Here is a 72,089-nt window from a genome sequence, read left to right as displayed (position 1 = left end):
AAATATTTGAGCACTCGATGTGCAATTTGTGATATGTTATAATATTTGAGCACTTGATGAGCCATTTGTGATATGTGAGCACTTGATATGCAGTTGTTGAAATTATATTTACTTTGGGACTACGGAACTGTATTCCGGGAGATCCTCCTGCCCTGCATATTTACTTTGGGACTACGAAACGGTATTCCGGGAGATCCCCCTGTCTTGCATATTTACTTTTGGGACTACGAGCCGGTATCTCGGGAGATTCTCCTGTCTTGCATATTTACTTTTGGGACTAAGAGGTGGTACCTCGGGAGATTCCCCCCTCCCCCCTGTCTTGCATATTTACTTTTGGGACTACGAGACGGTACTTCGGGAGTGCCCTTTTATTGATATTTGTTTATGGATGCACTTGCCTTTGGTTATTTTATTTTTCGTGATATGTAAATTCTTGTGTTCTTCCGTGATGTATTATTTGATTTTATCATATGTTTTGTATTCCTTATTGTATTGTGTTATCTTTGGCTCTTTGTACAAGACTCTGCAGTTTTATGTTTATGGTTTTTACTGGCTTTCGAGAATTGAGTTGTTTCGAATAAAAGAAATTGCTATTATATTTTTATTTAATAAATTTTACATCCAAATTAGTAGTCATCGGATGCTTCATTTTAATTGAAATATCGTTTTCTCCGCCCAAATAATTTCTAAAATAATTTTATTCTTTTGTTGATTTCCTATTTGATTTAAAAAATTTTAAACTTATCTTATTGGGAATAAATTGATCATGTGGATCTTATATATATTGATATTATTGGCACGTGAGTAGTCCGTGCAGTTGTGATAGAAATGTGGGCATGAGGTGTCGTGAAAATATAAAGGTGGGTTGAGACCCGTATTTGATGATTATGAAATGAGATGTCACAGGGTGACTTTTAAATTGAAGAATTATATTTTTAAAGATATTTATTTGAAAGAGTTTTATATTCGAAGGATACTTAAATATATATTTGGAGGGTATTTTATTTGAAGGGTTCTTATGTGAAAGACTTATTTAATTGGTTGTACTTGTGTTCTTTCTTATTTGCCGGAGCAATAATTGTGGTGTTCTTACTGCCTTACTATTTATATCACTGCTATTTGTTCTCGATTATTTTAGTATGACACATGTTATTTGACTAGTGAGTGTCTTGACTGTACCTCGTCACTACTCCACTGAGGTTAGTCTTGATACTTACTGGGCACCGCTGTGGTGTGCTCATTCTACACTTCTGCACATTTTTGTGCAGATCCAAGTATTGTTCGTTAGTAGCTGTGCGAGTCATTGCTGTGGAGAATCAAGGTAAACCTGCTGCTACGTTCGCATGCTTCGGAGTCACCTTCAAGTTTTTATTTTGCACTGTTTATTCTTATTTCTGGACAGTTGTATTTAGAAGCTTTCTAGCAAACACGCTGTAGAGCTTATGACTTGTACTATCGGATTTTTGGGAATTGTAAAGTTTTAAGATATTTCTATTTCAAATTGTTAGATGTTATTTAAATAATGTTGTTTCAATTAATGTTAGGCTTACCTAGTCCCTAAGACTAGGTGCCATCACGACGCCTGTGGAGAGATTTTGGGTCGTGACATGAACCCTCAAAAAATTTCAGGTTCTTAGTTTGAACTCATTGTATTTTGAAAGTTATGAGTTCATACTTATATTCCATATATTAGTAAATTTTTACACATAAAATTATGCTTTGCATCAAAAATATTGGGTTACACATAAAATACATTGCATCGCCTCTGCAATGTACCCACAACTTATCCTTCTTTTTGCACAAGTTCCATAACAATTTACATATAGCGGCCTTGTTCAATATGTGAAGTAACGCATGCATATTTTGATATATACAGTCAATCCTCTCTATAATAACCTCGTTTGTTCTGATATTTTTTGGCTTTTATAGTGAATGACTATTATACACCTATAACAACATTTGACGTTTAAATATTTTTTGGCTGCTATAGATAAAAATTATCCAAAAATTAATTATTTTTCCCTTTTAATTAAAAAAATTATTCAAATTTAAAATCTTAAAAGATATGCATATTTCACTGGTTAAATATTGAAAAAGGCTAATACACTATTAATAAATAACTAAACGTATAAAGATTTATATTTTAACACAAACATTTTAAAGCTACCTAGCAAGAAAAATAAATTCTTTCAAGATTGATGGAAGAACTTTGTAATTGTAATTTGTTTCGTAAATTTCATTTTTTTAATAGCGATATAGAGAGGTCTGACTGTATTGACATTTAGCTGATTAAGAATCCGATCCACTTCACCTGTTATTGTTCAATTTGTTTGTTGTGTGCCTCAGTAGATATAAATTGTTTGCTGCAAAGTCAAGATTCTTGCTTATATGTATGCTTTGTTTTGTTTATTAGGTTTGTCATTTGGAGCAGCTTCAGCAATAGCTTTCAAAACCATTGGTGCTCTATTTCCTAGACGAACTACTGAACAAAAACCTGCTCAAAATGAGAGAGATAAAACAGAAAAAGTTACTCAAGTTATTATACCTGCTATTAATATTAATATTCCTCCCAATTTAAGTGATCAAGTGAAACCCCAACACAATGCGTCTGCAAATTCTGTTTCACATGCTGTTATTATTCTGTATTGCTATAATAAACAATTAAACTTTCTGAAAAAATAAAACAGAAAGTTAATAATACTTGTTTAACGAAATAGATTCTGGAAAATAAAAAACAGTATAGGAATAAATCGAGCCCACTGAATACACAGTGTGTCCTTAAGGAAATTATTCCCCTCAAGTACCCGAAGTGCTGGAATATATCCTCTCAGGATAGAACGATTTAACTCACCAGTGTATTGGTACCAAAAACTCTGATGAACTGCGAACCACTCAATGGTCGTAAAACACACTGGAAAATATTGTGCAGAAGAAGAAGAAGAAGAAGCTCAGAAAATTTCGTAAGGAAAGATTCTCGGATTCAAACTCTATTTATAGAGTTGCTGGCATAGTTTCTGAAAAAGTTTGCAACCTTTCAGAAATAGCCATGGCTGTTGGAAAAGGGGTGTTTGAAATATTGCGGGAAAAATATATTTAAAATAATCCGAAAAAGAAAACGGACCTGACCGAACCGGGTCGCGGGTCATGGATTATTCCGGATTGAATTTTTTATTAATTATTTATTTAATTAATTAATTAATTAATTGAAAGGAATTTTGTCCAAAAAGATTAATCAATCAATCGTTGACCGAAGCCGAAACCGAGCGAGCGACGACGGCGCGAGGCTTGCCTTTTTCTTAACTCTTTAAGAGTTAGAAGAAGAGCAATTATATATATACTCATCAAAAGCCTTTTCTTTCTCCGATATGGGACAATGTCCCTTTCCCAAGGAAAACTCAAATATTTCATTTTTCCTCCATTTCTCATTCACCCTCTTTAAGTTACACAAGCTTAAAATTGTTGCGAGCAAAGTTGATAATACTTCAAGAAATTCTCAAACTACTTGTGCAACCACTCCTAGGAAGGCCCAAAATCATATTGTGCCATGTGATGAATTGATAGACTTATGGAATGATGTACGTATATCAATTTATTTTTCTTTTCTGGGAATTACTATAATGTAGATTACTAGTATTGCTTTCTCTCGTCTATTTTTCTAGTTCTTAGATTGCTGATATTATCTTTCTGGTCTTTGTTGTTGTTATTACTTGTTTCTATTGTTCTCTTATCTTCCTAAGTCGAGAGTCTATCGAAAACAACATGTCTATCTCCTAGAGGTAGGAGTAAGGTCTCCTACGGGTAGGGGTAAGGTCTGCGTATACACTATATATCCTCTTCAGACCCTACTGGAATTATTGTTGGGAATTACAATAATAATCCTAAGAATATGGATAAGGTCTACGTATACACTATCCTCTATCCTCTGGACCCCACTGGAACTCTAGTAGATTTTTTGTTGTTTGTTGTTGTTGTTGGGTATTGCTACAATAAAGTGCTTTAGTAAATTCTTGGTATTAGAATATTCATGCAATTGCTCCTTTTACAATATTTCTCATGAATTCACTCTATTCTCCTTACAAATCCATGCAGTGCAAAGAATCTATTAGTACGGGAAAATGTGACTCCTATTCCAAGGTTTTGAAGAAATTTTGCGTCGGCCAATCAAGTACGTATAAATCTCATCAAATTCATAAGACACTTCGAATTTTTTTTTTATTTTAACCTATATGAACTTTTGGTTCCTTTAACTGCAGCTGCTGACCCTTCCCCAGCCGATATTGGCTCAAGTGTTCTACTTGAATCCGCCTATGGAGTAAGTTTTTCTTCTTTTTGATGCGACTTTAATGTTATAATGGATAAAATTCACTATTACATAAAATAATAATGATACAGTCATACCCTTATGTAACAACATCGCTATATATCATTCATTCACTATAAAAGCCAAGTTTTTATGAAATCAATTTTCATGCTATATATGTTATAATATATATTTTTTATAACAACATTTCGCTATAACAACTAAAAATTCGGAATAAATAAGAGTGTTATAGAGAGGTTTGACAGTATATTCTCTGTTAACTTTGACTTGGATTTTGTATAAATAGGGTATTTGGACACAATTACTTCAACGAAGAAGTAGAGATGATGCTAATTCAATAATGGCTACTAGTATATAATAAAGTTATGTAGTTATTTTATATATTTTGTTTGCTTATTACGTATTAATGTCCCCATCTGAACTTTGCACGTGTCTAATGATACAGTTCAAGGTGGTACTATTTCAAGAAACATGTCAAAGATATCTTTTAGAGGAGTCAAGCTAAGGACCATCAAACATTATGAATAAACATAGAACCTTTAGAAGGCGCCAAGATAAAAGACAGAGATATATAATGTCTTAAAACTTTGTCATTTGGAATTTCAATTAAAGAAATAGGAGAAATATTAGGAATTTCATTAGGTTTGTCACTTGGAGTAGCTTCTGCTATAGCTTTCAAGACCATATTGGTGTTCTTTTTCCTCAAAAAATCAACGAATACCTAATACAATATTTGGCTGGGGTATTAAATATTACTCGTATTAAGTTATGTGAGAACCTATATATTTTTCATGTGAGATGAAAGATGAAAAAAGAATACATTGATTAGCAATGTGGATATTAAACTAATTAAAGACAAAAGTGTCCCGATTCGCGTACGTCACAATCCAAAATCCCACCACAGGCGTCGTGATGGTACCTAATCTCTAAGACTAGGTAAGCCAATTTTAATTACCTTTTGGAGCTATTTTTTTTTTGAATCTAACAGCGAAAATAATTACAATATACAACCTCCCAAGACTGGTAGTGCTGAGTCACGAACTCTAACTGGATACATGGAATGATCACGAGGACCGAATATACAATACTGTTTGATTACAAATTAACAGTACAATGAAATGAAAAGACTCCAAGGGACTGCGACGACCAAGCAGCCCTACCTTGAATCCTTACGATCCCTCTTTAACTCTGCTCAAGTCTGATATCTCCAATACCTGGCTCTACACAAAAATGTGCAGAAGCGTAGTATGAGTACACCACGGTCGGTACCCAGTAAATATCAAAACTAACCTCAATGGAGTAGAAATGAGGTACAGTCAAGACACTCACTAGTCTAATAACCTGTACAATATAATATACAAAATAATAGGAAACAAATAATAATAATAAGGACAGGATAAAATAATCAGTTATATGCACAACAGACAACAAGTACCATTAATATCACTCAACAATTAATAAACACAATTACACCCAATTAAATCAAGTCCTTCAAATAAATGTCTTTCACATATAATTCTTCTAGGTAACTCTCTTTTAAATATAATTTTTCTCAAATAATTATTTTTCAAATATAATTCTTTCAATAAATTTTTTCAAATATAATTTCCTTAAATAAATATTTTGAATATAATTCTTTCAATTAAAAAGTCACCATGTGACACCTCATTTTATAATCGTAAAAATACGGGTCTCGTTCTATTTTTATATTTTTCGTAAACACGTGTCTCAGCCCATTTTCACATTTTCACGGCACCTCGTGCCCATAATTAAATCATCATACTTCCCCGGCACCTCGTGCCCTCATTTCATCTCACAACTGCACGGACAATTCACGTGCCAAATATCATTACCATTTCAGCACAGCACCTCGTGCCCACATTTCATATCACAACTGCACGGATAATTAACGTGCCAAATATCATCATTATTTACTCACGTCATCTCGTGCCCACATTTTAATTTATAATCCGCCTGGCAATAGCCACAAGTTCTCAATTTCAACATAAAACAGATCGTTATCAATGTACTATCAACAAGATCAATTGCACAAGACATAAAAATAAACACAAGAAAAATCACAACATCACATAAAAATCATCAACACCACAACCCCACATCATCACATATCGTCCCTGACAATAGTCACTCTTATCGCTCCTATTGCCATCTTTATCACTCCTATAGCCACCCTTATCGCTCCGCCCAGACAATATCAATAGCCACCCTTATCGCTCCTATTGTCACCCTTATCGCTCCTATAGCCATCCTTATCGCTCCGCCCAGACAATATTCCAACACACACAACAACAGTGAAATGCCACTCTTATAACCACATAATATCAACGGTGAAATGCCGCCCTTATCTCCCCAAAATAACAACTAACATAACACAACAATTTACACGAAAAATTATCACAGCAACATAACAAAAATCAATTCATATCACAATTTGTCCAATGGCCACAACCAAATTTCAAAGCTACAACCAAGTCAATTAATTTCACAACAAATAGCCAAAAGCTCCACACAATGTGTACAACACCCAAAAATAATAAATAGAGATAGAAATTACTCAACATAAAGGAAAGCCTTCATAAAAATTAAATTTTTAATAATTATATAAACACCTCTTCTTAAGCTCATTTAATTAATTATCTACAGAGGGAAACATCCAAAATGAAATTAAATTCCAATAATTATCGAACCAGTAAATTCACGAAATTTCATAAATAATCGAATAACAATCACATCATATTGTCATATAACAACAGAGTCAACAACAAAGATTTAGACACGACAAGTAGATAATTAAATATATGCCAACAATTATCCAATTTACTACACAATATGCTCAAGACTTTAACTCAATAAAATTTGAACATATAAACCAAGTACGTACTCGTCACCTCGTGTACATGATTTTCAATTACACAAATTGCACATAAGACTCAATGCCTAAGGAAAAATTCCCCCACTCGAGGTTAAGCAAGACACTTACTTTTTTGAAGTTAGGCCGATATTCCAAAATAGCCTTCTTGCTTGAATTGATCTCCGGACAGCTCACATCTATCCAAATTAATTGTATAACTCCATTAAAATTCGTCAAAAATAATTCCGGATAATAATACGTCGGCTTAAAAATTTATTCCAAAAAGTCAACAAAAGTCAACGCGGGACCCGCCTCTCGGAACCCGATATAATTTTTATGAAATCCGAATACCCATTCCGATAGGAGTTCAACTATAATAATTTTATCGAATTCCAATAACAACTCGACTTCCAAATCTTAAATTTTTATTTTTGGAAGATTTTACAAAAATCTTGATTTTTCCTCCATTATATCCGAATTAAATGATGGATTCAAAGACATAATCATGAAAATTAATCAAAATTTGGATAAGAATCACTTACCCCAAACACCCACGCAAGAATCTCTCCAAAAATCGCCTTCTACCGAGCTCCAAATTTGATTTTGAGTTATGAACTCAAACTCTCGCTTTTGGGACTTTTAATTCTGCCCAGATAGGCCTTCTTCGCGTTCGCGACTATAGCTTCGCATTCGCGAAGCACAAAAATGTACTGCCCAGATTCCTTCTTCGCGTTCGCGATATCCTTATCGCGTTCGCGATGCCTTTCGATCTTTGTCCTTCGCGTTCGCGAGACACGAGTCGCGTTCGCATAGGCTTTCCTCATCTCCCTCTTCATGTTCGCGGCTTCTTCATCGCGTTCGCGATGGGCAAATCCCAGCCGTCCAAAATCCTTCTTCGCGAACGCGTGAGACCCTTTGCGTTCGCGAAGAACAATACCAGATATCAGTTCCACCAGTTGTAAAACAAGGAGAAATGATCCGAAACCATCCCGGAACTCACCCGAACCCCCCGGGACCTCAACCAAACATACCATCAAGTCCCAAAACATCAAACGAACTTAGTCGAACCTTCAAATCACCTCAAACAACTCGAAAATCAAGAGTCAAACCCCAATTCAAAATTTATGAACTTTGAACTTTCAAATTCTATAACTTGTGCCGAAACACATCAAATCAATCCGGAATGACTTCAAATTTTGCACACAAGTCATAATTGACATTATGGACCTACTCCAACTTCTGGAATCGGGTTCCGACCCCGATATTAAAAAGTCCACTTCCGGTCCAATTCTCCAAAAATTCGACCTTCGCCATTTCAAGCACAAATTGGCTACAAACCTCAAATTCACAGTCCAGATACGCTCCTAAGTCCAAAATCACCCAACGGAACTAACAAAACCGACGGAACTCCATTCCGGAGTCGTCTTCCCACAGTTCCGACTACGGTCAAAATCCTAAGACTTAAGCTTCCGTCTTAGGGACAAAGTGTCCCAAATCACTCTGAATCATCGTAAAATCAAGCTCGACCACACATGCGGGTCATAATACATATTGCAAGGCTGCTCGAGACCTTAAGTCACTAAACGTGGTGTAAATTCTTAAAACAACAAGTCTGGTCGTTACAGCGTATGACAGTCTCTTTATTGTTAATCATCACATAACAATTATTATTAATCAATACATAAACAATTCTTGCAGTATATTTCATGTGCAACTAATAAGTGAACCAAACGACCCCTTAATCTATGAATCCAGGTTGATCATTGAGTTTTAACCTTTTTATTCGATCAAATTAGTGAATACCATAAGTTCGGATGAGGTGAGGTGAAATTTGGGAGGAATGCCATTTTTGGACCACTTATTAATATTTAGTCGTTAGAAATGTAATTCTAAAATAGTCACATTTTAATTCGAAAATAAACTTCATGAATAGACTAACAAACTTGTAAAAGAGAAATTATGTACGTAAAATTAGTGAGATCTCGGTAAATATGTCATGTCACAAAAACGTGAAAGATATATGATAAACGTGGTGGACAGATTGGAATGCAATATAATGCGGATCTAAAATCTAACCTACGGAATATTATTCGTTTCAATTTATATGACTTATTTTTTTTATTGGGTCATTACAAAAAGAATAATATATTTTTATATTTAGAAATAATTTAGTTTTAAATTTTTTATTTATTCATTTTATTATTATTGAGAAACTTTTTATATCCACACTGTCATGGCCCTGCAAACCCCTTAGGGGTGGTTTGGTAGGAGGTATTAGAAAAAATAATGCAAGCATTAGCTCTATGCATTACTAATACTTTGTTTGGTATATTTTTTCAACCTGTGTGTATTAGTTATACATCATACTAGGTACTATCCTATGTATAAGTAATGCATAGAAAACCATGGCATTAGTAATACCAAGGCTACTAATGTATGCATTAGGTTGGTTAAAGACAAAATTATCCTTAAAGTCCCATAAAGCTTGAGAATATGGAGGGCATTTTTGTAAACAACTATTTTTCTTAAAAATTATGCAATGCATTATAATTTTAATATACCACACCAAACAGTAGATAAGAAAAAATATCTGCATAACTAATACTTACATTACTAATCCATGCATTACTAATCCATGCATTACTAATACACTTTATTCTGCACTATTCTTATACACCCTACCAAACGACCCCTTAAGCTTTTAGGATCACAAATTTCAAAAAATAATCTTTTTAAATTTTGTATTGAATCAAACTAACTCATGTAGATTGAAATGGAGGGAGTAATATCTAAATGATTGGTAAGAATAAAATAATGTAATCAATGTTTTCTGACCTATAAATATCAAATTATTAAGTGATCTTTTTTCATCCGATAAGCTTTAATAAAAAGAGTTAGATCGATATTTTCATTAGTAGAGATATTAAATATTCACTTTTCCATTCAAACCAAATAGTGATTTTACACCGATTTGTCCCAATTAGTGCAAAAAATCTCTCTAGGAGGTAGATGACAACACCCACCAACTCCATCAACCAAACTACCGCAATTCCACCCAAGCCACCAGATATTTCAACCAACGCTAAGATGAACGAGAATCTGTCAAACGATCACAATCCAACACCCCTAGATGACCCTAGCTCCCTCGTTTAGAGACATACTTCTAACGGACCCCCACTCTAACCACATAGCATTGCAGCCTGAGAGGACTTCCCCATTGCTTATGTATCAAGAAACGGAATTGTCAATACCAGCTATATGTAGCATGGGTACCATTAAAAGAAGGCTACTGTGTTAGCCTATCGTCAGATGACCTCCAACGCATCTATCACCCTTGGAAACATTCAATCATCATTAAACTCTTGGGTCGTACACGCATTCTTCATCACTACCTAAAGAGAAAAATCCAAGTCATGTGGAAAATATCTGAAAATTTTCCATTAATTGACCTTGGTGCTGACTATTACATTGTAAAATTCTCTAAAGAAGAACATATAAAAGCTCTGCACCAAGGTCCTTGGTTCATTAATGGACATTTTCTGTCAGTTTAAAAATGGGAAGCTAACTTCGTAGCCTCAGAGGCAAAGCCTCTCTTCACAGCTATATGGGTCCGTCTTCCCCAGCTACCTACTGAATTTTACGACGGCATAATCCTACAAAGGATTGGTAATACCATAGGAAGGTTGTTAAAGGTTGATGCTTGCACGTTCGCTACCTTAAGGGGGCGATATGCAAGGTTATGTGTGGAGATCCCCATGGACAAACCAGTGAAACCTTTTATTTTTATTGGAACTCATAGCAGGATATCTGTTATGAGGGAGAAAAGTTTTTGTGCAAATGTTGTGGGAGATTAGGCAATGTTGCCCTACAGTGTCACTACTACACTAAAGAACCAATTGCTAAAGCCCCAGATAATGCAACCAGCCAAGTTAAGGAACAGAAGCAAGGGCCAATGGAATAAGACTGGAAAACAGTCTCTTTTGCTAAGACAAAAAATAATAACACACGTCCACCAACAACATCCATTAATGATGAATCAGTCCTAGGTATCAATGTCAGAATTTATGATGCTGAAACATGTAAGTATCTAAATAGTCAAAAACTGAATTATGTGAAAAAATTTACGCATGTTCAATCTGGAAAAGATAAAAGAAAAGTTTTATCCACTAATGCACCGCTCTAAACCACCTGTATTTAGTAACCAATTTTCCAGCTTAATGAATCACCACAAGGTTTTAGGAGAGATTAATTCCACTAAACCGGATGGTTTTTCCTCTAGCCAATGCATGTTAACTATGCATTACACCTACCAAGACCAAGATATACACGTCGCCAAAAGCATGCATTCTACTACTCCTAGCTTACAATCATTAGCTAAAAATCCTAATAATCAAAATCTTTTTCTTAACCAACTCTCTTGCAATAGTTTAGATATTAATCCTGACATTATGGATATAACACAAATTCCAACCACCATTTTTACTATTAACGACCACAGTATTACTACAAAACCTTCCGTTAATTCCAAAGCATCTCTAATTTCCATGGCAAATGAGAAATCTGAAGAATGCCAAATGGACATTCTACATGACCAAGTGTCACAAATAGAATCTCCTAAAGATCTTGCTAATGCCCTTACTCTTTCATAGTCTGCCCCAATGCAAGAAGAAACTTCCATTATAAAGTCACCTAGGGACTCGATCATCATCAATCCCACTCAACCAAAAAAATAGGATATAACCCCTTTTACTTTTAATAATGCCAAGACTCCCATTTTCATCAAGGAGAAGGAACAGACTACTCCAAATCATTCGTTACCACCATCAACCAACGATGAACAATCTTCCCCCACTACCTCATCAACTTCCAAATCCAACAGTGTATTACACCTCCCCCTCCCCTCCCTCAGAATTATCAACCACTATCTTGGTTAGAAGCAGGGTTGATGGGCCATGCAATCTCTTTCAACATGGACATCAACGGTCGAGATACTATTCTAATCATCCAGAGCACCCCTTACCTTGCCCAACTGATCTCGGAGGGGATGAGATTAGCCAGGAACAACTATATGAACCAAATGTGGATCAACAATGTGCTTCAACCACTGGCCCCAACCATGAACCAAAACCTAATCCAAGCCATGCAACACCAATGGAATCTTCCTCTCCATGCAAACCCTCAAGTTCCACTAAACCTTCTATTGGACCTGCTATTCTTCCTGCTGGAGGAAATCTCCCAAATCAATCCCATCTTCATTCCATGGGACATGCATGCAACAACAGGACATGCAAATGCCCAAAACAACAACCCAATACAAATGGGAAACAATCCCCCTCCCAGTGCTCAAGAACTAGTAGGAAATCATCCAGAAGAGGAGGAAGAAATGAATTCTCTAAATATGGAGTCGAGAGTGGAATTTGCAAACCTAAACGAGGTAAAAGTGTTACTATTCAAGGAGATGCTGAGCAAGAAATTCATCTTCAACTGCCCTCCCTCAATGTTCAAATGCTCAGTGGACATAAGGTCACCCCAGGACCCAACTGTAGGTACCCATGCAGTAATATTGGTCCCATGACAAAGGAGGACCCCCAGCTCCAACTTAAAGGAGGAGGAGATGAATGTCAACCTAAACCACCAAACAAGGATGATGTGATCCACTAGAATCATCTTTTAGAATGTTCGTGGTGCCAATAATGACGATTTTGGTCGTAACTTTAGGGATCTTGTTGATACACATAGGCCTTGCCTAGTTGTTCTCGTTGAAACTAGGATGAGGGTACATGGTTCACTCCTTAATGACTTTAATTTTACTGAAATGATCGAGGTTCCCGCTGAAGGTCAATCTAGGGGCATGGCCATACTATATGATCACAATTTGGTCACTGTTAACAATTTCACGAGGAGGGGTTAGGAGATATATGCAATGATAAAGGTACTCCCTTTTCGATTTCCTTGGTTATTAAGCACTATTTATACTAGTACACATATACATGCAAGAGATATTATGTGGAAAAATCTGATCAATATCTCCAAAAGTTATAAAAGGGCTTGGTTAGTAGGAGGTGATTTTAATGATATTACCATGTGATCCGAAAAATTTGGAGGCAAAACAGTAAGGATTTCTAGAACATCTAGGATTTGGAACTACATTAACAACTGTAGGTTGATGGACTTAGGTTATAAAGGTAGAAAATTTACTTGGTCAAATCATAGAAAAAGGCTAAATGGTTTAATTATGGAAAGACTTGATCGCTTAAGAATGGCCTAACTTATTTCTTAACGCTACAGTGACGCACCTACCCAAAACCTATTCTGATCATAAACCTCTACTCTTAAACCTTTACTCATTTTCCTATGAACCACTTCATAAACCTTTTAGATGGAAAATATTTGGTGCACGCATCCTGATTTTGTTAATTTGGTGCGCAACAACTGGCTTAATTCTAATATTTTAGAAGACACACATAGGTTCACAATTAATGTCTCCAATTGGCGTAAGGAGACCTTTGGTGACATTTGATCATGCCCAACTATGCCTTATAAAAAGGACTAAGCGGTCGTTAGAAATATAATCCGGTTTATAAGTCCGAAGTCGAATCCCACAGAGAACTAAAGCTTAGCTATACTTGTTCAATATTTCTAAGAAACACAAGTCTAAACAATTTCCTAATTATAAAGATTATAATGCTTATTTCTAACTAATTAACTAACAAATATTATAAAGCAGTAAAATTATCAACTAACAAGGATGGAATTTGAGACAAGACTAAGGAGGTCTAGAGTTGTGATTTTTTCAATTGTCGGTATCCTTCCCGCTATGTTTTTTTATACTTTCACGTAAGTATTATCTACCGATCGTGAGTACTTCGGGTGTCGTAATTCTCTCTCGGGCAACTACCACAATTTACTAGACGTATTCTCTCGAACTATGCTAGCTGACACTAATTCACTGCTCACTACGATCGCACCAAGGTTTCGTTATCTCTAATCCCATCTTTAAACCCTCCGTATTGATCTCTCACATACGTTAGGAGTGATGTTGTTCAACAACTACCTAAATGTGTACTCTTTCTCTCGCAATATATATACTAAATAGGCACATTTAATTGATGGTCATTCAATCAACAATAATAAACACGTAGTTGAACAAGTAGAGAAATCCAACGGCTCAATTATATAAAAACATAACAAGAATTTATCCTACAAAAGGTTCTATCAAAACTCTAGATAACAAATTAGCTATTCATAATAATATGCAAAACTACAGTACTAAAATTCATAACCAATAATGAAAATAGGAAGAAGGAAGTGAAAAACTCACAGAAGAAATTTTTGCCTTGCTCCTAGTGTGTTCTTGTCTCCTTAGATCGAAATCTCATCTCCAAAAATGCCCCATTTGGTTGAATCTGCCCTAAAAATGACCCCTCATGTGCTTGGAAGCCTTTTTCTTCTCCAAAATCGTGTCCAACCCTAGAATAACTTGTTTGGGAGTATTTATGTTAATCCCCCAGTCCAAATTCGGGTTTGGGTCTTTTAACCCGTGACTTTTAATTACCGTGCTATAAACCTCGCGAAGCCTCGTCTGTGGTGCGGTCGACCTGGATATAGACCTCGCGAAGCCTGGTCTATAGCGCGGTCGACCAGGCTATAGACCTCGCAAAGCCTGGTCTATAGCACAGTCAACCTGGCTATAGATCTCGCGAAGCCTGGTCTATAGCACGGTCAACCTGGCTATAGACCTCGCAAAGCATGGTTTGTAGCACAATTTGGGTACTTGATGTTTTTGGCTCTTTTCTTGCATTTTTTGTCTACGTTTTGTGCAACTTTCATTCAATAATTCATTCTGATGTTCCTACACATAAAATAATATAATTTAGCGCAATTATCGCACAATAACTCACTAAACCAACAAAATATAGGGCGAGTAATGTGCTAAAAGTATAGCATTGTCACACTTAAACGTTGCTCGTCCTCGAGTCAACTACCAATTCCTAGAGCAGTTTTATTATTTTTTTAGCACATGTGAAGCACACCATACCTATGACTATGGTTGATAGCAACAATTAAACTTTAGCATATGCCTTCAACCTTCTCTTTACTTTATGCTATACTTCAAAAATTTATTCAACAAAAATACAACATATTTATAACTATTCTGACCTCACAAACCGACTCAATATCACAATGTATTCATGGCTTGAACACTTACATCATAGAGAAATCTAATAACTTCACTTGTCCCTTGCAAAATCATGTGCCCTCACAACAAGAACAAGAGAGTAAGTTGAATCCACACACTTGAATCAAATGCTCAAATATATTTTAAGGACTCAGATAAATCAAAAAAATTCCCCACTCTCACAAAGAAGTCACATGCATGCACAAAGTACCATAGGCTTGCCCATTATGTAAATCTCTACTAATGTAGGCTTGCTCGATCTAAAATCAAGTAGGACTTTTTTATGGTTGAAATGTGGACTAAGGGAAGGGTAAGATATATTTTGGATTAGTGGCTCATCCTCCTAAGCACTTTAACACATCACATAATAAACTTTAAGCGCAAATTCTTCAACCCACTTCAATTTTACAAATATTATCACCCCCAAAATATTTTCTCTTTCTTTAAGAACTACATTAATTCATACACACTAGCAAGGACAAGATATGCTTATTTTTATTTCCTACATATTTGTTTTTCTACCCTTTCTGTTAGTGGTGTATTCCTTACAATACAAGTGCACCTTTCTTTCTTTCATTGGTTCCACTCAAAACCACCCAAGTTTCATCATTACTTCTTTTAGCGCTCATTTTACAATTAAAGTGCTTTAAGAGGTAAAAAAAATCAAAACAATGATAATTAAGAACAAAGGGGTATAGGCTTGTAATGTGGTTGCCAAATAAAAATTTATAGGCTCAAAAGGGTTAACTAGGGATAATTTTTATTGTGGTAAGCATTAAGCTCAAATAAATCAAAGAAAGCTTAAAATTATTTTTCAAACCGAGCAAAACCAAATATTTTTCTTCAACTCACATCATGGGCAAGTTCTAGACTCTAATGCAATGACACAGACTATATAATTTCTTACCACACATGGCACATGACTCACTAAGGACGGTTCCATTCCAATTCTCAAACAATTGAAAGTATTCACGGAGCCACAAAATATTAAGTATTAAGCACAAAGTGACACAAGCCAAGAAAATGAGATATATGTATCAATAACATGTTATCTACTCAACAAGGCATCATAAGCATTTTCAAACCATAGGGAAGGTACTACACATGCTAGAGCCTAAATATGCTACTATCAAACAAGTCAAAAGGGCGCCTAGAAATTTTATCTTCCCATCCTTTTATTTCCTATATCCTACTCTACTCTAAAGATAAAAAAAAATACTACCCGGTTCAACTACATCCCGTAAAAAATAACCGAGGTACAAAGAAAAACCACGAGGGATTATTATTACCTAAAAGAATAAAAAGACATATTTTGGATTTTTCTATTTTCTCTATTTATTTATTTTTTGTGTGTTTTTGGTTAGACTTTAAACCCTCAAGAAAATTGTTATGATATCCATCGTCGGGAAAAGACTAATCTTTTTCTATTTTTCTAAAAAAGTATTTATTCAATAAAATTAACATAACTAAAATAGCATAGAAAGTCACTCATATAATCTCTTCACCCCACACTTAAAATTGTGCATTGTCCCCAATGCACACCCATAAATACAAGAGGGTAAAAGAAACTCGCTGGTAGGACAAAAACCGGCATTAGTATCTCATGGGGTACTCAAACTTCTCCAATACTTGGTTCTTTGTGCGGGCATCCCACATTTAGTTCTAACCATTTCACTTGCTTTTGGTTTCTTCCAATGGCCTTACTTCCCATACTCCTAGAGAAATCACAAACAACACTACAAGAATAATACAATAATAAAAAATTAAAAATTAAAAAAAAAGAAAGTAAAGTTGGGTTGCCTCCCAACAAGCACTTGATTTAACGTCACGATATGACACGAATTACTTTCTGCCTCTGCTTCGAACTTATGAATTGGACCCCAAATTTTGATTCAGCTCTATGATCATGCTCCTGGGGCGATACAAATTGATGTGAGCCAAAAATTAAGTGATTCTTTATGCACTTTTTGGCTTTCAACCGATGAGTGTCACCTTGTCTAGACGGCCTTGAAAATTTCAGAATATAGGGCTCATCCACCTCTTCCTTTGACTCTTGCATTGGCTCATACATATCAATTTCCATACCTCCTTCCGATCACAATGTCGATAAATGATTGGAGTGAGGACCAGTGCGCTCAAACTAAAAATTTAACTTGTTATCGACCTCCTCTTCTTGCCACAAACTAGAATCAATTAAAATTGTATATGTAAGGTCCTCAGTTGACTCTAGTACCACTTCTTCAACATTGACATCATCAAATTCTAGTTGGTTGGTTTGGTTATATTCTACTCTCAACTCCTCCATTATCATGGCAATTTCTGCAGCCAATTCATGCTCTTCTTGGCTACTATCCACAATGTAAGCTTGTTGCGCTTTACAAGGTTCAATTAGTTTATTCGCTTGAGCCTCCAAGTTATGAATAGTTGCCTCTTACCTTTGTATCTGCAGTGGTTTCTCATCATATTATTCCACAAGTCACTTCAACTTATCTTTGATCTCCTTCAGGTCAGCTTCCCTGGGTTCTTTGTTTCTATTAACTTCACATGAAAATGTAGAACCATCATAATAAGGGGTTGGAGGAGGATAATAAATACAAGAACAATCATAAAAGTGACCATCTTGACCACCACAAATATCACATATATTCCACACATAAGATTGAGTTGGTGCACATAACTCGCTCTCAGGAATATTTTGATAATTTTGCAACGGATGGTTTCTTTCATAATATATATGAGGATCAATAGTAGAATTACCAACACCTAAACTCCCATAATTCCAAGATGTCATGTTTCTCAAATCAGCAAGTAGAATAAAATAAAATAAAAAATAAAACAAAATAAAACAAAATAAAGTTCAAACTTGAAACCTAGCAATATGTACACCTACAGCTACACCGTTAGTTTTCCGGTAACGGCGCCAAAATTTGATCACGCTCAACTATGCCTTAAAAAAAGGATTAAGCGGTCGTTGCAAATATAATTCAGTTTACAAGTCTGGAGTCGAATCCCACAAAGAACTAAGGCTTAGCTACAGTTGTTCAATATTGCTAAGAATCACAAGTCCAAATAATTTCCTAATTATAAAGATTATAATGTTTATTTCTAACTAATTAACTAACAACTATTATAAAGCAGTAAAATTATCAATTAACAAGGATGAAATTTGAGACAAGACTAAGGAGGTCTAGAGTTGTAATTTTCCCAATTGTCGGAATCCTTCACGCTATAGTTTTTATAATTTCGCCTAAGTATTTGATCGGGTCCAAGCCTGCACTACTATTGAGTAGCGAGGATGGTCGATGTAGTTTTACCCAATAAGGTCGGGATTAAATCCATAGGGAGTTAATTGATTTGGAATTAGGTTTATATCTAAGTCTAGATGCGTGTTTTGTTCCTAATTATGCTTCCGCACATTTTGGTTTTGATTCTACTTCTAATTCTATTCTATTGTATGCAATAATTAAAACTAAGTACAATATTTTTTATGTTGGTTTTCAAGTGTTTAAAAAGGACTAGGGTAGTAACTTCCGCCTAGGTGGATATCTAACGGGTAGCAAGAATCTAGGGAAAGCTTGATTAATTTGGGGTCGTAATATAGCTATCACACCCAAGTACTCACTCTATACCTCTCGATAGTTTGAGTGATTTTTCCCAATTTGGCTTTCTCAAGTCCAAATGGATATTCATGCAAGTCACGTGATATTAGCTCAAGTCGGGTATTACTATCTCTAGGTTTAACCCTTTAATCGGGGCTATCAATTTTTTGAGTTTACCCCAATTCCTTGTTAGCCTAGTTTTCCTAGACTTAGTCCCTCTTTCACAAGAAGAGACTAAATCATAAAGGCATGAATTAGTGTTTGCAACCACTAATTCTATAATTCTAGCAAGAACTAGGCTAAATATCACTAACCCATAAACATTCAAGCCCTTCATGAAATACCCACGCTAGGGTTGGGTCACAACCCTAGCTATGGGTCTAGCTGCTCATAGAAATAGCAGAAATCAAAGATGAAAAGAAGATAAAATTTATAATACTAGATTAAAAAATAAAAATCTAATGTTATAAGGTGAATCTAATACAAAATTACCCAAAAGGGAAGTTCCAGCCGTCTCACGTGCTCAGCAAATACACAACATAACCTAAAAATGACAAAAAGTTCTATTTATACTAAGCTAAAATTTTCGGACAAAAATACCCCTGCGGAGGTTACGCGGCCGCATAATTCTGACTGTGGCCTCACTCTTGCTTTAGCGGCCGTGTAATTCTGATCGCGGTCCGCGTTCTTTACTTATGGATATGGGTTGAGCATATTTTCGCGAACTGTGTAATTTCCACCGCGGTCGCGTAGGAGACTTCCGCGACCGCGTAATCTTGACGCGGACCGCACTTCTTATTTTTGCTTAAAATGCAAGCTCTCTGAACCTCAGCAACCGCGGTCCGCATAATTCCAATCGCGGCTGCACAGGTACTTTCGCGGCCGTACCTTTCTGACGCGGTCCGCGTTCATGTTCTAGCCCAAAAATCCATCTCTCTGAATCTTCCTTTCGCGGACCTCGAAACAGTGCTCGCGATCGCGTTGTAGCTTTCGCGGCCGCACAATATTTGTGCGGTCCGCATTTCACATCTTTTGGCCCAGTCTTGGATTTTGTTCAAGTTTTGACTCCTTTATGAGTTAAATATGACTCCTTTGGCTCATTTTAAACAATCCCTGCAAGCAAGCATATTATATTAGTTTTCGGGAATACCTTCGTGCATTTTTGGTCCTAAACACAAGTAAAAGAGAGCAAATAATAGGTTAGAAGAGAGCTCATCCAGGACAATGCCGGTCACAAGAAAGTTAGCCACATCGGCGAACCAAGGTATCCCAGTCAAAGACCCGGAGAGGAGTTGTTCATCCGAAAATGAATCATTAATCTCGAGGCCATCTTGGGGCCTCCCCTCCTCTTCCAAGCGGGACAAGTGGTCTGCCACTTAATTCTCACTCCCTTTTCGGTCTATGATTTCAAGGTCAAACTCTTGTAGAAGAAGAACCCATCTCATCAACTTAGCCTTAGAATCCTTTTTACTCATCAAATAACGAAGTGTCGCGTGATCGGTATGCACAATCACTTTGGTACCCATGAGGTACAGGTAGAACATTTCCATGGCGAAGACAATGGCTAATAGCTCTTTCTCGGTCACCGTATAGTTGACTTGGGCGTCGTTCATTGTTTTGCTTGCATAATAGACCGAATGAAATATCTTGTTGATTCTTTGCCCCAATACTGCTCCTACCGCAACGTCGTTAGCATCACATATGAGCTCAAATGGTAAGCTCCAATTGGGTGCGGTAATGATGGTAGTGGTAGTCAACCTATCCTTGAGTATCTCAAAAGCTTTCATGCAATCATCATTGAATACAAACTTGGCATCTTTTTCCCACAACTTGCACAAGAGATTCACCACTTTTGAGAAATCCTTGATGAACCTACGGTAAAACCCCGCGTGACCAAGAAAGCTCCTCACTCCCTTGACGGAAGTCGGAGGAGGGAGTTTTGACATCACTTCAATTTTTTCTTTGTCCACTTTAATACCGTTCTTGGAGATCTTATGGCCGAGTACAATGCCCTCCTCGATTATAAAGTGGTACTTCTCCCAATTAAGCACTAAGTTGGTCTCTTCACATTGGGCCAACACTTTATCAAGATTATCCAAGCATTCTTCAAAGGAACCCCCCACAACACTGAAATCATCCATGAATACCTCGAGGAAGTCCTCCACCATATTCGTAAATATTGCCATCATACACCGCTGAAAAGTAGCCGCATTACACAAACCAAACGGCATCCTTGAGAACGCAAATGTGCCATACGGACAAGTGAAAGTGGTTTTCTCTTGGTCTTCAGGTGTAATGAGAATCTGTTATATCCGGAATACCCATCCAAAAAGCAATAATAAGCACGTTCGGCAAGTCTATCCAATATTTGGTCAAGAAATGGCAATAGAAAATGGTCTTTCCGGATCACTTTGTTCAGCTTCCTATAATCCATGCATACCCTCCAACCGGTGATAGTTTTTGTGGGGATCAGTTCATTTCTATCATTTGTGATCACAGTCATGCCCCCCTTCTTTGGGACACATTGTACCGGCGAAGTCCATGAACTATCAGAAATGGGATACACAACTCCTACATCTAGCCACTTGATGATCTCTTTCTTGACTACCTCTTGCATGGCCTCGTTCAACCTCCTTTGATATTCCATGGAGGGTTTGGCATCTTCCTCCAATATGATTTTGTGCATGTAAAAGACGAGGCTTATACCCCGAATATCTGCCAATATCCAACCTATTGCCTTCTTCCTTCTTTGAAGCACCACAAGGGTGGAATCTACTTACACGTTAGTTAAGCACGAAGAAAGAATAACAGGTAATGTGGAACAAAGGCCTAAGAACTCATACCTGAGGTGTGAAGGCAAGGGCTTCAACTCCAATATGGGTGGCTCCTCGATTGAGGGCTTTGTTAGTGGAGTCTTCCGGTTCTCAAGGTCCAAGAAAAGTTTTCGGGGTCCATATGTGTAGGAACCTATTCCTTGCAAAAGAATTTGCACATTCTACCAAACCTTCCTTCTTATCCTCATCATGACAACAACATAACTTTCAAAGGGTCTTCAACATTAATCATAGCACTTGTGTCATCAACAATCACCCCAGTCACAAGATCCACAAATGAACATACTTCGTTGCTATTAGGCTGTCTCATTGACTTGCACACGTGGAACACAACTTTTTCATCGCCAACCCGGAAGGTGAGCTCCCCAGCTTCCACATCAACTAAGGCCTTCCCTGTAGCTGGGAAAGGTCTCCCCAATATGATTGACACCTCATAGTCAACCTCACAGTCGAGTATCACAAAATCTGCGGGAAGTATGAACTTGTCGACCCGAACTAGCACATCATCAATTATCCCCAATGGCCTCTTCATTGTTCGGTCCACCATTTGCAACCTTATGAAAGTAGGTCTTGGTTGCCCAATCCCCAATATCTTGAACACAGAATATGGCATCAAATTAATGCTCGCTCCCAAATCACACAAGGCTTTGGCGAAATCGGCACTACCAATAGTACATGGAATTGTAAAGGCACCGAGATCTTCTAGCTTTGGAGCCATGGAATGCACAATGCCACTCACTTGATGTGTCATTTTGATCGTCTCACAGTTCATTGACCTCTTCTTTGTTACCAAGTCCTTCATGAACTTGGCATATCCCGGCATTTGTTCTAGAGCTTTAACTAAAGGCACATTTATGGACAAACTTTTCATCATATCAATGAATTTCTTGAATTGGTTCTCGTTGTTTTGCTTTGCGAGCCTTTGAGTATATGATGGAGGAGGCCTTGTCAAAGGAGCCTTGGTTTTGGGCACTACCGGATCTGGTATGTCTATCGCGTGTTCCCTAGACGGGTTCACATCATCTTGTGTCTCCTCCATTTTTTCATCAATGTCTATCCTTACTTCATCGTTCACATTCTCATAATTTCTTGGCTCATCCTGTTATTGCACAACCACATCATTATTCACGATCTTTCTTGGATTGGAGGTACTAACAACTCCACCTCTACCACTTCTTGTAGTCACCGCCATAGCATGGCCCGTATTGTTTCCACCCTTCGGGTTTACTACCGTATCACTTGGTAGTGCCCCCTTAGGGAGAGTATTCAAGGCTTGAGAAATTTGACCCATTTGGACTTCCAAGTTGCGGATAGAAGTGTCGTGGGAGGCTATTTGTGAATCGGAGCCGGCGTTTCTTTCCATCATTTGCTTGAACATACTTTCTATCCATCCCATCTCATTGTTGGTAGAACTTTGCCCTAGTGACGGATATGGAGGCGGGTTGTTGGGTTGTTGATACATTGGGGGCCTTTGAAAGCCCGACCCCCGGTTCCCTTGATTATTGTTGTTCTAACCCCCTTGGTTTCCATTGCCTCCCCAATTACTATTATTGTTGCCACCCCAATTACCTTGGTTATTTCTTTGATTCCCCCAATTTTGATTGTTGTTCCCCCAATTGTTCGGATTGTTGTTGTTGCCACTATTCCAATTCCCTTGGCCTTGGTTGCCCCAATTTTGATTGTTGTTCCCCCAATTGTTCGGATTGTTGTTGTTGCCACTATTCCAATTCCCTTGGCCTTGGTTGCCCCAATTTTGATTGTTTCCATGTGATCTCTATTGTTGTTGATTTGGAGCATTGCTCCGTTGATCTTGGTAATTGTTCACATATTGAACCTCTTCACTTTGATCGTCATAAGAGTCATCTTGGTTGTACCCACTACCACTTTGCTCAAATTGATCCTGATTGTGTTGAACTTGTTGACCTCTTTGTCTCCTTTTGTTAACCATTACATTCACTCCTTCCATGGCATTTACTTGCTTTGACCCCTGTACCTGCTGAAGTTGTGCCTTGGCTAATTAATTTATGGTAGTTGTCAACTCTGCTATGGCTTGTCCATGATCATGAAGTTCCTTGTGAAGGTGGATAACATTAGGGTCACCCTGAGGAACGTTGGCCCGACTTTGCCAAGCTGAAGAGTTGTCCGCCATCTCATCTAATATTTCACATGCTTCTGAATATGGCGTGTTCATAAAGTTACCCCCTGCGAGCTGATTCACCACACACTGCTTAGTTGTGTTGATACTCCTATAAAAGGTTTGCTGGATCATTGCTTCAGTCATATCGTTGTTGGGGCATTCTTTGACCATTGTCCGGTACCGTTCCCAAATCTCATGTAACGGTTTATTTGGCTCTTGTTTAAAAGAAAGGATTTCATCTCTCAATGTTGCCATATGTCCCGGAGAAAAGAACTTTGCTATGAACTTCTCGGCCAACTCATCCCAAGTGGTGATGGAATGGTTGGGTAGCCTCTCAAGCCAATCCAAAGCCTTCCCTCTAAGTGAGAAAGGGAAAAGCCTTAACCTCAAAGCATCCTCAGATACATTCGTCTGCTTGCTCCCCCAGCATGTGTCTACAAAACCTTTGAGATGCTTATATGCGTTCTGATGTGGAGCTCCGGTGAAGAAACTCCTTTATTCCAATAGAGTAAGCATGACATTGGTTATTTGAAAATTGCCCGCCCGAATCCTGGGCGAGACAATTGCACTTGCAAAGCCTTCATTGGGCAACACCCGATGTGCTGCCCTTGGAGGAGGTGGGGGAGGGTTTGGAACGTTGTCATGAGGCAGGCAGCCTCTTCTTTGTACTTGAGGTTCAAGATGAACCTCATCCACTTCATTTTCATCTACCTCCTCCCCCTGAGGAATATGTCAGAGGGCCTCGTTAAGAGCCATTTGGTATCTAAAAGCAATTGACACACAAAAATTAGAAAAACGGAAGGAAAGAAAAACAAAACACACAAATAGTTAGATATATAGCTAATACCGTCTAACTCCTCGGCAACGGCGCCAAAAATTGATCGGGTCCAAGCCTGCACTACTATTGAGTAGCGAGGATGGTCGATACAGTTTTACCCAACAAGGTCAGGATCGAATCCACAAGGAGTTAATTAATTTGGAATTAGGTTTATATCTAAGTCTAGATGCGTATTTTGTTCCTAATTACGCTTCCACACATTTTGGTTTTGATTCTACTTCTAATTCTATTCTATTGTATTCAATGATTAAAGCTAAGTATAATATCTTTTATGTTGGTTTTCAAGTGTTTAAAAAGGACTAGGGTAGTGACTTCCGCCTAGGTGGATATCTAACGGGTAGCAAGAATCTAGGGCAAGCTTGATTAATTTGGGGTCGTAATATAGCTATCACACCCAAGTACTCATTCTATACCTCTCGATAGTTTGAGTGATTTTGCCCAATTTGGCTTTCTTAAGTCCAAATGGGTATTCATATAAGTCACGTGATATTAGCTCAAGTCGGGTATTATTATCTCTAGGTTTAACCCTATAATTGAGAAAATCAATTTCTTAAGTTCACTCCAATTCCTTGTTAGCCTAGTTTTCCTAGACTTAGTCCCTCTTTCTCAAGAAGAGACTAAATCATAAAGGCATGAATTAGTGTTTGCAACCACTAATTTTACAATTCTAGCAAGAACTAGGCTAAATATCACTAACCCATAAATATTCAAGCCCTAAAATTCAGTACCCATTAAATACCCATACTAGGGTTGGGTTACAATCCTAGCTATAGGTCTAGCTACTCATAAAAATAGCAGAAATCAAAGATGAAAAGAAGATAAAATTCATAATACTAGATTAAAAAATGAAAATCTAATGTTATAAGGTGAATCTAATACAAAATTGCCCAAAAGGGAAGTTCCAGCTGTCTCACGTGCTCAGTAAATATACAACATAAACTATAAAAGACAAAAAGTTCTATTTATACTAAGCTAAAATTTTCGGACAAAAATACCCCTGCGGAGGTTACACGGCCGCGTAATTCTGACCATGGCCGCACTCTTGATTTAGCGGCCGCGTAATTCTGATCGTGGTCCGCGTTCTTCACTTCTGGATCTAGATTGAGCATGGTTTCGCGGACCGTGTAATTTCCATCGCGGTCGCGTAGGAGACTTTCGCGGCCGCGTAATCTTGACGCGGACCACACTTCTTATTTTTGCTTAAAATGTAAGCTCTCTGAACCTCAGCAACCGCGGTCCGTGTAATTCCAATCGCGGCCGCGCAGGTACTTTCGCGGCCGTACCTTTCTGACACGGTCCGCATTCATGTTTTAGCCCAAAAATCCATCTCTCTGAATCTTCCTTTCGCGGACCTCGGAATAGTGCTCGTGACCGCGTTGTAACTTTCGCGGCCGCACAATATTTGTGCGGTCCGCGTTTCACATATTTTGGCCCGATCTTGGTTTTTGTTCAAGTTTTGACTCCTTTATGAGTTGAATATGACTCCTTTGGCTCATTTTGAATAATCCCTGCAAACAAGCATATTACATTAGTTTCCGGGAATACCTTCACGCATTTTTGGCCCTAAACACAAGTAAAAGAGAGTAAATAATAGGTTAAAATCCCTACTAATCAGTATTCTCTACCGATCGTGAGTACTTCGGGTGTCGTAATTCTCTCTCGAGCAACTACCATAATTTACTAGACGTATTCTCCCGAACTACGCTAGCTGGTACTAATTCACTGCTCACTACGATCGCACCAAAGTTTCGTTATATCTAATCCCACCTTTAAACCCTCCGTATGATCTCTCACACATGTTAGGAGTGATGTTGTTTAACAACTACCTAAATGCGCACTCTCTCTCTCTCTCGAGCAATATACACACTAAATAGGCACAGTTAATTGATGGCCATTCAATCAACAACAATAAACACGTGGTTGAACAAGTAGAGAAATCCAACGACTCAATTATATAAACACATAACAAGAATTTATCCTACAAAAGGTTCTATCAAAACTCTAGATAACAAATGCTATTCATAATAGTATGCAAAACTACAATACTAGAATTCATAACCAATAATGAAAATAGGAAGAAGGAAGTGAAAAACTCATAGAAGAAATCTCTGCCTTACTCCTGGTGTGTTCTTGTCTCCTTAGATCGAAATCCCATCTCGCAAAACGCCCACTTTGGTTGAATCTTCCCTAAAACGACCCCTCTTGTGCTTGGCAGCCTTTTTCTTCTCCAAAATCGTGTCCAACCCTATAACTCATTTGGGGAGTATTTATGTCAATCCCCCGATCCAAATTCGGGTTTGAGTCTTTTAACCCGTGACTTTTAATTACCTTACTATAGACCTCGCGAAGCCTGATTTGTAGCGCGGTCAACCTGGCTATAGACCTCGCGAAGCCTGGTCTATAGCGCGGTCGACCAAGCTATAGACCTCGCGAATCTTGGTTTGTAGTGCGGTCGACCTGGCTATAGACCTCGCGAAGCCTGGTCTATAGCACGGTAAACCTGGCTATAGACCTCGCAAAGCCTGGTCTGTAGCGGTTTGGGTACTTTATGCTTTTGGCTCTTTTTTTGTATTTTTTGTCCATGTTTTGTGCAACTTTCATTCGATGATTCATTCCGATGTTATTACATATAAAACAACACAATTTAGCACAATTATCGCACAATAACTCACTAAACCAACAAAATATAGGGCGAGTAATGTGCTAAAAGTATAGCATTTTGGCCTAACACTAACATTTTTAGGAAAAAGAAGAGAATTTTGGCTCGTCTCAAGGGCATTCAAAATTCTCATAACTATGTTTCTAGCTCCTTTCTCCAAAATCTCGAATTCTCCCTTAAAGAAGAATTCAATAATATCCTAAAACTAGAGGAGGACTACTGGAGACTGATAAGAAGGGATTTTGACTACTTATTTGTGCCTTTTAGCTTTCGTTTTAGTCCAAAAGCGTTTAATTGCCTTCCCGAAAACTGATGAAATGTGCTTAATTGCAGGAATATTGAAAGATGAACTCCCGAGATGAAATTCAACTCAAGAAGGATTAATCTGAACTCAAGGACAAAAAAGGCATAAAAGCTCAATTGTGCGGACCGCAGAATATCATCTGCGGTCGTAGGTTATGAGGGAATTTCCATCAGAGATTGGTGAAAAGTGCGGTTCGCACATGAATTGTGCGGCCACAAAAGCTGAGCTAGAAGCAATGTTCAGAGAAGATGCATTTCAAGTCTCCCAGAAGTGCGGACCACACAACAATTGTGCGGCCGCAGAAGAAGAACTATGCGGCCGCAGATACAATTGTGCGGACCACAGAAGAGCAGGGTGCGGTCGCAGTTACAATTATGCGGACCGCAGAAGGAGCTCATTGCGGCCGCGGTTCAGAATTATGCTGATACGGTTTTCCAATCCTGTCAAGCTGAAGAAAAGTGCGGACCGCACATGGAATTGTGCGGCCGCAGAACCTCCGAAAGGGCATTTTTGTTCGAAATTTTCAGCCATGTATAAATAGATAAGTTTCACATTTTTAGGTCAACGTTTGACATCAAATGCTACAGTATTCGTTTCCTTTTACTCTTTTTAGTAGTTTTTCATATTTTGAGCTATTTGAACATAGATTTTATCATTTTAATTAGCAATATGAGTTTAATTATCATTTCTTTTTATATTTCTTCCATTTCAAGCATGAGTAGCTAGATTTTCACTACGGTTGTGACCCAACCCTAGTGTGTAAATTTAATGGGTGTTTAATTTATTACTTATTTATGGTTGAGTGTTTATTATTTAGCCTTGTTCTTGCTTTTAATTATAGAATTAATGATTGCAAACATCAGTTCATGCCTATTTGACTTGGTCTCTACTTGAGAAAGAGAGACTTAGTCTAGAAAAACTTAGCTAATAAGAAATTGGGTCAATCGAGAGATTGATAATCCCAATTAAAGGGTTGAGCCTAGAGATAGTAACAGCGCGACTTGAGCTTTTATCAATCATTTTGTTCAATACCCATTTGGACTTGAGAAGGTCAAATTGGGCAAACTCACTCTCTGACCGAGAGGTATTGAGTGAGTAATTGAGTGTTGATAGCTATAATACACTCCGACTAATAAAACAAGTTTTAAAGTTTATATCCCATTAAGCAAACACCTCGGTGAAGGTCATAGCCCTAGACCTTTTTACAATATTTGAAAAACAACAAAAATAATTTTCTAGTTCTATTTCTTAAATCCAATCGTAGTTTATATTAGACTTTAAAATATCCCAATTTTGCGGAAGTACAAATTTAGATATACAAACTCACACGCTACGATATATACTACTAACTCCCATACATATAGCTCTATGTGTATTTCGACTCCGACTCTTATTGGTTATTATTATTGCATCGACCGTTTTCATAACCTCGAATTGAGGTGTGAACTTGGACGAGATCAGAGACTTAGATCACGAATTTCTTGGCTTAATGATGGTGACGCTAACACAAGATTTTTTCATATAACTGCTTCTAATAGAAGAAGAAGAAGAAGAAGAAGAAGAAGAAATCACATTAGTTTCTTTAAAGATGACCATGGGAACTGGATTGATAACCAAAGAGATATCCTTGCTCATGCCCAAAGTTACTTTGAAAATTCCTTCACAACCTCCCACTGCCTTACTAATAAAATTGATGCCATAAGTAGTTTAGTTAGCTTTAACTCTATACCTCTCCCCTCTGGACAAACCTTTTTCAAATAGTGAAATCACCAATGCATTTTTTTCCTTTAAACCATACAAAGCGCCTGGACTAGATGGTTTATGCCCGTTCTTTTACCAAAAATACTGAAAAATTGTCGGGCCTAGTGTTATTTCTTTTTGCCATAAAGTCTTCAGTTCCCACCAAATTCCTGTTAATATTAATAATACCTACTTATGTCTCATTCCCAAATTCTATAATGCTAATAATCTTAAGAACTTCCGGCCAATAGACCTTTGCAACACCATTTACAAATCATCACAAAGATTATTGCAAATAGACTAAAGCCCTTTCTAAACAAGATCATAAGCCCCTTCTAATCTAGTTTTCTATAAAATAGAAGAGCTAGTGACAATGCGATTCTAATTCAAGAAATCATTCACAACTTTTAAAATAGCCCTAGTAAAAAAGATAGAATGGTCCTAAAAATAGATCTTGAAAAAGCTTTTGATAAATTGGAATGGTTTTTCATCTTTAGAATCCTAAACTACTTTAAAATGCCTTCCAACTTTTCAATTTTAATTATGTCTTGTATCACTTCGTCTAGCATGGCTGTTCTTGTAAATGGTGCAAGAAGTGATTTCTTCTATCCCAGTAGAGGAATTAGACAAGGTGACCCTATGTCTCCTTATATTTTTATCCTTTGCATGGAAATGCCATCGAGATACATCAACTTCCAAGTGGATATCAAAAGGTGGGATCCTGTAACTATTAGCTCTAATGGCCTTCCCCTCTCCCATTTTTTTTTTGCGGACGACCTAAACTTTATGAGTCATATTAATCAAAAATCATGTACTACTATTAAATCTGGCCTTGACATGTTTTGCAATCTCTCCGGTCAAAGCATTAATATGGCTAAGTCAAAAATTATCTTTTCAAATAATTGCTCCAAAGACATTAGAACTGCCATCGCCAATTTGTTTGGGATGAAAAGTAGTTAATCATTTTGGAAGTACCTTGGTTTTCCTATCCTTGACTCCTCCCCAAAATCCAAAGACTTCCTCTTTCTTCTTGACAATATGCGTAATTGCCTTGCCGATTGAAAGATTAATTGTTTAAACATGGCAGGTTGAATTACTCTTTCATCTTCTTATCTTGCTAGCATTCCTAATTATGTTATGCAATATACCCTTCTACCAGACAAGATTCATAAAATCATTGATAAAATCCAAAGAGACTTTATCTGGGGATCAAATGATTCTAAAAGAAAATTTCATCTTCTAAGCTGGGACACAATTACCCTTGACAAAAATAAAGGTGGCCTTGGTTTTAGGAAAGCCAAATCAAAAAATTTAGCTCTCCTTACAAGCTTAGCATGGAGACTTCTAAATTTTCCTCACGCCCCCTGGGCAAAAGTTCTCATGCAATCTTACATCTTTTCTTTCAGAAAGCGTGAATCTTTTTGTTAAAAAAGTATTCTCAAGGGTTGACATTATTGCAATAAAGGATCATTGTGGTACATTGGACATAACTCCTCCCTATGCATCTGGGATACAAGATGGATCCCTAATAGTCCCTGCCTAAGAAATATTATTGAAGGTCCCCTAACAAAAAAAACTCTTTCCTAACTATCAAGGACCTTATTAACCATAATAATTGGGTCCTGAATAATATCTCGTTGATTTTGCTAGAAAATATAGTTGGAAAAATTTTCTTTATTAATTTACCAATAGACAAAGGCCATGATTATTTGATTTGGGAACCTAATAGCAATGGTTTATTCTCTACGGCTTCTTGCTATAATCTAATTGAACAAATATGATACCGATTAAAAGTTTTAGTTGGATTTGGGAAGTATACTATCCTAACAAAGACTGAAACTTCCTAATTGGATTTGGTTGGCAGAGGGGTCATCGGCACCCTGAAATTTCGGCAAAAAACTTCATATATATATGCTAATTTATTCAAAAAATAGTCAGATATTAACAAAGACCCTCCCGTACCGATCTTTATGAGCAGATAGATTTATATTGAATATAGTGGTGCCCCTTAACTGGCGAATCTTGGCAATATCATAAAAGAGTTATGAATAAGAAATTTTATATTTATCTACGTTTTGTATTCTAATGTACCCTTATTTAACTATTTTTAAAATATCGTTTTAAACTAAGTATTCTAAAAGTAGAAATACTTATGTGTATTTAGGCTTCAAATCAACGGAAAGCCCAAATCCAGTTAACACAACACTTTCGAACCCAAAATCCATACCCCACCCCCATCCCCACCGCCCACCCCCAGGAAATTTCCACCGGAATCCGCCATCTCCGTCGGCAATGTGGGCGGCGAAACCTCCACAGCCACAGGCATCCAGTTACTGTAGTCTCCAAAGCTCCCTCCTCTCTCTCGCCATTCTAACGCTACTCTCCTTCACATATCTCTCACTCAAATCCTTCCACTCCCCCAATTCTCCTCCTCAAACTCTCTCTTCCTCTCTCCTCGTTCAATCATCTCAGGTACAGCTAAACTTTCCTTCTAGAATTTTTTAGAATCCTCGAGAACATACTGATGCTTTTTATTTTTATTTTCGATTTAAGGTTCTTAAAGCGGATGAGGAGGTGGTACCGGATGTGTATAATTCTCCGGAAGTGTTTAGATTGAATTATGAGGAAATGGAGAGGAAATTTAAGGTGTATATATATAGAGATGGAGATCCGAAGACGTTTTATCAAACGCCGAGGAAGCTAACGGGGAAGTATTCTAGTGAGGGATATTTCTTCCAGAATATTCGAGAGAGTAAGTTTGTTACGGACGATCCAGATCAGGCTCACTTGTTCTTCATTCCGATCTCTTGTCATAAGATGAGAGGAAAGGTATGGAATGTTCTAAAATATGCAAAGCCTCATCTTTTTATGTTTATGAACTGAATTTTGATTGGATGTGAGATGTTCTTCAATATACTTAGATTTTTTTTGAGAAGGTATCAATATACTTAGGTTTTGGAAGTAGAGTTATAGTACATAGTTCAGTTTAATGCCTGATTTACTTAATATGCTGAAAATTTTGAATGGAGAGTGGCTATAAATACCTTATACTGTGGGATCAGGTGGTTAAGTTTATTCTTAAGAGTCAATTGGCTTAACAAGGTTGAAAAGTATTTGCTCTTCTCTTAGCTAAGGATGGTAAGCAGGACTGACAGATCGGTCAACAGGGAGTGAAGGACATGATATTAAATTTTGTTTAATTCAGTTGGATAGTACGCTAGAGAGAGTGCAGGAATGAGAAGTATTGTGATTTCGGATGTTATTGTTGGCTATAGTGCAAATCTTCTTCTTAGGGATCAGCAGCTGAATTGCAGCATCTATTAATGTGGGGTATGGTAGCTAAATGTACTAGTTTTTCCAGCATAGTGATGAGGCAATCAGAATTATTTGAAAAGAACTCTTTTTCTTTTCTTCCATGGAGATGCTGATGATAAGGTTTTGTGGCATGGAGATGCTATTGATAGCTTTGTGGGGAACGCCAATCCATGCCAGAAGATTATTGGATAACTAATGCATGTCATATGAAATATGAATGAACTCAAATTGGAAATAATAGAAGTTTATTACTCCCTCAGTCCTTAATTAGATGTCCATATTTGAGTTGGCGTATCATAAGATTAGAGTTAAACATATACCTGCTCCAAAAGAGAGAGAGTTAAAACATAGTATTATCTGTTATCTGTTAGCTGGAATGCAGCAAGAAATGCTGAGAACAGAGTTTTCTATTTTATAAGGAAACTAGAAGTTGTGGTGTGCGGAGTAATGTCACTTCTCCCTTTGCACTTAATGTGGACAGGTTTTTCTCTTTTCTATTGTTTGTATATCCACGTAACATGCTACTTGTTGTACTTTAGTAGTGTACAAGCTCGTGGTTTATAAAGATTATCACTCTGCGCCAATATTGAAAAAGTCTCATACTGTGCTTCTTATACTCTTAGTAGTATTATGGTTCTTGGTTTATAAAGATTATCATTATGTGCTAACATTGAAAAGTCTCATACTTTTTCGGGGATGTATACCTTTTTTTTTTTTTTTTGGTAACTAACTATTTTCATTAATCACCAATTGGGAAACTTTACAAAGTACAGCAAGCTAAACTCTGCTTTTGGGATGTATACTTTTAGCTCATAATCTAAGTGTGTATCTTTGATCCTAGCTTTTGTAACAAAAAAATTGAAATACCTATACTATTTAAGATTGGTGGATCCAATATACCTGACTTCTGGGACTCTTGATGTATTGTATTAGAAGATTATTGCTTGGTGAAATGCAGGGCACATCATACGAGAACATGACCATAATTGTCCAGAACTATGTTGATAGTTTGATAGCCAAATACCCCTATTGGAATAGAACCATGGGTGCAGATCACTTCTTTGTTACCTGTCATGATGTTGGTGTCAGGGCAACTGAAGGACATCCCTTACTTGTAAAGAATGCAATTCGAGTTGTGTGCTCCCCTAGCTATGATGTTGGATATATTCCACACAAAGATGTTGCTCTTCCGCAAGTCCTGCAGCCATTTGCCCTTCCAGCTGGAGGAAATGACATCGAGAACAGGTAGTCGTGTTTGGATAAAAATGTGCTAAAGACCTGACCATTCACTTTATATAAAAATTTCATTCTGTATTTCTTAATCTTGAGTTGTTTCTTTGTTTTGTTGACACATCAACGTGGTAATTTCAATGTGAATAGTGGAAGCCTACGTTTTCACTTAGCCAAGGATGGAGGAAACAAATTCGCTGCACCAGTGTAGTGACAGTTTATATGGTAGAGGCTACAGTTCTTTTATGGAGTAGCTTTTTGCATACTCTTCCTCTCAAGCTGGTCCCTAGTGTTACTGCCATCCATGCTTAATATTTTTTCCCCATAACATTTGAATTACGCTATTAACAATGGAAAAATTAAAAGATGAAAGAATGACTATACATAGCCATTTTCTCCAAGCTGAATACCCATTCTTTTCCTTTTACTTGTCCCAGTGCAATGTTTAAAAAGGAAAGTTTTTGTCTTTACCTTTGAATTATTTTTAGTATCTTGTTGTTATAGTCCACATAGTTTAGCCTATAATTCCACATTTTCAGTACTTTCCATAGTATAATGGACGTTTCAGTCCTTTCCGAGGAGATGGTATTCAAAAATTCTTGATTTCTTTTTTTTTTTTGGGGGGGGTGGGGGGGTGGGGGGCGATATTTGCTTTTACTAACTTTTGCTTCCTTGAAGAACCACATGCTCTTTACCTTTCCTCAAAGTTTTAATTCAAGCAATTCTGTTTCGAATAATTGTTGCAGTAATTGTCAACTGCATCTTGTGTACATTATCTTGTAATTATGCTTCACATGGTTGCATACTTGCATCTATCATATCTTTGGCTTCGCTTTGTATATGCCTTCTTCTTTATTACTATCTTTTATGTCAACTTTCCTTTTTGTGTGTGCCTATCTTTGAGAACTTTTGTGGCCATTTGTCTTAGATTGATCATGTAGTTCTATCTTGTTCTTAGGGTCCCAATACAACCTTAGCCTTTTAACCAGATAAGTCCCTCAGTAATCAGTTCTATGGGAAAAAATCTGGTGCCCTTATATGTTATCAAGCTTTTACTGATAAATCTTCAGACGTGTGATGTTGTACAAATCCACGGACCTCCCAATAAGAGGTAGGTGCTTCATCTGTGCTTACTTTCCATGCAAGTACTGATAGATACATTGAAGGACAAATGTCAGTCCAATGTGCTTTGAGAGGATTTTTCAAAGTGTTCTAACAGAAAAGCGGTCAGTCTATATGTGGTTGTCTTATCCTCCTATTGCATATTGGTCTTCTGCTCTCAACAACTCATTCCCTAAATTTAATACAGTTTGGAGCATCATATTTGAAAAAACGCACTCCAACCAATCTTATTCCTTGAGGTAGAGGCTTTAGAAGGAACATATTCATCCCCCCCCCCAAACACACACACACCCACAACCACCATAGGTCTTTCCCGTGAACTATTTTCTGTATTGATGGATTTGGTATTTGCATTCATTAACTTTTGTCTTGCTTGTCACTTATGAATTGTCATCTTTCACTATATATTTGTGTAGCTTGTCCAAAGTTATACAATTAAGGATTGCATGCCACTAACAGTAATCCTACTTTACAGGACAACTTTGGGTTTCTGGGCAGGTCATAGGAACTCTAAAATCAGGGTTATCCTGGCACGTCAATGGGAAAATGACACAGAACTTGATATTTCTAACAACAGGATAAACAGGGCTACAGGACCTCTTGTTTATCAAAAGAGATTTTACAGGACAAAGTTCTGCATATGTCCTGGTGGTTCACAGGTTAATAGTGCTCGTATAGCAGACTCAATACATTATGGATGTGTTCCTGGTAAGGACTTGCCACAACACCAAGTTGAGCTATGGTGGAATTTCTTCTTAGAATGACTACCTTTTTGTAGCTTCTTGGTTCATGTGGTAATTAGACCTGAAATCATGATTAGCCTTAAAATAGGATAAGAAACGCATATAGGATATTGAGTGAAACCAAGTCTTTGATCATCATTTACAAATTCTGTTTTGCATGGAACAACTGAGTCTTGCTTGGTTCTGAATTGGTCAGTAACTGCTTACACATCCTGCGGTTGCTATTGCTTTTTATTTAAGTTATAAGTAGGAGGAAGGTCAACTGTTTGATGAGCTACCTTTTTCTCTATGATTATATTTTCGGTTGTCTACAGGTGCCATGCTACATAGAAACAGAATATAGTAAAATGAATTGTTTTTTTTTGCACTCAAAATTGTTTTACTTTCAGTCCACTTCATTATTTAAGTTAGTTTATTGACAAATTATCTGCCCCCTCCTCCTCAAAAAGTTATCTGCCCCCTCTACCCGTTTTCTGTCATTCCTAAGCTGTATTCCCTTTCTCCAAAGTTTATGGACAAATTATCTGCCCCCCTCTACCCCTTTTCTGTCATTCCTTATCTGTTTTCCCTTTCTCCAACTTGTTGTTCACTACTTTATGTATCACTATGACTTGGAAGGAACTTATGTAAATTGAGCAAAACTGTCATGTCGAAACAAGTGAAATTACAAAGGAAAAAAATGAATGAAATGAGCTCAATGTTAAGAGGTGATGTTTTACTTCTTTTTACTACGAAAATGAAATATTGCAAGTGCAATTTTGTTACCGAGATCACCAAAACAGTTCAGTCACGTCTTAGTCAAGTCTTCTTTCTCTTAAGAAAAGACAAAAGATAAGGGATCCCTTATAGGTGGTGTCCCAGAGGTGATGGGTGAGGGAAGGTTGTGCGGAAGTAATTTGGCCACCAAGTTAGTTTAATTGGTAGATTTATTCTGATTGTTTTACTTTCACTAAATTGCTGCCTAAATCTCCACACCTTTGGGTCATACTGCAGTGATACTCTCTGATTACTATGACTTGCCATTCAATGACATTCTCGATTGGAATAAATTTGCGGTCATACTGAGGGAGAAGGATGTATATGAACTAAAGCAAATACTCAAGAACATCACACAAGAAGAATTTGTGACTTTGCACAACAATTTAGTAAAGGTGAGTAGCATCATTAAAACTTGGTCTGGAATAGCCCAAGTGTATTTATGCAACAACAACAACAACAACCCAGTATAATCCCATTAGTGGGGTCTGGGGAGGGTAGTTGGTACGCTGGCCTTACCCCTACCCCTACCCTAGGGTAGAGAGGCTGTTTTCGATAGACCCTCGGCTCCCTCCCTCCAAGAACTCCCCACCTTGCTCTTGGGGTGACTCGAACTCATAACCTCTTGGTTGGAAGTGGAGGGTGCTCACCACTAGAGCAACCCACTCTTGATTGGAAGTGTATTTATGCCTGAAATGGAAAAGCTTTCTCATGTCATTGCTTGAATAATGTATTAGTGAATGTGAAAAAATGCAAATTATAGTAACTTTCTAACGATTAATCTTCTCCTTATCAGGTCCAGAAGCATTTCCAGTGGAATTCACCTCCTATAAGACATGATGCCTTTCATATGGTCATGTATGAACTCTGGCTGCGTCATCATGTTATCAAGTACTAAACCGGAAATAGGCATACGATAAAATCAGGTTTAGAAAGAGCTTAATGTTGTAAATAACTTGCTTACACAGTTTGTGATCGTTCTTTCTTCGTGTTTCTGGGCGTGGGAGACGGGTCCTAATCGATGCAAAGCCTCCGAGATTGAGATGATGAGAGATTTTTTCTTGTGTATTGTATGTGATCTTTTGTACCTATCAAGGAACATTTTTTAGCACTTGTTACCCCTAAAGAGGGCGAAGATTGATTCTTGTTTGTCAACTGCAAAGGAAAACATAGGTGTCATTTCATGTAATTTATTCATTTATTCTTCCATTTCTATTGAGGAACTACTATCACCTGCTGTAGAATGAATGCTCTTCTTGGAACTAATTTTATCTTATCCCCCCCCCCCCCCCCCCCCAGTTATTGAGTTCCGCCATATTAGATTTCTCTAAATTAAATGCAGTTGGATTTAATATGAAATGATTATATTTTCTGTTTTATTTGTTTTTCTTTTTTATGTGGTCCATTCATTTTACTTAGCTAGCGTTTGGCCATAGATTCCCAATTTTTTTTTGAAAAATCTGATTTTGGTGAAGTTTGGTTTGAAGATGAAAATGTATTTTGGATATCAGTTTTCAAAACATATTTCACTTTTTTTTGAAAAAACATGAAACATGACTTATACCCACAAGTTCTAAAAACTATCACAAATACCCAATAGTACATTCATCAATAACATTCATAATCATTGTCACAAACCATAGTTCTATACATAAATAAATTTGGTATAATTATCATTTTTATAATGAACTACATAATACACTATCAGATGACCGAGAAGACAAAGCAGCATTGTTACAAAATAATAAATGGTGGACTCTATTATAAAATACAAAAGTTTGGAGTAATTTTTTAAAAATGTAATTGTAATATTTTGGTCCAAAGCTGGTTTTGGGATTTGGGAATTTGCCAAAATATGGATAAAATTTATGAACAAACATGTATTTGCCAAAATAAATTGGCAAAATCTATGACCAAATGGGTCCTTATTTGTTCATAAATTTTATTTTCAGTTATAATACAAAGAAGGAAGTGAAAATGAAATGGGCTTTACGAAACGGGCCGTCCAGCTTTCATTTGAGGGACTAGTCCAGTCTTGGTCCAAACCTTGGGTCGTTCTGGACCTTGACCAGTGATCGTCAAGATCTTAATTTTGAATTTCCTTTTGCACATAACATAAGATGAATACAATGTAGCATAAATGGGAAAAGTAAAATAAAATGACCACATAAGAATTTTGATATTTTAATTGAAACAGATATTATGATGTATAGCATAATTTGGATTCGAAGCTGTTTCTTTTTTCTTTGAAACATTATAAACCAGAGACCAGAAACATAATTAAGAAAAAATGTCATGAAACATTTCGTATTCACGAAGGGTTTCGGAAAGGACCGTACTCTTAGGTTGTATGATAGGTTGTATGGTGTAGGCAGCCTATTTTGATGCTATGATTTTACGGCTCGAAATCATGACCCGTAAATTACACGGAATTAACTTTGTTCATCCAATCCGTAACCTAACACACTATCTAATACATTAAAAAAAACATTTTATGATTACCAACCATACATGTTTAGCTTGTTTATAAAATCAAATAAGTTAATGAGAGAGATAACTTCAACAAGCTGCTCTTGTGTATTTGTGGATCAAGTAATTCAATTCACACACATGGGTGTGCACATTCTTCTCTCATTTTCAAAAGAAATAGAACAGAAACCATTAATGTAGAGGTACATTCAAATATTATTGACATCACACAAATCTAGAAAACTTCTTCCATGTTTCCCGTTGGCTTGGAACTATGTAAATTATGGCCGCGTCCCTTAACTACTATTCCAATTTCTTTTGGTTGAATAAATAAGAGAGATATCTGGAACCATATTCAAGTCAAAAGGAATGAGACATTGATCGAAAATATGACCAATTTGTCATAGGGAAAAAAAGTTATTATTCATTGACTAAAAAATAAAAAATCACGCATAAACCAACAAACTATAGTAAAATGATAATCTATCAAGAATCCCATTAGAGTAAGCAATCAACTTTCCATATTGGGAAGAGGAGGTGGTAAAGAGAACTACTTCCTCCATCTCAAATTATCTATCGTGCTTTCTAAAAATAGTTATCTCAAATTATTTATCATTTTAGAAGTTCAAGACAAAATAAATTACATCTTTCATTTTACACTTATTAATAATTGTTCTTGAACATAGAAATAACACATAAATAGAATAAATATTCAATAAAGAGATATTATATCTTAAGACATAAATAAAGGTGAAATAGTTCAACCTTTCTCCTAATTAATATTTTTTAAGGGGCGTGTAAAATAGAAATACTACAGATAATTTGAGACATAGGAGGTAATATTTTTATTTCCTTTAGGATTGGAATATTGATTATTCCATTCCTATTGTTCAACATCTTTGGAAAGATAAATAAGATATATTCAGTTCATTTATTTTCTTTGAGATTTGAAAAGGTCAAAAAAACTAATGTAGAGAGTTAATCATCTACATTATCTTTATATTTCTTTGATCAATTTTTGCACCAAATGATTTATAACAGTAATCTTTATTACAATCAAGTTTCATCTATTTAATCATAAAGTCATCTTTTGTTGTTGTGTATTCACTTTTACTTTTCATTCCTATACTTTCCCAAAAAATATATTTGGCCACACTAATAAAAGCGCAAATGTCCCAAATGGGAGTATTGTGATAACTTCGCATGGCTTTTGAGGGCATAATGGATAATTGGGCATTTTCGTTTTTCATATCTACCCTTTAGCAGATTTTTATTTCAATTCAATTTTTTCAAACAACTCTCTCTCATTATTTTAATTGTATTACCTTCCCAAGGCCTCTTTCACATATACACATGCATGGCTACATCCTTTTCCATAAAGCACTCAATGCACATGTATACATACTATACCAAATGAAATATATTGAAATATATACATAGTATACCAGAGGAAATACATATATATTTAAACTACTATAGTCATCTTGCATTTGCCACTTTCTAACTCTAAACTCTTAAATATATAGTGTTGCACCTAAGAAGCTTTTCCAACCCCCATTTCTTTCTATCTTTATTTTCTTCTTCTTCATCTTTTATCTTTCTTTTAGTGTTAAGGTTTAGATTAAGGATGGGGGACGGAAAGGAAAATAATATTTCGAAAGTCTATATTATATTTCGTGGTAAGGGGCCTAGATTATACAACTCTTGGCGTCAGTGTGCTCCTATGGTTACTGGTGTCAAAAGTAGCATCTTACAAGCTTTCAAATCGTATGATGAAGCCATAATAGCGCTCAATGAATTCAAAAAAAGTTGTCAAGTTGAGAATATATCGACATCAAAGGTGTATTGGTATTTCATGGTAAGAGACCCGGATTATACAACTCTTGGTATGAGAATGATCCTATGGTTATAGGTTTCAAAGGAAGCATCTTCCAATCCTTCCAATCTTACGATGAAGCCATAGCAGCATTCAATGAATTCCAAGAAGAAAATGTTGACAGTGAAGAACCATCTTCAAGTTCGTTTGTAGATGAAAGTGGTGTAGGGGTTGAAGGTGACAATGGAACAAATGTTAATTCATCTGTGTTGTTACCTAAAATGTTTGTACGGATGAAGATATCAGAAAATTGTTCAGTTTGATTATTAATAAAACTATTTATCCCCTTATGAACTGAATGTTTTGTCTATATTGTTGGATGTTAATTGAAAAGTTTAGTTCTAAGTGTCCAAGTGTTATCATCTACTAACTAGATGTTAAGTAGTTATAAGCGTTAAATTTATTTTGCACCTGTTTTAAATCTTACTACATTGATCCCTCATATTTATCAAATCTTGGACATTGTCTGAAATGTTAGATGAACTTTTCACATTTGTTTGATTCTGGACAAATGTAGTAATGTCAGATTTTGGACAATGTTTGATTGATCTCTCAAAAATTCCTTCTTTTAACAAGAACTTGGAAAGTTTGCTTCGTAAGTACTTATTCTCTTCTCAACTATCTTCAATTATTTTTATATATTTCTAAGAAAGACAATACATTTTCCTATTATCCAAGGTTGGTTCAATATGATTTCTTAATTTGACAAAAAATTGACCACCTTTAGAGGACTTAATTAATTAGTACATTTGATACTCGTAATTCTTTCATTGCATTAGGCATCAAACGAACAATTGCACTTTTGAAGACAATTGGGCTGTTTTGTTAATATGCATCAAACGATCCTTTAAGTAAAAAAATAAAGATTCAAAAATATAATAATATAGTTTCATTAATATGAGATTTCATAACATCACCAAAACATAATAAGATCAATAAAAACATCACCATAAGGGGTAGACAACTTCATAGACTATTAGAAAAATATCACCATAAGCAAAAGATAATTTGAGAGAAAACTTCATAATGTATGGACTTCTCAATATTCTGGGTCACACAGAGAGAGAGAGAGAGAGAGTTGGTGGTCTTGGAGGCGGATTCAATGTCACTAGTGATAATAATAATAGAATTGCTCTTGCCTCCGTTCTGGATGGATGGTGTGGGCATATCATCAAGCATAGTATAAATTGAAGTTCGCGGATGCTCCTCCAACATGACACTTTTTAGGTAATCAATGCTTGAGTCACAAACCAGCCTCTCAAGCAATTCATTAACCTCACGCTTCGGCATAGTAAAGTCATGCTTAAGATCTTGGTACAAAATATTATGACTAACGGGTGAACTATAGAGTGGCTGTTCAACAACTTTGTTGATCGACATCCTATCCATCGTTATGCTTAGATGTGATAGTAGTTTCAGTTTGTTTGTTTTATGTAGGGTTAGCATACAAGAAATATATATGGAGAGTTATAATAGATATTCCTCTTCCTAGTAGGACTAAAAGTCTCTTTGTACAGACCTTATGCAACCATTACACTTCTCAGTATCCACTTCTACTCCTCCATGCGGAAATTACACTTCTCAGCAGCCATTTCCACTCCTCCATACATCTATTATTGTCATGACCCAAAATTTAACTAGCCGTGATAGCACCTAACCCAACCCGCTAGGTAAGCCAGATAATAATAAACCAATTCAAATGAGATTCATTAAGAGAAGAAACAGTGATACAACTGAACTATTATACAAGAATTTTCAAGGACCGGTAGTACAAATAGTGAGCTTCTAAGATTTAGAATTTACAAAGCTGATATGAAATAAACTACGTCATCGGCTTGAAATATACACGAACAAATTCAAAATTCTAAAGCTACCAAGATCATGAGGCAGCTATGACCGAAACGCAGGTACATCTTCAAATCCAGCTTCCACCGTACTCAGCAAAATCAGTATCCAATATCTGCACGCAAGGTGAAGAAGTGTAGTATGAGTACAACTGACCACATGTACTCAATAAGTAACAAACCTAACCTTACGTTGAAATTAGTGACGAGATGGAACAAAGGTCGGAGTCCAAAATCAATAGCCGACAACAGTTCATAACAACATAATAAAGATGATAAAAGAAGTAACTCAGAGATATAATGCTCAACTGGTTCACAGTTTCGGAAAATTACTTTTCAAGTATATCAGTGAAAATCCAAATCTTTTACCGAAATCACCAAAGTATGAGTAAGTTTGTAAAGCTGTAATTTTTTCCAAAACTTTTCAACAGATAAATATTTCATTTTCAAATGGCATGAGGAAAATGCATCTCTATGCCTATATGTCAATGTGTATGTGAAGTCATGAATGATGCAATACCGTATAGTATGAGAAAAATGCATATCTATGCATGCATCTAAAGTATGCATGTCAAATGCAATGCATCTCAGTGGTGAACTCATGTACTCCCACTCTCAGAGTACTTGATCTCACTATCTTGCACTCCTACTCATCAGGCTCAATACTCAGCACACTCAGTCACTCAGCACTGTACATGGCAGATCCAGCCTAAGGCAGATCCAACCCAAACATAAATAAATCCTCACACTCAGACACTCAGTACTGTACATGGCAGATCCAGCCCAAATATCAATAGCAACTGCGCTCACTGTGGGTGTACAGAGTCCGGAGGGGCAGATCTAGACCAATCACTATAATAAGCCAATCATGACATGAATCAATAATACCTGCTGTGGCGTGCAGCCCGATCCCATCATGAATCAATAATACCTGCTGCGGTGTGCAACCCGATCCCATCTTGAATCAATAATATGCATTGCGGCGTGCATCTCGATCCTATAAACATCCTCACAAACAGGCCCTCGGCCTCACTCAGTCATCAATATCCATAGTCTCTCAGGCTCACAATGCCATAAAAATCAGCCCAAAAATGATGATGTGATGTATTAATAAATGGTAACAGAGCACTGATATATGATATGCAAATGAATGCGTATGACTGAGTATATAATTGCAATGTAAGCAAATAACTCAACAATTGAAATGACCTCAGTGGGTCCCAACAAGTAAAATATAGCCTAGACATGGTTTTCAACATGGATCACAACTCAATTACTCTAGCACATAGAGATTTCATAGATACAAATAAGATTAGGTAACTACACAGTACCACAGAAATAACCAAGTCACAATTCACACGGTACACACCCATACGCCCATCACCTAGCATGTGCGTCACCTTAACACCAAACACATATCACACATATTCAGGGGTTCATACCCTCAACATAAAGTTTAGAAGTGTTACTTACCTCGAACAAGCCAAATCCAACACCGAGCAAGCTAAATAATGCACCAAAAATGCCATTCCACGTGTACCAACCTCCGAACGACTCAAAACTAGCCAAAAGTAACTCAAACACATCAAATAGTGCCTAAGGAAACAATTTCAAGTGATAAAGGTCGAATCTTTAATCAAAATCCCAAAGTCAACAAAAAGGTCAAACCCGAGCTGGCACCTCGGAACCTAACAAAACTTAAAAAATCAGACAACCCATTTAGTTACGAGTCTAACCATACTAGTTTCACTCAAATGCGACTCCAAATCGATGTTCAAAACTCAAAAATCCACTCTATAAAATGTTAGACAAAATCTCCAATTTTCTCTTTAAAATTCACAATCCAATTACCAAAAATGAATATAGATTCATGAAATATAGCTACGCCTTCCGATGGGTTGTTTTGAGTGTGGCGACACTTGCCATATGGTGAGGGATTGCCCCAGACTTAGGAGGGGTTCACCTCCGTAGACTTCTCATCCACCACGTGTTCCACCGGGTCCTCAGGCTATGATTCCAGCACCAACTACTACCCCACCTGCTCAGCCAGCTAGAGATGGAGGTCAGGGAGGTCGAGGTCGCCCTAGAGGGGGAGGCCAGGCAAGATATTATGCTATTCCTGCTCGTACAGAGGTAGTTGCTTCTGACTCTATCATTACAGGTATTGTTCCGTCCTGTCATAGAGATGCGTCAGTTTTATTTGATCCAGGCTCCACTTATTCCTATGTGTCCTCTTATTTTGCCCCGTATTTGGGCGTATCTCGAAATTCTTTGAGTTTCCCTGTTTATGTGTCTACTCATGTGGGAGATTCTCTTGTTGTGGACCGTGTGTATCGGTCGTGTTTGGTTGCTCTTAGTGGTTTTGAGACCAGAGCCGATTTATTATTACTCAGCATGGTAGACTTTGATGTTATCTTTGGCATGGACTGGTTGTCGCCCCATTATACTATTCTTGATTGTCATGCTAATACTGTGATGCTGGCTATGCCAGGTCTACCACGATTAGAGTGGAGAGGTACCTTAGAGTATACTCCCAGCCGAGTTATTTTATTTCTTAAAACTCAATGAATGGTTGAGAAGGAGTGTGCCGCGTATCTAGCTTATGTGAGAGATGTCAGTATTGATACCCCTACAGTTGAGTCAGTCCCAGTAGTGAGGGACTTTTCAGATGTGTTTCCAGCCGATTTTCCGTGCATGCTACCTGATAGAGATATTGATTTTGGCATTGATTTGTTGCCGGGCACTCAGCCCATCTCTATTCCTCCATATCATATGGCTCCTCCTGAGTTGAAGGAGAAGTTACAGGAGTTTCTTGATAAGGGCTTCATTCGGCCCGGTGTGTCACCTTGGGGTGCTCCTGTCTTGTTTGTGAAGAAGAAGGATGGTTCTATGTGTACGTGCATTGATTATCTCTAGCTGGACAAAGTTACAGTGAAGAACATGTATCCTTTGCCTCGTATTGATGACCTATTTGATCAGTTACAAGGTGCCAGAGTGTTTTCCAAGATTGACTTACGTTCAGGCTATCATCAGTTGAAGATTCGGGAGCCAGATATCCCGAAGACTGCCTTCAGGACTCGGTATGGTCACTACGAGTTCCTTGTGATGTCTTTTGGGCTGACCAATGCCCCAGCAACTTTTATGCACTTGATGCACAGTGTGTTCCGGCCTTAACTTGACTCATTCGTCATTATTTTTATTGACGACATTCTGGTATACTCCCGGACTCGGGAGGATCATGAGAAGCACCTGAGGACTGTGCTTCAGACCTTAAGAGAAAAGAAGTTAAATGCAAAATTTTCAAAGTGTGAGTTTTGGCTAGACTCAGTGGCATTCTTGGGTCATGTAGTATCGAGTGATGGGATCCAGGTGGATCCGAAGAAGATTGAAGCAGTGCAGAGTTGGCCCAGATCTCCTTAGCTACGGAGATCCGGAGTTTTCTTGGTTTGATGGGGTATCACCGTCGATTTGTAGAGAGTTTCTCATCTATTGCAGCACGTATGACCAGGCTGACCCAGAAGGGTGCTCCGTTCAGGTGGACAGAGGAATGTGAGAAGAGCTTTCAAAAGCTCAAGACAGCTTTGACTACAGCCCCAATATTAGTATTGCCTACAGGTTCAGGGTCTTATACTGTATATTATGATGCATCGCGGATTGGTCTCGGTACGGTGTTGATACAGGGTGGTAGGGTGATTGCCTACGTGTCCAGACAACTGAAGGTGCATGAAAAGAACTATCATGTCCGCGATCTTGAGTTAGCAGCTATTGTTCATGCCTTGAAGATTTGGCGACACTATTTGTACGGTGTCCCTTGTGAGATCTACACCGATCATCGGAGTTTGCAGCATCTGTTCAAATAGAAGGATCTTAACTTGCATCAATGGAGGTGGTTGGAGTTGCTTAAGGATTATGATATCACCATTTTGTACCATCCCTGGAAGGCCAATGTGGTGGCCGATGCTTTGAGTTGCCGGGCGAAAAATTTGGGGAGCTTTGCATATCTACCAGCAGCAGAGAGGCCATTGATGTTGGATGTTTAGGCCTTAGCCAGCCAGTTTGTTAGATTGGATATTTCTGAGCCGAGTCGAGTATTGGCTTGTGTGGTCTCTCGGTCTTCTCTTTATGATCGTATCATGGAGTGTCAATATGATGACCCCCATCTTCTTGTCCTTAAGGACACGGTTCAGCACGGTGATACTAAGGAGGTCACTATTGGAAATGATGGTGCATTGAGGATGCAGGGCAGGCTATGTGTGCCCAATATCGATGGATTGCGTGAGTTGATTCTCCAGGAGGCTCACAGTTCGCAATACTCCATTCATCCGAGTGCCATAAAGATGTATCAGGACTTGAGACAACATTACTGGTGGAGAAGAATGGAGAAGGACATAGTGGAATATGTAGCTCGGTATCTAAATTGCCAGCAGGTGAAGTATGAGCATCGGCGGCCAGGTGGCTTGCTTCAAAAGTTAGAGATTCCGGAGTGGAAGTGGGAGCGGATCACTATGGATTTCGTTGTTGGGCTTCCACGGACTCAACGAAAGTTTGATGCAGTTTGGGTATTTTTGGATAGGCTGACCAAGTGAGCTCATTTCATTCCTATGATGACCACATATTCTTCCTAGAAGTTGGCTCGAATTTACATCCGCGAGATCGCCAGGCTTCATGGCGTACCGGTATCTATCATCCCTGACCGGGGTACACAGTTTACATCACAGTTTTGGAGGGCCATACAACATGAGTTGGATACTCAAGTGGAGCTGAGCACAACATTTCACCCTACAGACGGACGGACAGTCCGAGCGCACTATTCAGATATTTGAGGATATGCTCCGTACATGTGTGATGGAGTTTGGAGTGTCATGGGATCAGTTCTTGCCACTTGCGGAGTTTGCTTACAACAATAGTTATCGGTCGAGCATCCAAATGGCACCATATGAGGCTCTGTATGGTAGGCGGTGTCTGTCCCCAGTAGGTTGGTTCGAGCTGGGCGAGGCTAGATTATTGGGTACAGACTTGGTTCAGGATGCCCTGGATAAGGTGAAGGTGATTCAGGATCGACTTGGCACAGCCCAATCCAAACAGAAGAGTTATGCGGACCGGAAGGTTCGCGATGTTGCATTCATGGTTGGAGAGCGGGTCTTGTTATGGGTTTCACCTATAAAGGGCGTTATGAGGTTCGGGAAGAAGGGCAAGCTGAGCCCAAGGTTCATTGGTCCCTTTGAGGTGTTGCAGTGAGTTGGGGAGGTTGCTTATGAGGTTGCCTTACCTCCCAGTCTAGCATGAGTTCATCCGGTATTCCATGTTTCTATGCTCCGGAAGTATCACAGTGACCCGGCTTATATATTGGATTTCAGCTCAGTCCAGTTGGACAAGGATTTATCTTATGTTGAGGAGCCAGTGGCTATTTTGGACAGGCATGTCAGAAAGCTAAGGTCAAAGAACATTGCTTCCGTAAAGGTTCAGTGGAGGGGTTTTCACCACTTCAAGTTTGTCTCTATACTCTTTCGAGGACGAACAATTATTTTAAGAAGGGGAGGATGTAATGACCCGACTGATCGTTTTGAGAGTAATAGCCCCGATCCCCTGTTTACTATTTCCTCCATACCATTTTCTGATCATGTGGCTTACTGGGAGGTTGTTTTTGTGGTTTCAGAGTGATTTTGGGACACTTAGTCCCTAAACAGAAGCTTAATTCTTAGGATTTTTTTACTGTAGTTGGAACTATGTGAAGACGACTCCAGATTGGAGTTTTGTCGGTTCTGTTAGCTCCGTTGGGTGATTTTGGACTTAGGAGCGTATCTGGACTGTAAATTGGAGGTCTATATCTGATTTAGACTTGAATTGGCGAAAGTCGAATTTTTGAAGATTTTGACCGGTAGTAGACTTTTTGATATCGGGGTCGGATTCCAATTCCGAAAGTTGGAGTAGGTCCCTAATGTCAATTATGACTTGTGTGCAAAATTTGAGGTCAATCGGATGTGATTTGATAGGTTTCGGCATCGGTTGTAGAAATTTAAAGTTTCAAGTTCATTAAGTTTGAATTGGAGGATGATTCATATTTTTAGCATTGTTTGATATGATTTGAGGGTTTGACTAAGTTCGTATGGTGTTATAGGACTAGCTGGTATGTTTGGTTGAGGTCCCGGGGGCCTCGGGTGTGTTTTGGATGCTTCACGGTTTGAATTTGGACTTAGGCAGAAGTTTTTAGTTTCTGGTATTTTTGCACCTGCGGTGGGGAGACCGCATGTGCGGGATCGTACGTGCGCAAGGTCTATCACAGAAGCGGAGTGGGATAGGTGCTCAGGGGTCATAGGTGAGAGGCAATCTTCAGCATCTGCGATGCCCGCAGATGCGCCAAAGGAGCGCAAGTGCGAAGTGAGACCACAGAAGCGGACCTGTTCCCGTAGGCGTGCACACGCAGGTGCGGCCCCTTCATCACAGATTTAGACCCATCCGCTTTAAGTCATTTCCGCACCTGCGAGGGAAATTCCACAGGTGCGGTGTCGCAGGTGCAACAGTAGGTCCGCAGATGCGGAATAATTGGGAAGAAAATAGGATTTCGAGGGTTTGATTCCCATTTTGATTTTGGGACTTTGAGAGCTAGGTGTGAGGCGATTTTTTGAGGTTTCTTCAAGAAGATTGTTGGGTTAAGTGATTCTAATTTGGATTGGACTATATTTCATGAATCTATTTCTATTTTGATCATCTAATTAGGGATTTGAGTTGGAAATTTTGGGAAAAATGGTAGAAACTTCATAGACAAAAATTTTGAGTTTTGGAAGGTGATTTGAGGTTGGATCCAAGTAATTCTAGTATGGTTAGACTCGTGAGTGAATGAGTGTTCATATTTTGTGACTTTTACCCGATTCCGAGACGTGGGCCCGGGGAGGCGTTTTGGGATGATTTTTTAATTTCTTGCTTTAGCTTTGATTTTATTAATTAGATTAGCTTCTTATAGTTGTATTTATGGTATGTAATTGATTTTGGCTAGATTTGGTCCATTCGGAGTCGGATATTCTTGGAAAAGACATTGTTACCGATTGATTGAGCTTGGTTCGAGGTAAGTGGCTTGCCTAACCTTGTGTGGGGGAAATTCCCCTTAGGATTTGATACTGATATGATATGTGAGCGCCGTGTACACGAGGTGACGAGTGCGTACACGGGCTATTTGTTGCAAAATCTAATTTTTACTGAGTAATTTCATGTTTTCACCTTAATTGAGTATACTAGCATGTGTAGTTACCCCGTTAGCCTAGATTAACATGTCAACGTGTCTTAATTGCTTAACTGAACTCTTTGCAGCATGCTTAGTGAATTCCTGCTTCTTTTCTTGACTTGTAGTTAGTCTAAACTGTAGATTTTCTTCTTATACCTATCATATGTAATTGTCTGCATTGTGTATTTACTTTCGGGACTACGGGACGGTATCCCGGGAGATCCCTCTGCATATTTACTTTTGAGACTACGAGGCAGTACCTCGGGAGTTCTCCCTGCACATTTACTTTTGAGACTACGAGGCAGTGCCTCGGGAGTTCTCCCTACATATTTACTTTTGGGACTATGAGACGGTATCTCAATAGGTCCCCTGTTGTTTATTTTCTGCGTGTTGTACTGTTATTTCATTGTGTTTTCTTTGTTGAACTCCAGTCTCTTATTATACTGTTATATTCTCCTGCTTTATTTATTATATACCAGTGGGCCTGACCTGACCTCGTCACTACTCGACCGAGGTTAGGCTTGGCACTTACTGGGTACGAATTGTGGTGTACTCATGCTACTCTTCTGCACATGTTTTGTGTGCATATTCAGGTGCTCGTTATCAGCCGCATTACCCGTGAGTCGAGACAACTTTGGAGACTTTAAGGTATATCTGTCGCGTCCGCAGACCTCGAAGTCCCCCTCTATTCTCCCCTGTGTCAAAACACTTCATGTATTTATTTTTATTAGACTCGGGTGTATAGAGATACTATTTCCTTTCTGTAGCTTGTGACTCATGATGTTTCGGGTTTTGGGAAAGCTGTGTACATCTAGAGTTTTGGTTATTGTACATGCCGAGCGATATTGTTATTGGTTATTCAGTATCTATTGCAGTTATTTGATAAGTTTTGCTTAAATTATTGGTATTTCCGCAATTTGTTAGGCTTACCTAGTCGTACAGACTAGGTGCCGTCACGACATGTTTCGGAGGGGTGTTTGGGTCATGACACCATTCAATTATAATGAACCTGAAAAACAAAACCGACGATTACACAAGTTATAATACATCATACAGAGCTACTCATGCCCTAAAAATACCGAGCAAAGTGTAAATGCTCAAAATGACCGGTCGGGTCGTTACATTCTCCCCCACTTAAACATACGTTCGTCCTCGAACATGCCCAGAGTCATTCAAAAGCCATCAAACCGCCATGTAACCTTACCATGCATATATCCGAGGGCGATCCCATGTCACCCTATTCTATATAGGCCTGACAACACAACATAACTGAAAATCATTATTCAACCTTAGACCGTAAAGCTTGGAATCCAATTTCCACATTCGGAATTCCTTACAATACCCGAATCTTGCACCTACGCACTGTAGAAGTTTGAACAAGCTGTATCAAGCCATAACTATAACTCAAGATATAATCACATGACATACCAAATGACTCGCATACTCGTAGACAAATTTCCGATTACAGTAACTGCTCGAAACAAACTCAGTACCGGTAATAAACCTCATATCAAACAATACCCCATTCGAAACCTTCATACACTGCAGATGATGAAAGAAACATGCAGAAAATCATAACCACTCACCAGATCAACAAGTCATGGAACTCTCTCTCGTCCGACAAGAACCAAAGCCAAGTCCTAAGCCGACTTCCGATATTATTCTTCCAATCATACCGCAATCAAATCTGATAACACCCATTCTAGGTCCGACGACCCCATCTTATCAAATACAGCCGCCCTACTGACATGCCACACCAATTCAACCTAGAGCCGCAAACCATGCAATCTGTGCACCAATACACAACAATTCAAATGCACCCAAAAATGGAAAATGACTCAAATGAGAGAACCCTTCCGCAATCTCAACAAGTACCACCACATCACAATGCTAAGAACCCGTTACACACTCTAGAACGAAAACACACGAATCTAATACAAAGGATCATATCCTAACATAACTTCGTTGCAACGCGCGAGCCTATCCAAACACCGGTCCATATGAAATACCTCAAGCCACAATGCTCAAAATCAACAACCACAAGCAATTCAAAGTCAAGTACCCAGAATGCATGACCATAACCACGGAGAAGCAAGCAACATAATATATCACAACCCGGAAAGACCATAACCAAGGCGCAATCAACCATTCCACTACCCAATCACCATCTCGCTCGAGTTCTGCTATAAGGCCCAAACATGACCGCACCATATGTGCATATAACTAATGAATCACAACCTCTCATAACATAGAAAATTAATACATAGAACATACCAGATATGAATGAGATCAACTCTAACCGAATGGCACATCCCTCAATAATAGCAATACAGAGTCAACCAATCTGATGTGGTGTAGAATACACATCCACATTGGGCCTGCCAATGGACCCCAAATCAACTCTAGTCATCCATAAATAGATAAATAACCCTCCAAAAGTGCCCAATGACCTAACCATAGCACATACTATCATCTGACTAGCTTTGGCCACATCTTCACAGTCCACAACTACGAAACAATCTGCTTCTAAGAACTCCCAGTCTCTAAATCTATAGAACACACGAACATAATGTAAAGATATGATTCAGGGTTCATTGCTATTTAGTATAATCAATAGTTATCATATCAGATAAGGTAAGAAATCATATCATGAAAACTAAAAAACAAATTACCAGATCATCACGCTTAATGTACGATCTGGGCACGTCCATCCTAAACCATGGATAGAAATCATCTTTAATCCATCCGCTAGCATTCATGTTTAGAGTATCTACTCCCTTAGTTTCAATTTAGATGCACTTTGACTCGGCACAGAGTTCAAGAAAAAAAAGTCTTTTAAAATTTGTGGTCTTAAAAACTTAAGGGGTAAATACTTGTGGGGTCATGACATTTGTGTGGTTATAAAAACTTCTCATTAAGGGTAAAATGGGTAAAATGAAGAGTTTAAAGTTGAATTACTTCCAAATTTAGAAATGTGTTATTTATTTTGGAACAGACTAAAAAAGAAAGTACCTCATCTAATTTGAAACAGAGGGAGTATTTTGTTTGGAGAGTTGGAAATATTGTTTAATTTATGGTTAGGAGATATATAAAGAGTAAAAAACTTTTAATTTCCCTCCAATCGTATTTTTAATATTTCTTTTGTTTCCCTCCAAAAATGTTTATTTGACATTTTAGTCCAAATATTTAATCTTGTTTTCCCTCTTAATAAAAGAAGCTAGAATACATTTTAGTCCTAAAATTTAATCATGTTTCCCCTTTTATTATAATTAAGATTAACCAATAAAATATATAAAATTATATATTGGATGTTATATAAATGATCAATATAACTATGAATTACAACAATGTAATTAACATAGTCCATATGACTCCAACCTTAGTCAATGAACTTATATGATTTTTATGAATACCTAGTAGCCGATACGCATGACCTTAATGAATTAAATTATATATTGGCTATTATATAAATGGTCAATATAACTATGAATCACAATGATATAATTAACATAGGTCATATGACTACAACCTTAGTCAATGGACTTATATGGTTACTATGAATAACTAGTGGCCGATATGTATGACCTTAATGAATGAAATTATATATTGGCTGTTATATAAACGGTCAATATAACTATGAATCAGAACGATGTAATTAACATAGGTCATATGTGTAACGACCCAACTTGTCGTTTTAAGAATTTATACCCCGTTCAGTGACTTAAGGTCTCGAGCAGCTTCGCAATATGTATTATGACCCGCGGGTGTGGTCGAGTTTGAATTACTAAAGATTCGGAATTAAATTAAAAGAACAATCCTTATTTAGAAGCTTAAATGAAAAAAAAGTTGACCAGATATTGATTTATGTGTAAACGACCTCGGAATTTAATTCTGATGATTCCAATAACTCTGTATGGTAATTTTGGACTTAGGAGCGTGTCCGAAAAATTATTTGGAGGTCCGTAGTGGAATTAGGCTTGAAATGCCAAAAGTTGAATTTTTGAAAAGTTTGACCGGGGGGTTGAATTTTTGATATCGAGGTCGGAATTCGATTCTGAAAATTGGAATAGCTTTGTTATGTCATTTATGACTTGTGTGCAAAATTTGAAGTTATTCCGTATTGGTTTGATGTATTTCGGCACAAGATATAGAATTTGAAAGTTCAAAGTTCATTAGGCTTGAATCGAGGTGTGATTCGTGATTTTAGCGTTGTTTAATGTGATTTGAGGCTTTGACTAAGTTCGTATGATGTTTTAGGACTTGTTGGTATATTTGGTTGAGGTCCTGAGGGGCTCGAGTGAGTTTCGGGGTGGTTTCAGACCATTTCTAGGCCAGTTTTAATTGCTGGTTTCTACCTACAGAGGTGTGCATCGCGATCGCTTTTGGTCACGTTCGCGAAGAGCAAACAACAGTTTGGGGCCTTGTGAATCGCAATCGCGGAAGCTCTGTCACGATCACGTAGAACAATTCTCGGTTGTACTGACCCGAATTTGAAAGCTTATATCTCGCAATCTATAAAGAATTTGGAGATGATCCAAAAATAAAAGTTGTAGCTCTTGATGTCTAGTTTTCAGAAAAGTAAACAATTTGTCATTTGGAGTTATGTACAAAAGGTTACGGTAGATATACTACAGGCTATCCGGGAAGAGTTTGGAAAGCTCTGTTGCATAGGGCTGACTTTGGAAGCCTTGTGCTTCGCGATCGCGAAGCATTTTCCGTGATCGTGAAGAGTAAATACCTGGACAGTAGCTATATTTTGAGGTTTCAGCCATTTTTGACATATTTGGAGCTAGGATTGAAGCGATTTTTCAGGCGATTTTCACCATATGGATTGGAGTAAGCGTTCTATATCCTAAAGTGTTTATATTTCATGAATCTACGATTATATTCATCATTTAATTCGGATTTTAATGGAAGAAATTAAGATTTTTGTAAAATCTTCCAAAAACAAAAATTTAAGATTTGGAGGTCGAGTTGTTATCGGAATTTGATAAAATTGGTATGGTTGAACTCGTATCAAAATGGGTGTTCGGATTTGGTGAAAATTATCGGGTTCCGAGGGGCGGTCCCGCGTTGACGTTTGTTGACTTTTTGGAATAAATTTTTAAGTCGACGTATTATTATCCGAAATTGTTTCTGATGAATTTTAATGAACAACAACAACAACAACAACCACCCAGTATAATCCCACTAGTGGGGTCTGGGGAGGGTAGTGTGTACGCAGACCTTACCACTACCCTGGGGTAGAGAGGCTATTTCCAAATGACCCTCGGCATCCTTCCCTCCAAGAACTCCCCACCTTGCTCTTGGGGTGACTTGAACTCACAACCTCTTGGTTGGAAGTGGAGGGTGCTTACCATCAGAGCAACCCACCTTGAATTTTAATGAAGTTATACAATTAATTTGGATAGATTTGAGCTATCCGGAGGCTAATTCAAGCAAGAAGGCTATTTTGGAATATCGGCCTAACTTCAAAAAGGTAAGTATCTTGCTTAACCTCGAGTGGGGGAATTACCTCTTAGGCATTGAGTCTTATGTGCTATTTGTGAAATGTGAAACGCCGTGTACGCGAGGTGATGAGTACGTACTCAGGATTATACGTGCAAAATTCATCGAATTAAAGTCTTAGGCATTATTGTGTAGTAAATTGGGAAATTATGAAAAATTATTAAATCATCTGTTTGCCATGCCTACATCCTTATTGTTGAATTTGTTTTTATATGATAATTTGATGTGATTGTTACTTGAAATATTTATGAAATTTTGTGAGTATTGTTGGTTTAATATTTCTTTGAAATTAAATTCCAATATGAATTTTCTTATGCAAATAATAATTTAAGCGAGCTTAAGAATAAATGTTAATATAATTATCTAAATTTGCATTAACGAAGGTTTTGCTTTTTGCTGAGTAATTTCTATCTCTATTGATTGTTTTTGGTTATTTTATACCGCCCTTATTGCTATCTGTTTCCTAGTATTTTGTATATTATATTGCACAGGTTATTAGACTAGTGAGTGTCTTGACTGTACCTCATCTCTACTCCATTGAGGTTAGTCTTGATACTTACTGGGTACCGACCGTGGTGTACTCATACTACACTTCTGCACATTTTTATGCAGAGCCAGGTATTGGAGATATTAGACTTGAGAAGAGTTAAAGCAGGACCGTAAGGATTCAAGGTAGAGCTGCTTTGTCATCGCAGTCCCTTGGAGTCTTTTCATTTCATTGTACTGTTAAATTTTAATTAAACAGTATTGTATATTCGGTCCTCGTGATCATTTCATGTATTCAGTTAGAGTTCGTGACTCAGTACTACTAGTCTTGGGAGGTTGTATATTCATATTTATTCCGATGTTAGTTTTGGTTACTTATTTAATTCAAAAACAAAAGCTTCAAAATGTAATAGAAATCGGCTTACCTAGTCTTAGGGACTAGGTGCCATCACTACGCCTGTGGTAAGATTTTGGGTCGTGACAAGTTGGTATTAGAGCCCTAGGTTCATAGGTTCTACGCGTCACGAACGAGTCTAGTATAGTCTTGCGGATCGGTACAGAGACGTCTGTACTTATCTTCGAGAGGCTACAGAACTATTAGGAAATTTTCACTTCTTTCATTCATGTCGTGCGGATTTGTTGATTGTAGAATTTGAGCCTTTGTATCTCTATTCTCTCACAGATGGTGAGGACATGTGCTACCGGGTTAGCTGAGCAGGCATCTGCACATGCTGCTAGGGCTGCAAGAGGCCGAGGCTGAGGTAGAGGCCGAGAAAGGGCACGTGCTACGACTAGAGCACCTGTCAGAACAACAGTTGAGGAGCCACCAGTAGCTCCAGTTGGGGGACAGGTACCAGAAGCATCGGTTGTTACCCCCAGAATTCAGGAGACTTTAGCACAGTTCCTGAGTATGTTCGGTACATTAACTCAGGCGTGATTGATCTCTGTTACACCAAACATTCCGCAGATTGGGGGAGTAGCTCAGACTCCTACTACAACTCTAGAGCAGCAGGTTCACATTGGACAAGTTCCGGGTGTAGTACCGGTACAACCTGTTATTCCGGTTCGGCCTGAGGTTAGGACCAAGACATCAAAAGAAGAACAAAAGAAACTTGAAAGGTTTAAGAAATATAATCCACCAACTTTCAGTGGCACAGCTACAGAGGATGCCCAAGAATTTCTGAAAAATTGTCACCGTATTCTCCGTACCATGGGTATTGTGGAAGTAAGCGGAGTTTCCTTTACTACATTTCAACTGTCAGGCGCAACGTATCGGTGGTGGCAAATCTATGAAGAAAGTAGACCAGCCGATGCCACACCACCAACTTGGGCTCAATTTTCGAAAATATTCTTGAAAAGGTTTGTTCCCCAGACTCTCAGAGATGCGTGGCGCACAGAGTTTGAACGGTTGCGTCAGGGCACTATGATAGTGTCAGAATATGCTATCAGGTTCAGTGAGTTAGCCCGTCATGCACCTATCTTGGTTCCTACAATCAGAGAGCGGGTCCGCAGATTCATTGAGGGGCTCGATTATGATATTAAAATATGCATGGCTCAAGAATTGCAAACTGATGCTCCATTTCAACAAGTAGTGGAGATTGCAAGGAAGATTGAGGGTGTTTTAGGCGAGGAAATGGAGTCTAAGGAGGCCAAAAGGTCTCGAAGATCTGGAGGGTTTAGTGGGTTTTACTCTTTATCTAGAACCCATTATAGTAGAGGCTTGAGCAGTCGGTCAGCTCAGTACGCACATCAGATTACTCGGAGTGATCCAGTTTACAGTGCACCACCGACACGAGATTCTTACAGTGGTTATTCCAGTTATCCGGCACAGAATCAATATGAGCAGCCGCGACCTTAGAGGGGTTGTTATGAGTGTGGTGTTACTAGGCATATCATGAGAGGTTGTCCCAGACCTGGGAGGGGTGGATTTCATCTGAACACACCAGTCACAAGCTTTATTCCAGTTGATACTCCACGTGCACAGTCAGCTAGAGATGGAGGACAGGCGGGTAGAGGGCGCCTAAGAGGTGGAGGCCCGACCCGTTGATATGATCGCTATGATTTGGTTGAGGCCGATACAACAGATGGTGTCGTTACAGGTACAATCCTGATTTTTATTATAAAAGGATATTTTCCTTAATTTGATTCGGTTCTGAATATTGAGGTGAGTCCTCCTATTATGCTCTACTTATGTGTGAGTTTCGTAAATTTGTGACTCACTTATATGTTTATCCCTGTTGGAAGATTTGAAGGTGTGAGCCCGTGTCTGTCATTTATTTTTGTACACCATTGAGGGCTATAAATCCAAAAGTAATTTTTATTATTCATTACATTGGGTTTAATGTGTTTCGGAATAATTGATTCCAAATTTTATGAATTATATGCCCTATCGGTATGAGGGTTCATTATATGTTGTGAAAATTTTGAAAAGAAGAAATAAAGGAAATTGAAAATTTCAGTTGGCACAATGTGCAACATAATTGTGATTCGGATTTGAGGACGAGATCCTCATATTTTTACATGATGTGAAATATTTAAATTGGGCTGCAAGCCGCGGTGGAAGTTATGTAAAGACGAGGTCCTTGTGGTGAAATATGTATAAGTTTAAAATTCTCCCTTTGTGAAATTTAATTTGTACAATAATATTAATAGGGAGTCATGCCTGTTAGGCTTATTTGATAATTCTTGTATATTTTCTGTTCATATTCAGCCATTTTCGTGCTGTAAACATTGAGTTTTAGCCTATGAGGTGAGTGCCCAGGTGGCGTTAAATGTCACTCATTAATCCGAGTAAGTAATCATGAGGTCTTCATGCCTCACATTTTGTTGTCAGTGTTGTGAAAATTCAAAATGGGGTGGTGGCTAATATGAGATTAGTTGATGATGCTGGAATTAATTATGAACAGCTTTTAAGACCAGAGATGTGGTGATGAGCATACATATGATGTGCTTCATGTCCTGATATCATTATGATAATGCAGTGCTTGTGATGCCGAGATTGGTGTTATTGATATATACCTTGTGATATTTTTTTTGGGTTGTGGATGTGTTGTTAGGAGTTATTTTTAATGTTACTCTGGCAGGTGGATAGGCCCAATTACAGGGGAGACTCTGCCGAAATTTCTGAAAAAATTTGGGAGTTAGTAAAAATTTGGAGGATTGAGATCTACAAAGGAAGAGATAAATATGTTATGTGTTTGAGGGCGAATGATCCTAAGCGGGGAATAATGTAGCACCCCAGAGAAAGTTTTGAATTACTTCAACACTATCGAGAAAATTGATGTGTGCATAGGCACGAGTTGCTATAGCCAGTTGAGACTAATACTGTGTGTTGTTGTGAAAAATCAGGCATTTTGAAAATATTGGAGTGTAAAAAAATGGCCTTAAAACTTTCAAATATAGATAAAAGAAATAATCTCAAATGAGATGATGTTGTCATGCTTATCTCAAATGCGGTAGCGTGGAATCAACCGTGAGTATATGTGTAAAAGTAAAATCATCAATTTGGTAACCTCAGAATAATTCTTAGTACGTTCGAGGACGAACGTTTATTTAAGAGGTGAGAATGTAATGACCCGACTTGTCATTTTAAGAATTTATGCCCCGTTCAGTGACTTAAGGTCTCGAGCAGCTTTGCAATATGTATTATGACCGCAGGTGTGATCGAGTTTGAATTACTGAAGATTCGGAATTAAATTAAAAGAACAATCCTTATTTAGAAGTTTAAATGGAAAAAATAATTGACCGGATATTGACTTATGTGTAAACGACCTCAGAATTTAATTCTGATGATTCTAATAGCTCTGTATGGTGATTTTGGACTTAGGAGCGTGTCCGAAAATTATTTGGAGGTCTGTAGTGGAATTAGGCTTGAAATGCCGAAAGTTGAATTTTTGAGAAGTTTCACCGGGGGGGTTGACTTTTTGATATCGAGGTCGGAATTCGATTCTGGAAATTGGAATAGCTTTGTTATGTCATTTATGACTTGTGTGCAAAATTTGAAGTTATTCCGGATTGATTTGATGTATTTCAGCACAAGATATAGAATTTGAAAGTTCAAAGTTCATTAGGGTTGAATCGAGGTGTGATTCGTGATTTTAGCGTTGTTTGATGTGATTCGAGGCTTCGACTAAGTTCGTATGATGTTTTAGGACTTGTAAGTATATTTGGTTGAGGTCCCGAGGGGCTCGGGTGAGTTTCCGGGTGATTTCGGACCATTTCTAGGCCATTTTAATTGCTGGTTTCTGCCTACAGAGGTGTGCATCGTGATCGCGAACTTTTGGTCGCATTTGCGAAGAGCAAACAACAGTTTGGGGCCTTGTGATTCGCGAGCGTAGAACAAATCTCGGTTGCACTGACCCGACTTTGGAAGCTTATATCTCGCAATCTATAAGAAATGTGTTGTCTGGAAGAGTTGGGGAGTTTGTTCTTCGCGATCGCGATTGGTTTTCTGCGATCGCGAAGAGCAATTTTGGGGCTGAAAAATTTTGTGCTTTACGATCGCGAAGCATTTTCTGCAATCGCGAAAAGTAAATACCTGGGCAGTAGCTATATTTCGAGGTTTTAGCCATTTTTGACATATTTGGAGCTATGGAGCTCGGATTGAAGCGATGTTTGAGGAGATTTTCACCACATGGATTGGGGTAAGTGTTTATATTTCATGAATCTATGATTATATTCATCATTTAATTCGGATTTTAATGAAAGAAATCAAGATTTTTGTAAAATCTTCCAAAACCAAAAATTTAAGATTTGGAGGTCGAGTTGTTATCGGAATTTGATAAAATTGGTATGGTTGAACTCGTATCGGAATGGGTGTTCGGATTTAGTAAAAATTACATCGGGTTCCGAGGGGCGGCTCCCGCGTTGACTTTTGTTGACTTTTTTGAATAAATTTTTAAGTCGACGTATTATTATCCAAAATTATTTTCGATAAATTTTAATGAAGTTATATAATTAATTTGGATAGATTTGAGCTATCCGGAAGCCAATTCAAGCAAGAAGGCTATTTTGGAATATCGGCCTTATTTTAAAAAGGTAAGTGTCTTGCTTAACCTCGAGTGGGGGAATTACCCCTTAGGCATTGAGTCTTATGTGCCATTTGTGAAATGTGAAACGTGTACGCGAGGTGACGAGTACGTACTCGGGCGTATACGTGTAAAATTCATTGAATTAAAGTCTTAGGCATTATTGTGTAGTAAATTAGAAAATTATGGAAAACTTTTAAATCATCTGTTTGCCATGCCTAAATCCTTATTGTTTAATTTGTTTTTATATGATAATTTGATGTGATTGTTACTTGAAATATTTATGAAATTTTGTGAGTATTGTTGGTTTAATATTTCTTGGAAATTAAATTCCAATATGAATTTTCTTATGCAAATAATTAATTAAAGCGAGCTTAAGAATAAATGTTAATATAATTATCTAAATTTGCATTAATGAAGGTTTTCCTTTATGCTGAGTAATTTCTATCTCTATTGATTGTTTTTGGTTATTTTATCCCGCCCTTATTGCTATCTGTTTCCTAGTATTTTGTATATTATATTGCACAAGTTATTAGACTAGTGAGTATCTTGACTGTACCTCGTCTCTACTCCATTGAGGTTAGTTTTGATACTTAGTGGGTACCGACCATGGTGTACTCATACTACACTTCTGCACATTTTTGTGCAGAGCCAGGTATTGGAGATATTAGACTTGAGCAGAGTTAAAGCGGGACCGTAAGGATTCAAGGTAGAGCTGCTTTGTCGTCGCAGTCCTTTGGAGTCTTTTCATTTTATTGTACTGTTAAATTTTAATCAAACAGTATTGTATATTCGGTCCTCGTGATCATTCCATGTATTCAGTTAGAGTTCGTGACTCAGTACTACCAGTCTTGGGATGTTGTATATTCATATTTATTCCGCTGTTAGCTTTGGTTACTTATTTAATTCAAAAATAAAAGCTTCAAAATGTAATAGAAATCGGCTTACCTAGTCTTAGAGACTAGGTGTCATCACGACGCCTGTGGTGAGATTTTGGGTCGTGACAATATGACTCCAACCTTAGTCAATGAACTTATATGATTGCTATGAATAACTAGTGGCTAATACGTATGACCTTAATGAATGAAATTATATATTGGCTATTATATAAACGGTTAATATAACTATGAATCACAATGATGTAACTAACATAGGCCATATGACTCTAACCTTAGTCAGTGAACTTATATAGTTGCTATGAATAACTAGTGGATGATACGTAAACCTTAATGAATGAAATTATATATTGGCTATTATATAAACAGTCAATATTACTATGAATCACAACGATGTAATTAACATAGTCCATATGACTCCAACCTTAGTCAATGGACTTATATGGTTGCTATGAATAACTAGTGTCCGTTATGTATGACCTTAATGACATTATATATTGGCTATTAAATAAACAGTCAATATAACTATGAATCACAACGATATAATTAACATAGGCCATATGACAACAACCTTAGTCAATGGACTTATTTGGTTGTTATGAATAACTAGTGGCCGATACGTATGATCTTAATGAATGAAATTATTTATTGGCTATTATATAAACGGTCAATATAACTATGAATCACAACGCTGTAATTAACATAGTCGATATGACTCCAACCTTAGTCAGTGGACTTATGTGGTTGCTATGAATAACTAGTGGCCGATACATATGACCTTAATGAATGGAATTATATATTGGATATTATATAAACGGTCATATAACTATGAATCACAATGATGAAATTAACATAGGCCATATGATTACAACCTTAGTCATTAACTATTGACTATTACAAGGGGACTAAATATGCAAAATACAAAACTTAATTAATTAATATTTCATAATTAAAATTGCTACTTAGGATTCAAATTTAGGATGAAACAATGATGGAATTGGCATTAAAAAATGATGGAATTAGCATTCAAACGATGGGATTCAAAGTTGTCAAAATTGAACGATGAAAAAACTTAAGATGAAAAATTAACATTCAAAATTTTAGAGGAGGGTGTTTGAAATATGTTTTTGGGCTGGATTGTCACCATATATATAGTCTCATATACTAAAACCCTATAGACCTAAAATACACTCACCTACACAAACCCTAACTATGACGCCTCTCCGCCTACCAAACGAGCCATATCTTACTCTTCTACTGATGATAATGAAGAAGAGAATAATCCAACATTTGAAGTGGTTATGACTGATTCATACATCAACTATGAGATCTGGTAAATTATTATGTCCTTTAAACTTATTTCTTTGAATTTTACACTAACTTCTTCTTGACTTAAATCCAACATATATTTTTCATATATATATATATATATATATATATATATATATATATATATATATATATATATATATATATATATATATATATATATATATATATCACTTACTTCTTTTGAGTTAAATCCTAACTGAATTTTTTTTACATCAAATACTTTTGTTTTTGATACCTTAAATCCAAAACAATATATGCATCAGTAGAAAATTATGTCCTTTTTTCTTATTTCTGTTTTATATTTTTCGAAAACTTAATAGTAATGGTTTTTACAGTATATCCCAAAACAAATCTATGAGGATCTTCCTCCAACAGTCGAAACCACACTTCTTTACTATCGTGGCAAAGAGTGGTTTGTATCTTTGAGCGTTGGTGAACGAAGAAGGTTCAAAATAGATTGAAAACTTTTTTGTTTTGGACAATTATGTCAAGCGAGGTTACGTCGTCAAAATTGAGTTGGTTAATGTTGCACCACTATTTGTTGTCTTCAAAGTTCATGTGAAGGGAGAAGGAACTTCTGATAATCCAGTTGAAATTGATGTTTATAGGATGTGTTTGTGTTGATTTATCCTTTTGTTATCTTTTATTTTCATGTTGATTTAGTTATGGTAGTTGTGCTTTGATTTTCTGTTGAACTATTGATGTTATCAAATTTTAATCTTCATCACATTGGTTTTCTTTGCTATAACAACTTTTTTTAATTATCATTGAAAAACCGAAATGGAATGAACAATGATCTCTTTGGAAGAGTAAATACTTCATAGGGAAGTTAAATGGTTGGTATGTCATTATTGTGATAGTAAATAGGGAGATATGGATTGAAGGGTGGTAAACGATGGATATGAAGGGTGGTAACCCTAAGATATTCATCAGTAGCTTCAACTATATATTCATCCACATCCTCACTTTTTTTTGTTAGAAGTCTTATACTAATAATTTTTTCGAAATCTTACATGAACAAGAACGAATACATGCATTGAAATCTGTATGATTTATATTGATGCCAATTCCGAAAAAATAGATATTGTATTTATTAAAACAACTTTGGTATCCGAAACCATTAAATACATTACAACTAATACCAATACAACTTGAAAATCGAAGTAAGCAATTAAATACAATTCAATACAATGCACAATGATTGGGAACAAGAAGAGCAACAGTTAATGCATCCTCTTCTACAGGGAAGAAGAAGAAGACTCGCATGTAAATTAATGCGTCCACATCTATTGGGAAGAAAAAAAGTCGCAGGTAGAAAAATTATATGAGCAATACTGGATGAAGTGCACTATGTGAAAACTAATTCAAAACACAAAAATACCTAGGGTAGGGTTGAAGGTAGGTTTACAAGTTAGTTGTTGAATATTTTCTCTTTTGGTTAATACAACACAACCTAGTACAACTAGGCAACTATATTTTTTGGAAAAAAAGTGGTTGTATGTAGGGGTTAAAGGTAGGGTTTTAAATACCAAGATAGGGGTTGAAGTTAGGGTTTTAAGTTACAAACTAGATTTTTTTCATTTTTAGTAATGTCAAGATGTGAGTATTTTAGTTTATAGTTTTGTACTGGTTTTAATCTTGTCAAGTCTTTCACTTTTATACTAGTTGCAACTAATAACATTTAGTTAGTTTAGTCCTCTAAATTCAAAGCCAGTAACAATAAAATAAAGCATTTAACAATAACAATTATAATACCACACGTTTAAACTCTTTACAAAACAAAGTCACTGCCTTCAAAATGAATCTATCTCAAATCAAATTAAATAAGTTCCAAACTCAAATCATCTCAAACTAAATGATCAAGTTTTTCACTTTTCAGTTGCTTCATTGTTGTCATGACCCAAAATCTAACCGTTGTGATGGCGCCTATCGTGGAACTAGACAAGCCACAACTCAATATCTCAACATAGAAAAATCTTTGAACATAAAGACAGAAGCAATTTAATAATTTAAGAAAAAGCCTTTTTGAAAACATAAATATCCAAAATACGATACAATCCATCCCAAAATCGGGGTGTCACTGAGTACATGAGCGTCAAAATCAGAATATAGTCCACTACAGTATCTAGAGAAATAAACTGAAAATACAACTAGCGATATAGAAGGTGAGTCAAGGACTGCGAACGCCGTGCAGCTACCTTGGTAGTCTCCGAACTCTGAAGTCTCAATCAGCAACTGCCGCCGTGACCAAAAATGCCTGGATCTACACACGAGGTGCAGGGAGTAACATGAGTACATCCAACTCAGTAAGTAACAAGTCCAAACTTTGGATTGAAAAGTAGTGACGAACTCAACCGGTATAGATAAAATAGAAATAACTGTACAAAAATGTAGGCATGCTTTCAAATTAAATAGGCAACTCAAAATAATAAAGTGAAGCAAATCTGAATAGTGTAAAGGATATAACTCTGCTATCTCTACATGCCAATGCACATATTGTATGTGATAGCACCATGCTGTCAACCTCATGTGCTCACACTCTCGAATGCTCAACCACTCCGGAGGGGCTCCTACAGCCCAAGCGCTATCATAAAATTAGTATAACCGATGTAGCGTGCAGCCCGATCCCATAACTGTCACTCATAATCAGGCTCTCAACCTCACTCAGTCATCAATCTCTCCGGTCTCACTCACGGGCTCACAATATCATTAAAACTAGCCCAAAACAATGATTTGATGTATCAATAAATAACAACAGAGACAGAGATATGATATGAAATGCATGAACATGACTGAGTACTTAATATCAATGAAATCAGTGAGATGATAACAAGAAACAACCACTAGGGGTCCCAACAGTACCGGCATAAAGCCTAAACATGATATCTAGCATGATTGACAGCTCAATTACTTTATCACAAGATGAAAATACGGATATCAACAAAATAGAGATACTATACAGTGCTATGGAATCAACCAGGCCACAATACTCTCGCAATACACATCTCTTGCACACCCGTCACTTGGCATATGCATCACCTCAATACCAATCGTATAGCACATAGTTCGGGGTTTCGAACCCTCAGAACCAAGTTTGAAAGCGTTACTTACCTCAAACCAAGCAAATCCTACTCCGAAATGCCTTTGCCCCTCAAATCAGTCTCCAAATGCCCTGAATCTAGCCACAAGGAGTACGATATAATTAATATAGGCTAAAGGAATCAATTCCACAAGAAAAACACAAAGTTATAAGCAAATCCGAAATAGGCTCGACCCGGCCCCTGGGCCCATGTCTCAAAATACGACAAAAGTTACAAAACCCGTAATCCCATTCACTCACGAGTCTAACCATATCAAATTTATCAAAATCCGACACCATTTGGTCATCCAACTCCCCAAAATCCACTCTCCAATTCTCAAGCCCTAAACCCCCAAATTTTACTTCAGAATCTTACTAATTAGGTGGGGAAACAAGTTTTATGATCCAAAATGAGTACAAGAAGCTTACCTTAATAATCACCTCGAAAATCTTCTCCAAAATCGCCTAAGTCTAAGTCCAAAATGTTGAAATAAGACTAAAATCGCGAACCCTTGCTTTTAAACCTTCTGCCCAGACTTTTCGCATCTGCGGGCCTATTGTCGCACCTGCGACGCCGCATCTGCGGTGAAAATACCGCTTCTGCGGAAGTCACTTGCACCTCCAGGGCCCGCACCTTTGCTCCAGGTTCTGCACCTGCGAACGCGCATCTGCGGCCCTGGCCTCGCTTCTGCGGAGTCACTCTCTCCCAGCTGCCCCCCGCACCTGTGCCTACTTGTCCGCATTTGAACTACCGCAGGTACAGGAAATTCTTTGCACCTACGATCCCTGTCCTTCATGGCCTTGCCCGCATCTGCGATTCATGCCACGCTTTTGCGTGCTCGCACCTGCGGTGCCCACTCCGCAAGTGCGGTTGCACCAGTAGCAGCAGCTCTTCAGCTGCTTCATCAACTCAAAAATCAAGTCCGTTAACCACCCGAGGCCCCCGGGACCTCAACCAAACATGCCAACAAGTCATATAACCCAATACGAACTTCGTCGAACCTTCGAATCACTCAAATCAACACCAAAACATCGATTATACCCGGATTCAAGCCTAAAGAACTTCTAAACTTCCGAATTCTACAAACGATGCCTAATCATACCAAACCACGCCCGATTGACCTCAAAATGTTTTTACACATGTCATATTCAACATTACGAACCTACTCCAACTTCCGAAATCGGAATCTAACCCCGATATCAACAAGTCAACCCCCTGGCCAAACTTCCGAAAATTTGACTTTCGCCATTTCAAGCCTAAATCAGCTACAGACTCAAATTCATAGTCCGGACATGCGCCTAAGTCCAAAATCACCCAACGGAGCTAACGGAACCGACAGAACTCCATTCCGGAGTCGTCTTCATACCATTCTGACTACGGTCAAAATCCTAAGACTTAAGCTTCCGTTTAAGGGACTAAGTGTCCCAAAACACTCCGAAACCAAAACAAGACCTCCCGGCAAGTCACATAAGCAGAAACAGATACGAGAAAATGCAGTAAATAGGGGATCAGGGCTAATACGCTCAAAATGACCGGCCGGGTCGTTACATCCTCCCCTACTTAAACATGCGTTAGTCCTCGAACGTGCCAAGATTTGTTTCCAAGCCACCAAATCACTATTCCAACTTACCACGCACGTGTTCGGGGGTGATCCCACGTCACCGTATCCCATATAGGTCTGATAACACCACATAACTGAAACTTCTTAATTCTTCCTAGCCCACAAGCCTTAGAATCCAATTTCCAACATTTGGAATTTCTTATGAGGTCAGAATACCGCAACCTACGCACTATATAAGTCTGAACAAGATATACCAAAAGCCGTAACCATAACTCAAATACTCAAAACTCAAATACCACATAGTTCAAATGCTCGAAGCAATGATTTCTAATAATCGTAGCTGCTCGAAACAACCCCATGCCGGTAATTAACCTCATATCAAACAAGACTTCATTCTAAAATCTTCATACACCACCGATGATGAAAGAAACACGTAGAGACTCATAACCATTCATCAGATCTACCAATCATGGAGCTCCCTCTCCTTCGACAAGAACCATAGCAAATTCCTAAGCCGACTTTCGACATTATCCTTCCAAATATGCCACAATCAAATCTGGTAGCGCCCATCCTAGTTTTGATGACTTCATCTTATCAAATACCAGCTACTCTACTGACATGCCATACCAATACTATCTAAAGCCACAACCCGTGTACCAATAAGCAACATTCCGAATGTACTCAATCACAAAAATGACTCAAACAAAAGAATCGGCACGTAAGCTCGACGGGTACCACCCCAACGCAATGCTAAGAACCCATCACACCCCGTAAAATCATAACACATGAATCTAACACAAGGATCATATCTCAACATAACTCTGCCGCAATCAGCGACCCCATCCAAATACTGATCCATATGAAATACCTCAGCTACCATGCTCAAAATCAATAATCACGCGCAATCTGGCATCAAGTACTCGAAGTGCATTACCATAACCAGGGAGAAGCAAATGACACAATGCCACACAAACCCGAAAGAACATAACCAATGCATAACCACTCACGTATCACCCAATTACCCATTTCGCGCAATTTCTGCTATAAGGCCCCAATAGGACTACACCATGGGTACATACAACCAACAAATCACAACCCGTCGTAGCATAGAAGAGTAACTCACCGAACATATCAAAACACGAATTAGTTCAACAATAACCGAATGGCACATCCCTCAATAATAGCATTATGGAGCCAACCAATCCGACTCGGTGTAGAATACACATCCTAATTGGGCCTATCAATGGACCCCCAAATCAATTCCGGGCACCCACACATGGATAAATAACCCTCCAAAAGCCCACAATGACTGAATCATAACACATACTATCGTCTAGCTAGCTTCGTCCATGACTTCACAGTCCACAACCATGGAAACAACCTGCTCTTGAGAACTCCCAGTCTCCAAATCCATATAACACACGAATCCTATACCTGATCCCAACTCCATCGCCAGAATGTCTAACACATCTCTCATACACGATCATCCCACGAGGAATACTCCTAAAATTCTTCCGTGCCACATAGCAAAATTGAATATCAGCAGTCGATCAACCAGGAGAGTACCACAATACCAATGAACATCCGTAAATCAAAACACAATGCCCCTTTCAACCGCGCACCCCTCTCAGGGATTACCGAGCAACTATAACATTCATCTAAATATACAACACTGACCATTCTGTCCAGAATTTGTGAACTTGCCTTCAAGAATGAACTGTCACCTTATACATATAAATCTTAATCCTGCACAACATACCACATCTATCATGCCATCACCATACTGGCCTATCCTACTACCCAGTTGTCCTATTTACTTCGAGTTTCTTCTGAATTAACCTCAATTTGATACTTCTCCATGTCAGAACTCCACGATACTTACCAAAAGCTCACTACAAGATACCCTAACATAACACCACACTACCATAAGATCCGTAAGCCATTGTACTCTTCTTAAGTACCTCCATAAATACCTCAACTGTAACACTCACTCTGAAAATACCTTATGCGAATTTAAAATTATTCTTCTTACCTTTCTTATACTAAAATGTAGAATCCATAATCCTACAAAATTACCGCAAATCCCGGAACCATTAAATGTAATTTCAGATTCTAAATTGCACCGCCTAAATAGGCTGACATACACGTGACTCATTAGCACAACAACGCTTGAAGGGGTAACCCTACCTTAACACCACCGATCAAATTCATACTCCGTGTGCAATACATCCTTCAAAATAACAATTTAATTATTTCATGATTTTTCATAAAGTGCGACATAACCCACATTCAAGAAATTTTCTTACTCAAGTCATCCCCAATATCAACCTCTGCAAGTCATAACCAATCAACAAATATGCCTCAGCCCACAAACTAATACCGTACAAAATCGTGCAATCAAATCATAGATAGCAGACTCCCCCACTTGGCTCAAAGCCATATAACAAAACATCTGATAACTCACCATACCCAAGATAACATCTAAATTGACCATACTAAGCAATAAGAGATATACTCTAGTCTCCAGACTCTCAATAGTCACCACACATGACCGATATACACGGTCCATAATGACAATATGGCCTACCGGCGTAGACACATGAATAGGTGAAACTAGAGACTCACGGGGCATATCCAGATAATGAGCGAAATACGAGGACACATACGAATAAGTGGATCCGGGGTCAAATAATATAGAGACATCTCTATGGCAAACTAAGACAATACCTGTAATCACAGCATCCGAAGCAATGACATCTGGTCTGGCAGGGAGTGCGTAGAAATGGGCCTGACCGCCACCTGATCGGCCTCCCCCTCTAGGGCGACCTCTAGCTGACTGAGCTTCACCCCGATCTGGCTGGGCGGTTGGTGAAGTGACTGGTACCAAAGTTGAAGGTTGAATCCCCTGCTGAGATGAACCTCCCAAAAGGCGGGGACAATGCCTCTTGATATGACCCAAATCTCTGCACTCAAAGAAACCTCTCTTTGAAAATGGCGGTGGGGACTGAAGGGGACCCCGAGCACCGGAATAAATGCTAGAAGGTCCTGAAGCAGATGAACCCTGAGCTGATGGTGCATGAGACGAACTCTGAGCTGGTAGTGCACAGAATGAAGACTGGCCCTGCTGATAGCTGTGTGCACCATGGCTAGATGATACACCACAGTGAACCGGGCGAGTCATCTAAGCATATCTGAAAGGACGACCCCTACTGTGGTGGAACTGACCCCCAAAAGGAACACCGCTAAATCCAGCCTGTCCACAAGGCCTCTTGGTCTCCCTCTCAACCCTCTCCTGGCTGCGAACCATCTCAATCTGACGAGAAATATCGACAACCTCATCAAATGTAGCACCAGACATTCTCTCTAGTCATAAGCAATCGCAGCTGAAAAGTGAGGCCATCTATGAACCTCCTGATCCTTTCCCTGTCTATGAGAACCAACCAGAATGCATGACGGGCCAACTCTAAAAATCTGCTATCATACTGCATCACAGACATATCACCCTGACGAAGCTGCTCGAACTACTTGCGTATCTCCTCTCTGCGGGACTGAGGCACGAACTTCTCCAGAAAGAGAACAGAGAACTGCTGCCAGGTAAGGGGTGCTGAGCCGACCGGCCTACACCTCTCGTAAGCCTCCCACCAACTGAAGGTAGCCCCAGAGAACTGAAAAGTAGTGAACGAGACCCCACTGGTCTCTAGAATACCGATTGTATGGAGTATCCTCTGACACTTGTCCAATAAGCCATGCGCATCCTCTCCCTCTGCACCACTGAAAGATAGAGATCGGAGCCTCCCAAACCTCTCCAATCTACGTTGCTCATCCTCGGGCATAGAAGGAACTACATAGTCCTGAGCAGTTACAACCGGATGGGCTGGTGGTGCCCCCAGTGTCTGGAGTCCTTGTACCACCTGTTCTGGTGTGCGGGCGGTGGGAGTCTGAGTGCCTCCCCCGGGCTGAGAAGTGGCTGCTGTGGTCGGAACAGAGACCGCCTGAGCAAGATTGGTGCACATGGTCAGAATCTGAGCTAAGGCCTCCTGAAGGCTTGGTATCACAATGAGCATATGTGGTGCCTGAGCTGGTCTCACAGGCTCATCCACAACTGGAGCCTACTCCTGAACTGGGGCAACAAGTGAATTTGT

At 38.0% G+C, this 72,089-nt stretch overlaps 1 protein-coding gene across 2 annotated transcripts; it reads left to right on the top strand.

The window, feature by feature from the left end:
* Nucleotides 1–31,677: 31,677 nt before the first annotated feature.
* Nucleotides 31,678–37,915, top strand: LOC104114099 (probable glycosyltransferase At5g03795). Of its 2 annotated transcripts, XM_070175362.1 has the most exons (6): nt 31,679–31,955; nt 32,037–32,312; nt 33,757–34,043; nt 35,626–35,858; nt 36,887–37,044; nt 37,446–37,915. In XM_070175362.1, exons 1-6 carry the CDS (start codon nt 31,776–31,778, stop codon nt 37,545–37,547), a joined length of 1,236 nt encoding a protein of 411 aa, XP_070031463.1. In that variant the 5' UTR covers nt 31,679–31,775; the 3' UTR covers nt 37,548–37,915. The 2 variants fall into 2 exon arrangements, with proteins under 2 accessions (XP_070031462.1, XP_070031463.1); XM_070175361.1 differs by lacking the exon at nt 36,887–37,044 and having other exon boundaries at nt 31,678–31,955; nt 37,446–37,584.
* Nucleotides 37,916–72,089: the final 34,174 nt, after the last annotated feature.

Source organism: Nicotiana tomentosiformis, chromosome 5 (genome assembly GCF_000390325.3).
Source record: "Nicotiana tomentosiformis chromosome 5, ASM39032v3, whole genome shotgun sequence".
Taxonomy (NCBI): domain Eukaryota; kingdom Viridiplantae; phylum Streptophyta; class Magnoliopsida; order Solanales; family Solanaceae; genus Nicotiana; species Nicotiana tomentosiformis.
This window is presented reverse-complemented; position numbering and strand designations above follow the sequence as displayed.

What these genes read in the sequence shown, in the direction of transcription:
- LOC104114099 (XM_070175362.1), top strand. Translation starts at nt 31,776, where the DNA reads ATGTGGGCGGCGAAACCTCCACAGCCACAGGCATCCAGTTACTGTAGT. An exon ending in GTCATAAGATGAGAGGAAAG is followed by an intron (nt 32,313 to 33,756) that starts GTATGGAATGTT and finishes GGTGAAATGCAG; the next exon opens with GGCACATCATACGAGAACAT. An exon ending in GGAAATGACATCGAGAACAG is followed by an intron (nt 34,044 to 35,625) that starts GTAGTCGTGTTT and finishes CCTACTTTACAG; the next exon opens with GACAACTTTGGGTTTCTGGG.